We start from the raw sequence: 72,089 nt of genomic DNA, 5'->3' as shown, positions 1-72,089 counted from the left end.
AGCTAATTACCCATAAGGCTTGTGAAAGTATTGGCCATGCTGTGAGGAATGCTACAGACAGAGTTAAAATGTTTAACCCAGTTGATTTGACTTGCTGGGACCAGCCTAGGACTAGTAAATCACACCTACTGTAAGACTACCCCTAACTTGGCATTTTAGGAAAGCAAAATAAATACAAAGGTGTAAAAATTGGTTATTGGTGGGCTCATATGGCAACTTTAAATTGATAAGATTCAGCACGTAAATATGTTAAGTATCCTATTCATTCTCTGCTTATTTTAGATGTTACCATGGCATGAACCATTCTTGACTAGCTGCTCAGTCTTACCTTGAAATAACATGCTGCTGTAAACACAACTTTAGCCTAAATATCATTGATCCATGTCTATGGAGGAAATGTGGAAATTTCAAGTTAGAAATTGGCTCAATTATACTAGGCTAGTTTATATGAAACTGCTCTATAAACTTCTCATATAAAATTCCCAATTATAATCACTTTAAAATGACATGCAAAATGAATTATGCACAGTCGCTCAAAATAACTGTTTATCTATTTCCATTTGCACTTCATCAGTACATATTTCATTCCAAAATATTTTTGCTAGAAAAACACATTCATGTTCAGCATAAACTATAATGAGCTATCGTAAAGCATAGTTGAAATTGCAGTCAGTTTATTACTGTTCAGGTTTTAATGATCGAGGCGCGCTCCATTCCAACTTTTGATCAAATAGTTACAGTCCAACAGTTTAGTCTAACCTTTCACTCGCTGCAGTGCCAAGCTTTCACTTAAGAATCGTACACTGCCTTTATTGTGTCTAAGGTACAAACCGTGGCTGCTGGTGGACTAGCCAAACTTCTCAACTTATTCTCTTCTGTCACACATTCAATCGTGCCTCTTGGTCATAATGAATTATTGTTATGGACAATCTTGTTGGATATTGGCAGGTGGTCAAAAATCTGGTCCGTTTTAATGAAATGTGACTGCCCATTTTAAACAGGGGGAAAATGAAAATGTACTCTCCCTCTACTAAACCCAGAACACTAGGAATATCCATATAACTATCTCACGTTTGTGTAAATTCACCAGTTTGACAGCACACAGCACAAGTGTTTGGTTCAGGCAGAGAAACCCAATAGCGCACTGCAATAAGCAAACTTGACCCTTTTAAAAAGCCCCTCTCTTACAATTTGATCTTACTTCCATTTTGGTTATATTAAAAATACCAAGTCCCTCATGGTCTGAAGTATTCCTGGGTTTTCCCGTGTCAAGCGCGGGAATCGCAACCAGATGCGACCCGAGCCAAGCTCACGTCAGTCGAAGTTGAAGAAGAAGACGATTGGCATTCAGCACGCTCCAAATCGTATTGAGCAAACATGACCCCGCGGTGACCCTCCAGGCCCCTCAGCCCTCCCTGGAGGGGCTTCTGCAGGTCCATTAGGGCTGTTCAGATACCCCAGGGCTGACCTGCACCATTTCAAACTCAATCAGCATCCCAGAGGTACTCCATTATGGCCCTGTCCACGCTCAGAGCAATATGGCAAAACAGCACCTCCACAGCAATGGCCCCAGCCACCAGAGAGGAAACCCAGATGCCTACTGGAAAGGCTGCGCTGAAGGAAAACTATTCAAGCACAAAATTGGGGGTGTATATTTTTTCCCGGAACAATAACCAGTGCACGCAGTGGAGGCGTGGACCTGGTCCCAGAGGAGCATTTGGCCACCCATTTTCCCCCCCGTTTGTTTACACTGTCTACAATCTGCCCCACGTTTCCGTAATGGATTCCTGTCGTGTCTTTTGGCCATCATGCTCAGCTGGTTGGAGTGTGTCATAAAAACACCCGGGCCTCAGCCAATCAGAGTTGGGTTTTTTGCGAGTTGTGTGTTTAGTTGATGTTTGATCTGTCAGGTCTAAAACAGACCAGAGATACGGGACGTCAACATCAGCCAGGCCCTGATCACAAACAGCACGGTTAGAGTATTTGCCCATACCACCCATACCACTCATACCACCCAGAAATTGGAGATTGGGGCAGAGGAGTGAACAGGGAGTTGGGGAGGAGGAGGGATCAGGGAGTTGGGATGAGTCATACCCCATTGTTCAGTCATACCTCATCCATGCAGCCTTACCATTGGTCAGTCAAACCTCATCCCTGCTGCCTCACCATTGGTCAGTCAAAGCTCATCCCTGCACCATTACCATTGGTCAGTCATACCTCATCCCTACAGCCTCACCATTGGTCAGTCAAACCTCATCCCTGCAGCCTCACCTCTGCATCACCCCACCTAGAGTTTGGAGTTGCTCTGGTGACAGAGATACACAATCACCTTGTCTTCATTCAGCCAAACAGGAAATGGAAAAAGCTTTCACCATCTTGGACCAAGAGTGGATAGATGATACTGAAGACATCTGAAGCTATTGTACGTGACGTTCGCCCACCGGAACTCAACTCCATTAGCTGTGAAACGGAAACAGCCCAGAACCTATATCCATTGATACATGAAAAGGAAATGGTAGGACATTCAAAGCAATCAATCATCACTATAAAAGTGTGGAACAGCATCTCGTTTAGCATCTTGCTTTCCACCAAAACCAGAGGGGTGCAGAAACCCTCTTCACCCCCAGCGTCTTGTTTTACTTCTCCCCACCACACAGGGAAGTAGCAGTAACCTACTTTCACTCCAGACCTGGAGGTGACTCTGCAGGGCATTATCAGCCAGAACCTTTTCTTTCACCAACTGCCGACCCTCCCCAGCAGAATCTGTTCTGACTGCAGGCGCTTAGTTCACGTGCTGCAGAGTAATTACGGCACTCTTGGAACTCATCGGCGTTCGCCCTTGCTCTACAGCGACTAATTATCTATTCATGCATCACATTCCTCGGCAGAGAGTATCGATTCCAGCTGTGAAGGGCTTCCGAAGCCTAAGAGCTGTGCCAAGCAACAACGGAAAGCAACCTAGAAGCCCTCCCGTTAGAGTAAGGGAGGGTGTCTGTAATTGTCTTTACATGGCAGATTCATGGCAGAGGCGAACACACTGTCGTTTTTTGAGGGTGGTCAGTCATTTAGTGATCTGTTACTGATACAATGCAAGTGAGAGTTGAACCTCTGTCAGATTGTGTGCTACATTTCGAACAACTCCTGGAGTTTGGACAGTGTTCTAGGATACAGCATACATCAACAAGCGTTTACAGAGCAATAGTGGCCATGTTCCACAGTCACATTCTTTTACAGCAATCAGAAGAAGAAATTAAAGTGAATAATTACAGCAACAAAACTGACAACAAGCGCATTTGTGTACTTTGGCTGAGGATATACTCTCTTGTTCAGAAAGATAATTAGCGGTCATTATACGAGTAGTTTCAGACTCAGCATGTTAGAAATAAACATGACCTTAGATTGGAAAGTTCAACTTTGAAAGAAAATATATCAAAGACCGCTATCATAAATGAATCATGATGTCATAATATCCAATACCTTTGAATTTAACACCAAAAATGGCAACATAGAATGAACTTTGAATAAAGTCAGCCATAACACAATGCCATGAGCCAAGAGCGAATCTCTTAGAAGTTGGTGTGTTGTTTAAAAGAAAGTGTTTACAGCATTTTTGCAACAACAAAAAAATTCTCAAGCAATAATTTTGCTAGGACTGTCTGGGAGTGGGGAGGGGAAAACTGAAAACTAGCTGGTATTGGCAGAGAGGTTTGGAACTCTTAGTTATTGGTCTATTAACCAATTTACCGCATGGTGATGTCACCATTGAAAGCCGAAACTCTCGCCCATGCAAACCTGCTGATTAGAAGGTCCTCTGTAGATTGTATTTTCAACCAGCAACTATCAGGAAATAACACTGATCAAATGTTTTCACAATTTTACAGTGTTCGTTTCATCAGCTGTTGTATAATATCATATAAATTTTAAAAAAAACTGAAAAACTGAATTCTGGCTGCACTGGGCCAGTAAGAGTTTTCTAATGGGTTTCCTCTACAAAAACATTTAAATCTATACAGATGTAGGATCTTAATTTGAGTCAGTTTGCTACAGCAGGAAAATAATCCTGCAGCAACAGCAAATGATAATTATTATGTGGATTATAATTAATGGACATTTTTGTAGAGGTTGATACATTTTTTGTTAGGGCAAATCAAGTCTGAAATTTCTGCTTTGCAGGAAAATTCTCAGAAACTAAAGACTGATCAAGTTAAGATCCTACATCCAGGGTTGGGGAGTAACGGAGTACATGTAATCCATTACATGTAGCCTAACACATTACAAAAAACGGTAACTCTAATCCGTTACATTACCAGCTAAATTATTGTAATCAGATTATCAGTACATTTTGAAAAACCAGAGGATTACTTCTAGGATTACTTTTAAATTCAGAAAGGATGTTTTCTCAATTACATTCAAATCAGCATTGCATAACAGATTATATTTAGAAAGTAACCTACCCAACCCTGCCTATATCTGTAGATGTATTTCAACAAACTACGTATTATTTGACATTAAAACAAACAGCTGAAAATGACATGTAGCTCAAATCATGGAAACATTTAATCCCTCAAACAATTGTTTTCTGATTAGCTTCGACATTAGCCTTCAAATAAACAAAAGTTGTCCAGATGTGAGCTCTTGCTCGTGTTTATTCCTGTCTTGTCGATGTTGGTCAAAGGAAAGGTTTGATCAACTGGACATTATTTACACCACTGATTTCCCAACATTTCAAACTTGAGTTGTGTAACTGTTAGATCAAACCCATTCCATGTCATTAACAACTTGCAGCTGTCAATTACCGTCAAATCCGTGAGAAACACACAAAAGCTCCACGAAAGCGATTCACAGACATTTACCCACTAAGTTAATATGACAAGCAGTTTACCGAAGGCAATGGAGCTTAAACCTGAAAGAGTGATAAAAAGTTGAAACGTTCCAGGCAGCTAAGACTACTAGTGGACAGGGGTCATCATAGTTCCTGGAATTAAAGAACTCAAGAAGAGAAGGAGAACATTGACTTCAGGAATAGATACCATCTGAGAGCCATTACCCAGTGTTCTCTACCTCCTCAACAGGAAAGAAACACAAACATGAATACGCCTCAGAGACGCAAGTCATTTATTGTTCTTAAACCTTGTCTAATCAATGTTTTAGAAACAGGAATGGTCCAGAACGATCCTTTATAACTGAGAATGTGACTGCACCTAAGGGTTTAGAGCAAGGATCCATTTTTTGGCGGGCCAATTTTTTCTTGAGCGGATGGTCCGGGGGCACCCACAAGCTGCCAGTTGGGGAACCCTGGGCTAGAGGGAAGCTGAATGGGGTGAGAGGTGCAAGGAGCTTCACAGACCATTGCTCCACAAGACACTAGTGTGTGCTACTGGTTGGGGCAGGAGTTCAGTTTGGCTTAAGTCTGCATGCTATTCAGTCTGGCTTCAGTCTCTGTATGCCATACATTTTACATTTGAGTCATTAAGCAGACGCTCTTATCCCACCCAGTTGACTTATCCTAACATTATTTGTTTATTTTTATTACTCCCGTGGGAATCGGACCCACGCTACATCCCTGCCGGCCATTCCCTCCCCTACCCTGGACAACGCTGGGCCAATTGTGCGCCGCCCCATGGGTCTCCCGGTCGCGGCCAACTACGACAGAGCCTGGATTCGAACCAGGATTTCTAGTGGCACAGCTAGCACTGCGATGCAGTGCCTTAGACCACTGCGCCACTCGGGAGATATTCAGTCTGGCTTCAGTCTCTGCATGCCATTCAGTCTGGCTTCCGTGTCTGATTTCCTGTTTGAGCTGTAGCATTACCATTTATCTTCAAGATGGCACCCAGCCCACCTTGTGTCTGTGGGATAGTCTACATCTCCATTCACAGTGCCTGCTGTAATGCTGGGACTGGATTACATTTCAACGGCATCTCGACTTCACTGATTATTTTAGCTACATCTACATCTAGCGCCGAGTATCATCCGCTAACACTGATTTGCCGGTTCATCAGCCAAACCACTAATATAGCTACCGTAGACGGTCTATGCAGCCAATCAAAGTTGCTTCAAGTTCAAACCTCGAAGGGAATTGTGGAAAAGTGGAAGGGGGGAGTATAAAGAACAAACCATAGATGCTGTCAGGAGGTCATTGAAAGGATCTGACTACAAATTAGTCTGTGGGTTCATGGTAATGTGAGGCCTTCATCAGAAGAGTACAGGCTCCAGACACAGATCCCAGTGGTATTAGAGAGACTGAAGAGAGGCCAGGAAGGCAGCGTCATACACTCTGATCTTCATTGAACTATCTATACTGCTGACATAAAGGAAAGACGCATCACTGCACAACACCACAGGTCTAGAGTCAGATTCCTGTCCTGTCATAGAGCCGTCTTTTTATTGAAATATGGCCCAGAGGGCGAAGTTGCAAAGGTATCTTGTAATGTAAATGTTCCCTTGTCATTTCCTGAATCAACTTGAATTGAATTTCAATTGAAGTTAATGTGGTTTATAGAGCGTAGTACAATACTTGATGCAACTTTTAGTAAAAAACTACGTAGCACGTTCATTGATCAAGGCATGTTCCACCTGTGCCGACAGAAAGTCAGCAGGTGTTATCCCCTTATGTCCCTAACATCCCCCAAAACTAAGACTAGAAGACTACCCCCATTCATTCTCCAAGGACACACAGCCCTAGTGAAAGTTTGGCCCTCCTCCTCCCTCAAGGCAGTCCAGTTAAAACCAGGAGGGCACAAGTGGTAAAACAATCAGCTATAAGTGAGAAGGAGTGGTGGTAGGATAGGGGAGGGGGAGAGAGGGGGAGGAGAGCGGGGTCTGTTCTGCTTAAACAAACGGGGGTCATTAGCACTTCCAGAGGGAGCGCGGCAGGGGGCCAGAAGTTTAGGAGTTTGATCTCAGTGAGTGTATCTGAAGCCATGGAACCCGGGGCACACACAAACCATGGGGAGGGCACAAATGGTAGAGTGATCACACGGCTACCGAAGGCCTCGTATAAAAGGGGTCAGGTGGCTTTTTCCATCTCTGCCAAATGAGCCTGGGGAAAGTGACGTGATGTACAAAAAAAGGGCTCTCTGTGATTGACAGACTCTGAAGAGGGGGTGGGGGGAGGTTAGGGTTAATGTTATTCCATTAACTCCCTTACTGAGCAGGTCTAAATAAAAGGACAATAAAGGAGAAAACAGCCTGGTCTCTTTTTCTCTGAGGTAGGAGGATATAAAAAATATTGGAAGTTTTATCTGACGGAGATAAACTGTCAGTTTTAATGGGTGGTGGTGTAAGAGCCCCGTCCAATAATCAACACAAGGGAGCCAATTAAAAAGCAGACTCTGGCAGCCGACTGCATTACTCTGACCCTTTCTGTGAGGCTGGAAACACAACAGAAACCATTGTGGTTTTCGGTACAGAACCACCCCGCAACCCCCCACCCACCCACCCATTGCTTGGCGTGTGAAGTGGTGCAGCGTTCTCACTACGGTTCCTTATCGATTTACATTTCCTGTTAAATCACTAATCCTCACTTCAATTATTCCTAATGGACTGGCCTGAGGGAGAGTCTGGTTTCACTATCGTTACGGCCACAGAGGGATGGATGGATGAGTGCTGACATCATCCCCTCAGATGGAGGGAGAGCCCTCTATGACAAGGTCACTCTAAGGGAGGAAGTTTCACTGTATCCTCTTCTTGAGATAACACACTTCAAATGAGACTACATTCTTCTCTTCTGTTCTGTCCATCTCCACTGTATAGATCAAAGCTTCAGACAGTGTTTACACTCTTTACTTGAGTTTGTCTTCTTTCTCCAGGTTTAGCTTTGTTTTTCTCCCACTAATTGGAGGGAAGACTCTGGGAGGAGATAGCTGGAACTAGAGGAGGTCAGATACATCCTACTCTTTTATTTGATGCTTTGAAATGGATTCCGAAGCACAATCATGGTTTCCCTGGAGACAGAGAGGGGTACAGAAAGCTGCCAGGTGACCACGATGAAGCAAGGAGGACTCTGCCAATTGAGAAGCGTTGAAAACACAAAGCTGAGTCGCTCTGCATCGGAACTTGCATGCAGAAATAAAAAATAACACATGGGACCAGTGATTACTTGTTATACAATCAATCTCAAAATAAGACAAGACCAGGTTAACTAACAGAATGTGCATCCTGGAAAATATGTAACATGTAGGCCCTATTATATTTTATTGGGACATGTTACATGAGCATAGGCATTCATATAGTGCTCATAGAACATTTACAATTTCCTATTCTTTAAAAAAAACTGACAAATCAGCGTGGTATATGGACGGACATCAATATCAATCTTAAAATCGCATTGCATGTAACCGGCTTAGGTTGTAATGTTTCCACATCATAGTAGAAACATTGGCGGACTTGGTGACAGAGATAGTGAGTGGTGCCAGTCAGAGATGTTTGAGTGTGTCCACCCGACCCTGCCTCGTAACCGCCAGGGAGTTGGGTGAGGCCGGCTGGAAATAGCAGTCCTCAACGAGGCTTCGGAGTCTACTCATTTTACACTCATATGACCGACATTTCCACCTGACTCACATTCAGTGTTTTAATATACTCACCGAAAACAAATAAAAGTTAAATGAGGCTTTGAGGGTCATGGCTGTAATGCCTTGTGTTTTTTTTATCATAAGGTGGTATAGTCAGTCATCCTTGCCTCTGAGGTGGGTTGATTCACCACGTTGCTGCGGTTCTTCTCCGTTTTCTAACGGAGAAAGCAGACGCTTCGTCTTTCACCATCCCCTCCCCGGACTTCCAGCAGCATGCTACATCTGTCGAGCAGCCTGCCAAACATCCTCAAGACTGATTACATGTCACATCTGTACCATTCACAATAACTGTAATTCTTCCGTTTGAAGCAGCGTATCGAAAACACATGTCTGTCATTCACCCTTAGGAGACAGGGGAAACCAATGCCACAGTTGGAGAGAGTTACGGCCTGTTGCCGATGAACTAGGAGTTGTTGGCCCAAATGTGGCATTACTGAACATTAACGCTGATCTTAGGATGTGTACTTAACACCCTTTTCAGCAAGTCACAACCCTATGGGTTTCCCAGAGGGTGCCTACCGAAGAAGCTAAAAGGAGTATCCCAGATCACAGGTCAAGGGTTCAACGGGTCGCTGCCAGTCAACACATCAATTGGATTAATTCTCTGCCCAATGTCTTTCTTTAGGTGTTATGAGTTATGGCCGCAGTCCTCAACAGTGGAGGTTCAAGCACAGTTCACACGTGACCCATTGTCATTGGTAGAACATACTGTATAACGGTAGAGTAAACATGTCAAGTTCATCAAAGAAGCCTTTCACTCATCACTAGAAACAAAAATCAAAGAGCTGAAGAAATCAAATAAATATGGATGTTTAGTAAACACGCTAGAGCAATGCTTTACTCTGGTCAAGTCGGACTCATAGACTTCGATAGACATGGCATCATTGTATATGTCTCATTATGGCGTCTGTGAGAGCAGATTGAGGCCATCTCCATTTTGAAGTAGTCCATTTTCTTCTACTACTTATATGAGTCGACAAACAAACTGAAAGGGTGCATACTGCCACCTAGAGTGTGTTGTTTGAACAGGTATAAAGCCAAGGTTTGCGATTTACTGCCACACACAGTTATGGAATGTTTGCTCACAGGTATAATTAATTGGCTGATCATGTGATCCTTCCTTAGCCAATAGGAAGTCCCACCCAGTTGACTACTAAAACAGACTTTTGGGTACTAGGGTCCTCTATCTATCTCTATGGTCGGACTGCAGTGGTCCAGGCCTGAGGGACTATACACGGTGCTGCAAGCTGATGGTAATCTTCCAATGCCAATGAAAGCACAGCATTGTTGTTGGCCACATCTTGCTGAATGAAGACATTTGGGAAGGTATTATTGCTCATAAGGATTAATACAAGGCTAGTTGATCATAAAAATAAATAGTGTTTGGGTGTGGTGAGAACCTCCTTACAGCACACTATTCTGGGACCGGCATGAGCCTGTACACAGACAGAGTCATCTTTCCAGTAAGGAGAATGTCAGTGCGGCTGCCTGGATTCCTTCCCCTGGTTCTGGGGGTTTGACCCTTGCTCTTTGCCCTAAAAATGCTCCAGTCTCAGGCCCATCTCCAAGATGACGCCCGGGAGGTCGTGACCGGCAGATGAGACGGAAGGAAGGGGCTGGTTCTCATCAGTCACGTTCACCTGTGGTGTTGGCCTTTTAGACAGGGATTCGTTACGCCGTCTGTCCCTCACCCAGTTAGTAAGGCTGGAAGACTCATTAGCACTTTCAGTATTCAGACCCTTTTTCCATTAAAACGGCCCGTTTCAGAAAGTATCCTTAGTCCTGACCACCTAGGCAGTTGTGTAGATCTGAAGGATTGGACAGGTGTAAGGAATATGGCAACGGGGTTGAGGTAGTTTATGAACAAGGCCTTTCTCTTCCCATCTTACTACTTCTCTCCTTCACGGTCTGCCTAGTCTTTTCATCTCTCACTACCTCACCCCTATGCCTCTCTCTCTCTCTCTCTCTCTCTCTCTCTCTCTCTCTCTCTCTCTCTCTCTCTCTCTCTCTCTCTCTCTCTCTCTCTCTCTCTCTCTCTCTCTCTCTCTCTCTCTCTCTCTCTCTCTCTCTCTCTCTCTCTCTCTCTCTCTCTCTCTCTCTCTCTCTCTCTCTCTCTCTCTCTCTCTCTCTGTGTAGTGCCTGAAATCTCTCCATCACTGAGAGGCACTGGCGTCAGACAGCTTCTAGAGCAGGCGGTAATTAAACAACTCAAGCCTCTTGTAATTACCCCATGCCGGCCCTGATTACCCCATTCTCAGGGTAATTTCTACCTACGAGGGGGGTTACTGTATAAAGGCCCTTGCTGAGAGGGAAGGGGGAGGTGGGGGGCAGTGTGGGAGGTGTCTGAGGCAGTAATGGTGTCATTGGGTAAATGAGCAGGTACATTAGCACTGGGAGAGATAGTTGGTCTCTGACAGGAGGAGATTACAGCTCTGCGCAGGAAATTACCCATTAGTGTCAATCTGTTCCAATAGGGGAGCGAGAAAGAGAGGTAGGATGGTGGAGTTAATGTCCCCCTCATGTAGTCGCAGGTTGATGTTTATTGGGATGAGTCTTGTCCTGGAGGCAGAACTGAGCGATTTCCATAGATGAGCCAGCTGCAAAGTCAAAATTGGCTATATTGTAAAAAATCATTAAAATAGTTTTTTTGTCTTATTTTAAGGTTAGGGTTAGGCATTAGTGATAGCAGTGTGGTTAAGGTTAGGGATAAGGTTAGGGTTAGGTTTAAAATCTGATTTTAAGACTTTGTGGCTGTGCCGGTTAGTGACTACTCTGCAGAGCTGCATCCTGAACAAGATTCATGATGGAAAAACCTGCCATGTAGTCACCAAACCGAGTGGGCAATGAACTCATCACAGAGGGGAGTTGGCACAATGTCAGAGAAACATGCCACAATGCACCAGAGCGTGGGGATGGCTGTTTGCATTTATACTCCATGTGAATATTTTACCCCGCCATTACTGCTACCATTACAAACAGCCATAGCTACCCCAGGTCTACTTTATTTGAATTACAGCAAGCATTATGACCTCTACCACTACTACCAATGCATTAACAACCTTTACATCAGCTTTTGCTGTTAACATTACTGTACAGTATCCCTTGAAACTTGGCCAAGAGGCTACAGCCTATCGTGTCCTTCATGCTGTGTACCGGGAGTGTATCATCCACAGCCCAGCCCGTCCCATCTCTCTGTCTAAGCGTTTTCTGGGGGCCGTGCTGCTCTAAGCACATCTCTCACCCTCCCTCAGGACTGCTGACTACTCCAGGGGAGCGGGATGGATGGGGGTCAGGGAGGGATCGATGCTTCGCTCCGTCAGACAACGGCGTGTCGATTCAGCACCTGACTGGAGGACGAAGAAAAAAAAGACAGCACCTCCACAAACTAGGGTGAACTCCTCCACAAACTAGGGTGAACTCCTCCACAAACTAGGGTGAACTCCTCCACAAACTAGGGTGAACTCCTCCACAAACTAGGGTGAACTCCTCCACAAACTAGGGTGAACTCCTCCACAAACTAGGGTGAACTCTCCACAAACTAGGATGAACTCCTCCACAAACTAGGGTGAACTCCTCCACAAACTAGGGTGAACTCCTCCACAAACTAGGGAGAACTCCACAAACTAGGGTGAACTCCTCCACAAACTAGGGTGAACTCTCCACAAACTAGGGTGAACTCCTCCACAAACTAGGGTGAACTCCTCCACAAACTAGGGAGAACTCCACAAACTAGGGTGAACTCCTCCACAAACTAGGGAGAACTCCTTCACAAACTAGGGAGAACTCCTTCACAAACTAGGGAGAACTCCTCCACAAACTAGGGAGAATCCTTCATGAAGGTGAGTCACTTTATCACAGAGCCCCGAGGGGACCTCCAGGGACGGCCTCGTCCTTCGAGAGGAAAACAACCCAGGAAAGGTTAGTGATACTGGGGGAGAGCAAATGGAGGCTCTGCAGTGCGATGGATAAGAGTTCCACGAAGCGCAGCGAAATGACACCCAGCCGCAGTACCCCACGCCTGGTGCCCATTTGTCCCAATAATGGGGGTTTGTTTTGCCATTGGCTTCATTAGCATACCGCTTTGGCATAATTTATGCGCAGCGGCAACGGGCGGCGGATCAGAGCGAGACATCTGCCGCGCGTTGAGTGAGCGAGAAGAGGCTGTGTGAGCCATTGAAGAGGCCCTGATTGATGTCACACATCAGCGAATCCCGGAGGTCCCATTAGCCGGTACAATCTGCATTACTGTCACTCCCTGTCACACCTGATGGAGGACTCCTTTAAAGCCGTTACCGTCGGTAACCCCCGCTCGGGGAACAACGCGAGTGGTAGACAAATTAAATGGATTGCACGTTCCCCAAATGAACGGGTTGAAACCAAAGACGCGCTACGCTTTAATACGGCCCGCAGCCCCCGTGAAATCGCCTAGTTTCCACCAGAGCGCATTTGGCATTCATCAAAATCGATATCGTCTTTCAGGCCTGTCGCTTCTGCAGTCCGTTCCCGGACGTTTAATGAAAACCGAATCCTGTAAGATTCCTTAAGAATATTTACATGATAACAAAATATGATACTCTGTATGCCAAGTATCCTCAATGACCCAACAATATCTTTGGTTGTAATGATCCAGATGCCAGATTTCATTAGACCCATTCCTCTTGGGGTGTATTAGTAATATAGTCTCTTCAGTGCAGGTGCAGTTGGTAAAGATCTGAATCACCCCCACGACAAACAGTCTGTGTGGGAACACAACGTTCTTGTTGTTGAAGACGCAACGTCTGCCATCTGAACTCCAGAGGAGTTCTGGGAAATGAAGACATGTCTCCAGTGCCTTCAGTCTAGTTGGATTACATAGAAAGCCTCAGGGACAGAGCCATATGCCACAACTCACATCATAAATACAAATTAAACGTCTTAGCTATTCAAACAGCCCAGTGTTTGACAACATGAGACAATGTAGCGAAACAAAAAGATAATGTAGATTTACTCTAGTGGTAAGCCAGGTCCCCCGAACAATTAGCTACCTACATGACAAGGGAGAATTCTGAGTTGTGGTTGAGGGAAACATTTTTTACCCTTTCCATTTAATTATCCCTCATCCTCTATCACTCACTGGGTTATACCTTACAATGGAACTGCTTATGAAGAGCGGAGAGGGGATTTTAACAGACAAAACTGAGATAAAATATATCCCAAGTAAGAAAAACAACCACAGATTTCCAAAATTCCTCACTGTAATTGAATCGAGTCATGAAAAGATGGGTCTTGTGCTCAAACATGTTCACTGACAGAAGCCCCAGTGATAGAGAATCAACAGAGCGCCAAAGTCTTTGACAGCTTAATCTGCGTGCGTGTGTGTGTGTGTGTGTGTGTGTGTTTGCATTATTTCGGTGTGTGTGTAACTATGTGTGTGTCCCTCATTATGCAACACGTGACATACAGTAGATCACTGAATCTCAAGGACACCAGATATAATCAGTGTATTGGCTGGGACTAGACAGTTCACTTCAAAGAACCAGGCTGTTTATGTTTATGAAAAGAGCAGATGATAGTCAGATCTCACTGGGGCTACATGTGGGAGACACAAAATGTCTTCTGATGTCATTCCATGTACTTTTTAGCCATAAGCCATGTACTTTAGTTTTTTTTTTTGGATCCAATTACATGCAAACATCTTTAATCTGAGCTCTGTTTTCCAGTAAACATCCCCTAGATGTACTGTAACAACACTACTGTGCTACATGTACAGCGCAGACACTGATATACTGTGTACTCAAGTTTCAAGTTGTATTAGTCATATGTACAGGATACACATGGTATACACTGTCCAACAAAATGCTTACTTGCAGGATCCTTCTTGACAATGCAACAACAATAAGAAATAAGAAAAAATAAGAATACGAACATAAAGTAAATGGCTCAGTGGAACAGAATCAACATTTTAGCATAAGTATAATACTTTTTACTGAAACTGAAATGATGTTGCACTACAGGGATTATAAACCTATAAGGAAACTGACATTCCATTGTATAATAGTGCTGATATTGATCTACTGAATCTGAAATACTGCAGAATTATAGTGCATGCTTGGAATACTGTTGGAACTGAAACAGACGTATTGAAATTGAAATGCTGCTGAGATTAATTGCAGACATTATGAAACTGAAAGCCTCCTGCTACGTTATAGCATGAACATACTAACATCTAAATAGTTTGTACATGGTGAGTTGTGTTATAGCACTGACCTATTAAAAAGTGATATGTGGTTAGTACACAGACAATAAACCTGAACCACTACTGTGGTTGGCACACGTCACAAACTGAACTGCCATTGTACACACTCTTTAAAACAGTCTTTAAAATGGAACTGCAATTGTACACACACATTTTTTATAACTGAACCACTGCTGTAGTGCTTAAAGTATGCCTCTTCAACCTTAGGCGACTGAAGAAATTTGACATGGGCCCTCAGATCCTAAAGAAGTTCCACAACTGCACCATCGAGAGCATCTTGACCGGTTGCATCACCGCCTGGGATGGCAACTGCACCGCCCTCAACTGCAAGACTCTACAGAGGGTGGTGAGATCTGTTTTTCAGGGGAACCTATTCAAGTAAACATCCCATATACAGTGGGGAGAACAAGTATTTGATACACTGCCGATTTTGCAGGTTTTCCTACTTACAAAGCATGTGTGCCTTTTTATCATATGCACACTTCAACTGTGAGAGACGGAATCTAAAACAAAAATCCAGAAAATCACATTGTATGATTTTTAAGTAATTAATTTGCATTTTATTGCATGACATAAGTATTTGATCACCTACCAACCAGTAAGAATTCCGGCTCTCACAGACCTGTTAGTTTTTCTTTAAGAAGTCCTCCTGTTCTCCACTCATTACCTGTATTAACTGCACCTGTTTGAACTCGTTACCTGTATAAAAGACACCTGTCCACACACTCAATCAAACAGACTCCAACCTCTCCACAATGGCTAAGACCAGAGAGCTGTGTAAGGACATCAGGGATAAAATTGTAGACCTGCACAAGGCTGGGATGGGCTACAGGGCAATAGGCAAGCAGCTTGGTGAGAAGGCAACAACTGTTGGTGCAATTATTAGAAAATGGAAGAAGTTCAAGATGATGGTCAATCACCCTCGGTCTGGGGCTCCATGCAAGATCTCACCTCGTGGGCATCAATGATCATGAGGAAGGTGAGGGATCAGCCCAGAACTACATGGCAGGACCTGGTTAATGACCTGAAGAGAGCTGGGACCACAGTCTCAAAGAAAACCATTAGTAACATACTACGCCGTCATGGATTAAAATCCTGCAGCGCACGCAAGGTCCCCCTGCTCAAGCCAGCGCATGTCCAGGCCCATCTGAAGTTTGCCAATGACCATCTGGATGATCCAGAGGAGGAATGGGAGAAGGTCATGTGGTCTGATGAGGCAAAAATATAGCTTTTTGGTCTAAACTCCACTCGCCGTGTTTGGAGGAAGAAGAAGTATGAGTACAACCCCAAGAACACCATCCCAACCGTGAAGTATGGAGGTGGAAACATCATTCTTTGGGGATGCTTTTCTGCAAAGGGGACAGGACGACTGCACCGTATTGAGGGGAGGATGGATGGGGCCATGTATAGCGAGATCTTGGCCAACAACCTCCTTCCCTCAGTAAGAGCATTGAAGATGGGTCGTGGCTGGGTCTTCCAGCATGACAACGACCTGAAACACACAGCCAGGGCAACTAAGGAGTGGCTCCATAAGAAGCATCTCAAGGTCCTGGTGTCACGGTTTCTGCCGAGGCTGCTCCTTCTCCTTGTTCGGGCAGGCTTCGGCGGTCGTCGTCCCCGGAGTACTAGCTGCCACCGTTCGTTGTTTCTGTGTGTGTTTGGTTTGGTCTGATTTGTTACACCTGTTGCTCATTGTGTCTTGATTATGTGTCCTTTAAGTTCTCGTTGTTTCTGTCTTGTGATTGTGTGTAGTTGTTCTATGTCAGCTGGTGTTTCCCGTCAGTTTAAGCTCTACTGTTTATTAGAGAGTCCGCACGTTGTGCGTTTGCTGTACTTTTACGCGGAATACGTATTTTGTCCTTGTTCTTCCGGCTCGTTCTGTAGCCGTTATTTTTCTGTGGACTTTATTAAAGTATTTTGGACTTGCATCTGCATCCTGCAATTGATTCCACACCACACCTACGCCCGTCCCTGACACCTGGAGTGGCCTAGCCAGTCTCCAGACCTGAACCCAATATAAAATCTTTGGAGGAAGCTGAAAGTCCATATTGCCCAGCGACAGTCCCGAAACCTGAAGGATCTGGAGAAGGTCTATATGGAGGAGTGGGCCAAAATCCCTGCTGCAGTGTGTGCAAACCTGGTCAAGACCTACAGGAAACGTATGATCTCTGTAATTGCAAACAAAGGTTTCTGTACCAAATATTAAGTTCTGCTTTTCTGATGTATCAAATAGTTATGTCATGCAATAAAATGCAAATGAATTACTTAAAAATCATACAACGTGATTTTCTGGATTTTTGTTTTAGATTCCGTCTCTCACAGTTGAAGTGTACCTATGATAAAAATGACAGACCTCTACAAGCTTTGTAAGTAGGAAAACCTGCAAAATCGGCAGTGTATCAAATACTTGTTTTCCCCACTGTATGTAGTGTAATTTAGTACAACTGTACAGTGCAGACACTGATATACTGTGTATTGAAACTGAAATGATGTTGCACTACAGGAGATACCTATGAGGAAACTGACATTCCATTGTATAATAGTGCTGATGTTGATCTACTGATTCTGAAATACTGCAGAATTATAGTGCATGCTTGGAATACTGTTGGAACTGAAACAGACGTATTGAAATTGAAATGCTGCTGAGATTAATTGCAGACATTATGAAACTGAAAGCCTCCTGCTACGTTATAGCATGAACATACTAACATCTAAATAGTTTGTACATGGTGAGTTGTGTTATAGCACTGACCTATTAAAAAGTGATATGTGGTTAGTACACAGACAATAAACCTGAACCACTACTGTGGTTGGCACACGTCACAAACTGAACTGCCATTGTACTTAAAAAATTCAAACGCCATATTGGAAACACATATTTCATAACAACCACTGCTGTAGTGCATGCATGTTTTACTTGAAATGCTGTCATACACACAATGTACGCTGAAGCACTGTAGTAGTGTAGTGCAGAGCTCACAACTAGAAAATGCTGTTGTATAGTTACAGTACTGCTAGGGCTGGCACGGTAATTGTATAATAGTGTAACCTCCGATCATGGATAAAGACCACCTTAAAAATAAAATAACTATCATAACCGGGTTTTTTTTGTGTGTTTTTTTTTTTTGCGGTACGTACAGCTGACTGAAAACAGGACGATTATAACAGTGGCCGCAGTCATGTGGCTGACATATAACAGTCATCGAAAATTCCATGACCGTCACATCCCTAAGTATTGCACACACATAAACTAGTACAGAGTGCCTCGCTCTCTGTGACTGAAGTACTGTAGTAGTCTAGTACGGAGTGCCTTGCTCTCTGTGACTGAAGTACTGTAGTAGTCTAGTATGGAGTGCCTTGCTCTCTGTGACTGAAGTACTGTAGTAGTCTAGTACAGAGTGCCTTGCTATCTGTGACTGAAGTACTGTAGTAATCTAGTACAGAGTGCCTTGCTCTCTGTGACTGAAGTACTGTAGTAGTCTAGTACAGAGTGCCTTGCTCTCTGTGACTGAAGTACTGTAGTAGTCTAGTACAGAGTGCCTTGCTCTCTGTGACTGAAGTACTGTAGTAGTCTAGTACAGAGTGCCTTGCTCTCTGTGACTGAAGTACTGTAGTAGTCTAGTACAGAGTGCCTTGCTCTCTGTGACTGAAGTACTGTAGTAGTCTAGTACAGAGTGCCTTGCTATCTGTGACTGAAGTACTGTAGTAATCTAGTACAGAGTGCCTTGCTCTCTGTGACTGAAGTACTGTAGTAGTCTAGTACAGAGTGCCTTGCTCTCTGTGACTGAAGTACTGTAGTAGTCTAGTACAGAGTGCCTTGTTATCTGTGACTGAAGTACTGTAGTAATCTAGTACAGAGTGCCTTGCTCTCTGTGACTGAAGTACTGTAGTAGTCTAGTACAGAGTGCCTTGCTCTCTGTGACTGAAGTACTGTAGTAGTCTAGTACAGAGTGCCTTGCTCTCTGTGACTGAAGTACTGTAGTAGTCTAGTACGGAGTGCCTTGCTCTCTGTGACTGAAGTACTGTAGTAGTCTAGTACGGAGTGCCTTGCCCTCTGTGACTGAAGTACTGTAGTAGTCTAGGACAGAGTGCCTTGCCCTCTGTGACTGAAGTACTGTAGTAGTCTAGTATAGAGTGCCTTGCTCTCTGTGACTGAAGTACTGTAGTAGTGTAGTACGAAGTGCCTTGCTCTCTGTGACTGAAAGAGAGACAGAGCAGAGACAGAGCCAAACAGCAGCCCCCCAGCCCGGCGTGCCACTGCTGCTAGCCTAGTGTGTCAGTAATGAGGATGACTGGTGTCTCAGCTGCAGCGTCTCAGCCCTATTGATCATGGCCCTGTGGAAGACTGATGGGCTGCAGGCCAGGAGAGAGCTGTTCACATGCTTTAATCCAACTCTAATCCATTCCAATTTGGCCCTTATTGATAACCCCTCCCGACCCTGTAGCAAGTACAATAGTAGACAGTGTTAAAATGCACCCCGGAACATTGATCATCCGGAGAAAAGGGCAGTTACTATAGACTGACATTGATCATCCGGAGAAAAGGGCAGTTATAATTGGGAGACTTTGATGCGGGGAAAGTGCACACACGACTGTGTTCTAGTCTGTGTTGGTAGATGCAGCCAACTGATCAACTCTGTGTGAAGGCTATGTCAATAAGAGTATTAATGGTTACTCTGGATGGGCGGTTCAGAGACAAATGACTCGATTAAGTTTTGTTAACGCTTGATTGGCTCTGGAGTCACCCACATCGATCAGATTTACCAATCCGGCCCCGTGGAACCCGCTGAAGGGTCAAGTGAAGCTCTTTCTGATGCAGGGGCAAGTTCATCTTCACATAGATTTTCATTACTCGCACGCACACACCTCCATCATCTTCTTCAATAGTTCTGTTTGGTTGGAAGGTTGGGGAGGCAGATTTGATGGACCATTGTACCTCTCTCTCTCTCTCTCTCTCTCTCTCTCTCTCTCTCTCTCTCTCTCTCTCTCTCTCTCTCTCTCTCTCTCTCTCCTCTCTCTCTCTCTCTCTCTCTCTCTCTCTCTCTCTCTCTCTCTCTCTCTCTCTCTCTCTCTCTCTCTCTCTCTCTCTCTCCCTCCTGCCTCCTGCCTCCTGCCTTCCATCCCTCCCTCTTTCAGCCTCATAAATGTCATCTCACTCTGTCTGGGCATTTATCTCTATGAAGCTTGGGCGAGTGACTCCAACACAAACGCAATTTTGTTCGACTGCTCCCCGCTGAACTAGGGTTGGCAGGGCTGGAGGAAACAGAGGAGAAGGGGGAGGGGGGTGTTGTCTCAGCCTATTTCTCAAGCGGAGGAGACTGCAGCAGCGGGGTCTCCAGTGGGAAAATATGAAGGGGTATTATATAGAGGGCCCCTGCCATCACCCTCAATGAGAGAGGAAGCACAGTGACGGGACTCACAAAGGACACACTCACCCAGCACTCAGAGAATAGAGAAAGGGGGAGAGAGATAGATAGATAGAGAAAAGAGAGAAACAGAGGGAGATATATATATAGAGAGAGAGAGAGAGAAAAGAGAGAGAGAGAGAAAAGAGAGAGAAAATGAGAGAGAGAGAGAGAGAGAGAGAGAGAGAGAGAGAGAGAGAGAGAGAGAGAGAGAGAGAGAGAGAGAGAGAGAGAGAGAGAATGAGAGAGAAATAAACAAAGACAAATGAAGAGGGGCATCCTGGAAAAGAGAGCTATGGAGAGGAATAGAGATGGTGATATACATATGAAACAGAGACAGATTGACACAAAAACAGAGAGAGAAGGGAGAGAGACAGAGATAATGCATTAATAAACAACAAGAGAGAGAGAGAGACAGAACAAAAAAGAGAAGGAGAACACACCTATCAACCCAGCACAGAGCTGTATAATGTGTCCTCCAACACGATAAGACAGAGTCTAGGCACTCGCTGGCCACAAAAGTCCCCCGCCATCTGCCGCCTACAACACACCAAGCTGTCCGTTTCCCGCTCACGACATACCGGTGACATCATCCACCGGGTCCACTCACTGACAACTGGGGCCCGGTGACATCATCAGCGTTGGCCGGCGGCGCGACATGCCAAACAGTTAGCCCCTGCAGTGGAGGATTTGAGTAATCTAGGCTTGGATTCCACCTCTAATGGTTATTCTGTATGTGTGGGAGCCATGAGGGAGAGACCAGCCAGACCGGAGCTAGGGGACGCTGGAACTGACCCAGAGTCAGTAATCTTCCTGGGGCATTTGGGAAGCTGTGGAGCTGGGGGGGTGGGGACTGTTCCAGAATCAGAACTGTCGTCTTTCTCTCTCTATCCCTCTCGCAAACCGATTGGCTTGAGAACAGCTGTGGGTTTTGAATAGGACTAACATCGCACAGGGTGCTGGACTGGTCTGTCAAGTATGACTGACATCTGACATGGGGTGGTAGATACCCATGGAGGGAGAACGAATCTTGACCTGGATATGAACAACAGTGAGGCCTCGGTTTATTAGTTATTGGAACTGGGGTCTAGATTGATGTCACTGGTTGGTAAATAACTATGTTGTTTATGGTCTTTCACACTCCAGTCCGTAATGTGATTTATGCCAATTATGACGAACCCAGCGCTTGGGAGTATCTAACCATAAAAACGACACAGTACCACTGCCATCCACGACAGCTGTAGAGACAGAAATCTACCCTATCTGGTTTGACTGACTTCCTCTGAATGCGAGCCTCTCATTCAATCCCTCTGAATAATCTTTTCATAAATGTGTGCTTGATTGCACTTCAGCAGAATAGCAGTGCTGTGACTAGTTATCCTAATTTAAATAAGCTTTAGAAAAACGTATCCTTTTCAAAAAGGTAAAGAAAAAATATTCAATAGCGTGTCCATGGCAACGGATGAACTATCAAGTCCACTGAAAAAAGAGGGGATCAACCTTGTATTCATTTTTCTGTGATGAGAAATGGAGATGGCTAGGGTATCTGAAAAAGATGACATCACAGACGTAGTCAGGAAAAAGCGGGCCAGTTCCAACAATGCATGTCGTATCAGAGCTGTGGCCGGTAAAGCGGATTGTTCCAGCTATTATGGGGCAGTGGTTCTCCCTGGGCAGGTATCCAATTGGCCCTCCGATCCCAAAGCTTTGATGAAGTGGCCTGTCATGATGTCAGCCTCTCCTGGTCTCCTCTCACCTGGGACCGCTCTCCTTCTAACAACTGCTGCCCCGGTGGAAAGAAAGGAAGGAAACTCACCCCTCCATCCCTCCCTCCATCTCACTTTCTTCCCACCTTCCTCTTTCTTCAGAAGTACCTCACCGAAAAATAATAAGGGGAGGGCTATTTCCCAGGAGCCTTCACTCTGAAGACAGGTCTAGGGCTGAGGCCGTGTGCGAAACCTTCTCGTCTTCTCTTTGTCATCTCCCCGCTCTCTCCTTCTCGCTGTCAGGACGTTAAAAATGGCCCCTGGCTGCGACCGACGGAGAAACAATTACTCATCTACAGACTGTGTAGACATTACACTGCTGCATTCCCTCAACTGTAGGCATGTGTTCCTAATTAGAATCTGCCCTGGTAAAATTATCACAGCTTATATTGCATAATAAGCCTTCGTATAATTGATACTGTGTCGAGGCTATAGTGGGTTTATTTATCAGGGTAACAAATAGGAGCTTTGGTGGAGTGAATGTAGTATAATGGCTATTGCTGAATAAATGCTTTCGAAACATTTGTTGTCATAACAAATTCTTAATAAAGCCATTACAAGTATTAATGGCCAAGAATTAGAATCCAACAAAAAGCTGTTTAGAATTTCAAAGGAGTTTTTAATGCTCTTACAATGATGTACTGTACTCCCCCCTTTTTACCTGTGTTTTTAAAAATATTTTACTGCACCATTTGGTCAGGAGTAGCCGTGGACGACTCTTGCCCACCAAATGGAGGCATGTGCCATCTCCTCACAGACATTTTAGTTACAGGATATTGCCAGCTTTTGTTTGGAAGCGCACACTTAAATGGCTGTCTCCATGGTGATTGTTTTAGAGCACATGTGAACTTGTCCTCATGCATCTGTTTGCCTGTTCTTCCCATCACTTCAACCCACTACATTATTTAAATCTGATCTCTAATTATTATAATCTGTTTGCCTGTTCTTCCCCTCACTTCAACCCACTACATTATTTAAATCTGATCTCTAATTATTATCATCTGTTTGCCTGTTCTTCCCCTCACTTCAACACACAACATTATTTAAATCTGATCTCTAATTATTATAATCTGTTTGCCTGTTCTTCCCCTCACTTCAACCCACTACATTATTTAAATCTGACCTCTAATTATTATAATCTGTTTGCCTGTTCTTCCCATCACTTCAACCCACTACATTATTTAAATCTGACCTCTAATTATTATAATCTGTTTGCCTGTTCTTCCCATCACTTCAACCCACTACATTATTTAAATCTGATCTCTAATTATTATAATCTGTTTGCCTGTTCTTCCCATCACTTCAACCCACTACATTATTTAAATCTGATCTCTAATTATTATAATCTGTTTGCCTGTTCTTCCCCTCACTTCAACCCACTACATTATTTAAATCTGACCTCTAATTATTATCATCTGTTTGCCTGTTCTTCCCCTCACTTCAACCCACTATGTTATTTAAATCTGGTCACTAATTATTATAATCTCTCAGGATTCATATTATCTTGCATTGTAATCAGTCACTTAGCCCTAATCAAACTGGGAGATAGAAAACCAAAAACCATTGCCATTGCCAAAAAGGTTGCCAGCACAGCATCAAATGTGTTCATTTCTGTCATCAGATATGTCACCATCGGAAGGCACCAAAATATTGCTCATCCCGAATTGATGGGAGTGGATCTCTACATAAATGCCAAAACTCTCATTTAGACCACTGGGTCCCTCTGCTGGTCAATACGAAACCTGCAAGTGGCAATATGTTCATATTACTGTATATGCAGTGTATGTCCAACTTGTTTGGTATTTGTCATTGGCAATCCTCTCTCATGGTTAAGATATCTGTAATCTAAAACACTGGGATGTAGTACTATTTATACAAGTGCAATGTACTACTGGAGAAGCTCCGTCTCTCACACACAAATGTACACAGACAGACAGCCAGACACACACACGTACGTCTCTCTTGGAGAAGGGCTGAAGACGCCAGGAGTAATGTGAGGCATGTGTGTCAGAGACAGTCTAAACGCTGTGCTATGTAAGGCATGGAGAGAGAGAGAGAGAGAGAGAGAGAGAGAGAGAGAGAGAGAGAGAGAGAGAGAGAGAGAGAGAGAGAGAGAGAGAGAGAGAGAGAGAGAGAGAGAGAGAGAGAGAGAGAGAGAGAGAGAGAGAGAGAGAGAGAGAGAGAGAGAGAGAGAGAGAGAGACAGGGAGAGAGAGAGAGAGAGAGAGAGAGAGGGAGACAGAGAGAGAGAGAGAGAGAAAGAGAGACACAGGGAGAGAGAGAGAGAAAGAGAGACACAGGAGAGAGAGAGAGAGAGAGAGAGAGAGAGAGAGAGAGAGAGAGAGTGAGAGAGACACACAGAGAGAGAGTGAGAGAGAGTGAGAGAAAGAGAGACAGAGGGAGAGAGAGAGAGAGAGAGAGAGAGAGAGAGAGAGAGAGAGAGAGAGAGAGAGAGAGAGAGAGAGAGAAAGAGAGACACAGAGAGAGAGAGAGAGAGAGAGAGAGAGAGAGAGAGAGAGAGAGAGAGAGAGAGAGAGAGAGAGAGAGAGAGAGAGAGAGAGAGAAAGAGAGACACAGGGAGAGAGAGAGGGAGAGAGAGAGAGACAGAGAGAGAGTGAGAGAGTGAGAGAGACACACAGAGAGAGAGTGAGAGAGAGTGAGAGAGAGACACACAGAGAGAGAGAGTGTGTGTGTGTGTGTGTGCATCTGTGTGTGCATCTGTGTTTTTCTGTCTCCATGTCTGTGTGTGTGTTCCAAAGCTGAAGGTATGCACGCTTCAGAGTCAGCCAGAGTTTCCCACACACACACACACACACATACACTCCTGCGGAAAAGAGAACACCAACACTTCCCCAGCCACACAGGAGAGTGTCTCACCACTGTCTACTGGATTGTCTGCACCCAACTATACTTCTGCTGACTTATTGCAGCCCTAATCTAAACCCATTATCAGCAACAAACAAAGCTGTCCTGGAATCAGTAGTTAGATTATGCCGACACTTCAAACAATAGGAAAATATGACATAGGCTATAGGCCTAGTCCAGTGATGTGTTATGGGTAAGTAACTCTCTAGCATGGCATAATGGAAATTGTACATAACATGGAAAAACTTTTTTAAAACTTATATAAACATTTAATTGACTAATATATTTTACAGATTCAAAGCAACACCCACCGGACCAATGAAGAACATATGAAGACAATGAATCATGTGAAATCATGATTTATTGAGACACTAAACCTGGAGGAAGTTTAGACTCACGTATTCTTACAGCTTCACACCTTAACCCCCTAGAGTCGATGTCCACGCCCCCCGCAGAAATCGAATTAGCATAATTAATAATCCCCATAAATCTGTCAGTTTAAGCTAGCGATACTGTATCTGTTTTTTTGGGCATTGCCTGTTCTTCCCCTCAATTCAACACACTACATTATTTAAATCCACCACATCCGCCGATGACGCACTTCTGCATCTGTGGTGAAAGGTGACAGAGCTTGAGCGGTGTTTATCAGACCATGAGACATCCCGAAAATTGATCTTCTCACAAAATCATCTTTAGCATCCGAACGGTTTGGCCTACAAACTGTTACTCGTCTGAAGGTTTCCCGGGAGCAGTTGAAAACATTTATGGAAGTATGTATGGAGACTGTTTAGTGCCACAAATAAGGGGTTAAATACATGTCAAAAAAATAACAAATGTTTCTTGATCTTTCTTATATCTCTGAGATAGGACAGACACTTCAGAACAAACTTCCTTTAGATTTTTGGGGGGGGGGACTATCTGTAGTTCCACGTAGTGAATCTGTTCGTTATTCAATGGGCGAATAGTAGTAAGGCCAAATAAACATTTTAATAAAATAATTCGTTTATATTTTTTCTTGATACTTCAAGAGGTCTTACAATTCAAAATCAAATAGCAAAATGATCCTTGGTATGACCTTCTTAAAACAATTCCATATTGCTCAGTAACACCCCCCCGGTTTAGACAGGGCTTAGACTCTGAAATGTATGCTGACACCTTAAGCACCGCATGCATAAACAAAAGATCGGTATCCCGTGACATCCGATATGCTTGTTTACATTTGGGTTCATAAATGTCAAAATCATAGTCGTATTGTGGGCATGTGAAAGATAAATAACTAAAGTGCATCGGCATGGTTCGAAACTTCAGATTCAAATACACAACACATTCCTAACTAAGCCTAATGTAATCCACCAGCTTGTTTTACATGCTCTAGTATCACATCTATGGTGAAATTACTGCTGACTATATCAGAAATGGTTATATACAGTAATATCAAGATTTGTGAAGGTTAAAATGGGTTGGGCATGCTGTACATGTACAGTTGATAGGTAGGTTAAATACAGGTAAATATGGTGTCAGCCAGGAGACTATTGCTGAATTCCCTGTTGGCCCAGCCTAGCCCCTACTATATCAGTGGAGTATTCACCATAGTTTTTATAGGCCTACTTATCAAATCATTTCAGATCTACAGTAATATTTCAGATCTACGGTAATATTTCAGATCAAAAGTAATATTTCTGATCGACAGTAATATTCCAGATCTACAGTAATATCCAGATTGACAGTAATATTCCAGATGTACAGTAATATCCAGATTGACAGTAATATTCCAGATGTACAGTAATATTCCAGATCTACAGTAATATCCAGATTGACAGTAATATTCCAGATCTACAGTAATATCCAGATTGACAGTAATATTCCAGATCTACAGTAATATCCAGATTGACAGTAATATTCCAGATCTACAGTAATATCCAGATTGACAGTAATATTCCAGATCTACAGTAAGGGTAGAGGGTAGGGGCTGATGTACCATTCAGATCCTGTCAAGTGTTGATGATAAGGTGAACTGAGAAACTGTAACCAGGACATTGCTGGATTTGAGAAAGCTAGCCTATGCAGTGGAAGCCTTTCTTTGGCCTGGGTAATCACGTCAGATCAGTGGTTTGATCAAGGAGAAGGGGAAGGAAGAAAGCACTTCTAAACTACAGTTTATGAACAGAATGCCAATCCTGCACATTTCTAGCCATTGACCACAAACCACTTTCCCTCAAACAGGCCAATGAATATTTTTTCAGTCTCTCCTGTTTCGTCTCGTATTCCTCCTGAGAGTCTAAGGCAGCAGCTGCAAGGCCCCAAGGGCAGCGGTGCACCCTAAATGTGTGTGTTTACTTCCCCTTGGAAGTGAAATGAGGCTGTTTACCCTCCACTCTGATGATTCACTCTGTCCTCACTGCTCACCACTCTAAGGCCAAGCCAAATTCTCTGTCATCCTTCTTTCCCATCGATCCCACACAATAAAATGAACTCTTATTCTCACCCTCTCTCTCTATTCCTCCTGCTCTCCCTCTCTAGTTCCCCAAGGCGTCCCTCACACAAACACAAGGTGACAGCCTAATCTGTTTTAAATGGCGTTCCTCCTCTCTTTCTATTGGCTTAGAAAGCAGGGTTAAAACTAATGGCACCCCATTCTCATTACTCAAGAAGCCTGACTGGCGCTTTGGGGACGGCATTGAGGCAGGAGATATATGCTCATATATGATTCTGTGTAAACATTCACACAAAACGTATTTCCCTCTCTTGGGGACCATAAAATATCTAAATGCCCGGGAGCACACACACACACGTGCAAATGTGCGCCCACACACAACAAACTAAAGTATTAGGCCTACATAAAACAACCATATACTGTAAGTAACAAAAAGGATGTTGGATGCAAGATGCAGCTTGGAACTCCATGCATCCACAAAAAACGCTAACAAATCCAAATAAATTGTATGTATGTTGACCTCATCAGCCACTACCAAAGACAACCCAGGTTAAAGGTGATCACTTATGAGTTACTTTAACTTAGCACGGCAAGCATTTGGGCCACTTCATTGACTCATCACATGAGTGACCCTGGCTTCAAACAATACTACGCTAGCTGAAAGAGATTCTCAGGTCCTTTTGTATACTTTTTAGCCAGTAGTTCTGAAAGTAGCGCTAACGAGCCAAAAGTGGTCCCCGAAAATTGCATACGACGTGACACCATGTGTAGATATGTACACCATGTGATTGATTTCTCTCTCTCTCGCTCTGCTGTGTGTGTGCATGACGTGCCTCTTGCTACCTGTCACTCAAACAGCGAGGGGCTGAAGCTCATTGGTTGAACTCTAATTGCTAGGGGGCTGACTCAAGTGGGGGAAAATGTAGGGGAAATGGCGCAGCACAGCTTCCAGAAAAACAGTCGCTTTCAAACTAGGGACTTCGTGGCTAATTGAGGTAAGACAGGAATTCTGCATGTATGAACTACACATTGACACATCAAGCGCAAAGCGGGAGGTTTAAAAAAAAATACATAGTAGTCACCAAAGTTCCGGAGCATGTGTTGAAGAGATTCACAGTCAGAAGCTAGTCAGACAAAGCATTACAAATCATAAACACACATGCTTCAACACCTCCAGACCACTTGCAAAGTCAATACAATACACCAAGATGACCTGGGCACTGACCCAAACACATCAAGTTAGACTACAACACTGACAACTATTCTTCAGTTCCATCACTGCTGGGGCCTGTACACTTGTCTTCAACACAGTGGGAAATCTAGTTAAACAATGGCACATCACTTACCTCCAGGTGACAGCTATTCTTAGGGTTTGAACTTCGACCTTCTGTTGAGTGGTAGGACGCACTGCGCTTCCATATCACGGCCAGAGAGCAGCAGGAGGCCCAGCCGGCATCCATCTTAGGTGTCAATTTTTAACTCCCATGTCAGAGACTCCTGCTGGGTCTTTCTCATTGTTTACAGCCACTTCCTTTTTAAAATGCCATTAGAGACTGAAAAGGAAATGTAAATTCATCATGGTGTGGTCATGGTAACCTTCAGACCACCCGCCTGATGTTTGGTATCCATCATCATCATCATCATCATCATCATAGACCTGGATTTGAAATCCGTCTTGAAACACTTTACATTGTTTCCATCTCACTCTGTCTCCCATGGACTTGCCCACACAGATTGAACGCAACACACACATACCTTGAAAACCACAGCTCTACATGGGGACCCTTCCTAGGCCCACGCTTCCTATTTAAGGAAAGGTCAAAGTTCATTATTGCATGCAGGGTCTTGTAAATGGCAGAGGTTTCGCTCTGGCTTGTGTTCAGAGTATAAAGGTGACACCACAACGACTGATGGGGTGGATCTGAGTATTTACTTTTGGCCTCCTGCATAGAAAGGTCAAAGGTCATTATTGCATAGAGTTTTATAAAGCGATAGAGCAAAGCATATGGTACAAGTTTACAAGATATTACAATATGAATAAATGAATGAAAATAAAATAACTTTTGTAATTGTCATAAAAAAAAGGCAGCATATTTGCAGTTCTAATGAATGCAATAACCCTCGGTGTCTGACCAGTGAAAATACAAATACACTGGTTCTACCGAGGAAAAAATAAATTGTTAAAACTTAGCATGTTGTTAACTTTAACTATGCTCATACTGTATTATTTCCTTTGGTAAAACCAGTGTATTGATGGGCCCTTGCTAACGCTAAAGCACTGTTTGCTGGCTAACAGTTCGAGCATGGAAATGGCTGTGAACATTCTGTTGAGTTAAGCTGGGCAAGCTTATCAGGGGGTGCTGCAGCATCCTCAGCACCCCAACTTCCCACGGCTATGAAGCTGGGGCACAAATATTCAATTCTAAGAAACAGAATTGTGACTAAATGCATGAACAAAGTCGACAAGGAAAATATGACTACTTTGTAATGGCCATGGAGCGATATTTATACATTTTAGTGTCAGAATAAATAGAGCAGAAAATTGCCTACCTTCTCGCAGGTGAGGTAAGATGAAAAGAGTGCAAAACAAATGGTTAACAGTCCGCAGGTAATATGACACATTACATTACAATGGAACGATTTGATTAGTGTAATGTTAGCTAGCTACATAGTTGTATTTGTATCAAAGATAAAGGTGTAGTATAGAGAAACTATCGAGGTTAGCTAGCCAGCTACATTCGTTCGCAGCGACGCCGTTTTTCAAACAAAGTCAACACCGCAGCCATTGCTAGCTAGCCAACACGACCAGCTAGCAGTACTGTAGCAACTAAATACAATATCCTTTTAGCCAGCTACATTCGTTCGCAGCGACGCCGTTTTTCAAACAAAGTCAACACCGCAGCCATTGCTAGCTAGCCAACGCTACCAGCTAGCAGGACTGTAGCAACTAAATACAATATAATTTTAGCCAGCTACATTCGTTCGCAGCGACGCCGTTTTTCAAACAAAGTCAACACAGCAGCCATTGCTAGCTAGCCAACACTACCAGCTAGCAGTACTGTAGCAACTAAATACAATATCATTTTAGCCAGCTACATTCGTTCGCAGCAACGCCGTTTTTCAAACAAAGTCAACACCACAGCCATTGCTAGCTAGCCAACACTACCAGCTAGCAGTACTGTAGCAGCTAAATACAATATCATTTTAGTCAATGAGAATTTTGCAACATAAAGCTTCCCTTTCTGAACATTCGAGATGTGTAGTCCACTTGTGTAGCTAGCATGACTGACTTTGTGCTAGCTAGCCAACGTTTAATTATTGCTGCGTTATGAAAGGAACTAGACACGGACACAAATTATCTGTTTAGTGTGTTAACACACTATTGGTAGTTTGTTGTAACCAAGTATTGGTGCTAAACCGTGTGTTATTGGATGCTAGCATGCTAGTTAGCTATGGCGTCATAGGATACGGTGCCCTGGGCGGTTTTCATGGAAGAATACTGTACCAAGTTAGCTAGCTGAATAAAGTAAGTTAGAGTCTATTCCTAGAAACATTGAACCGCTGTAGTTTACAACAATTATAATTTCTAAAGTGGAAGTTGGGAGAGTTATATTCGGGTGTTTCAGTGAAACAATTATAGTTTCTGAGGTGGAAGTTGGGAGAGTTATATTTGGGAGTTGTGGTGAGGGAGGCCCCGCTCTCTCCTTTCCCAGATGTTTAGTTCATTTCATTCCGATCTCCTCTGCATTATTGTAGCCATTTGCTGCAGCCTGTCAACTATGCCTCTGCCTATCCCTGTTCTCTCCTCTCCGCACAGGCTACACAAACGCCTCACACCGCGTGGCTGCTGCCTCTCTAACCTGGTGGTCCCTGCACGCACCACCCACCTGGAGTTCCAGGTCTCAGGCAGCCTCTGGAACTGCCGTTCTGCTGCCAACAAGGCAGAGTTCATCCCAGCCTATGCTACCCTCCAGTCTCTCGACTTCTTGGCGCTGACGGAAACATGGATTACCACTGAAAACACTGCTACTCCTACTGCTCTCTCCTCGTCTGACCATGTGTTCTCGCATACCCCGAGAGCATCTGGTCAGCGGGGTGGTGGCACAGGAATCCTCATCTCTCCCAATTGGACATTCTCAATTTTTCCCCTAACCCATCTGTCTATCTCCTCATTTGAATTCCATGCTGTCACAGTCACTAGCCCATTTAAGCTTAATATCCTTGTCATCTATCGCCCTCCAGGTTCCCTTGGAGAGTTCATCAATGAGCTTGACGCCTTGATAAGTTCCTTTCCTGAGGATGGCTCACCCCTCACAGTTCTGGGGGATTTCAACCTCCCTACGTCTACATTTGACTCATTTCTCTCTGCCTCCTTCTTTCCACTCCTCTCCTCTTTTGACCTCACCCTCTCACCGTCCCCCCCTACTCACAAGGCAGGCAATACGCTTGACCTCATCTTTACTAGATGCTGTTCTTCTACTAATCTCACTGCAACTCCCCTCCATGTCTCCGACCACTACTTTGTATCCTTTTCTCTCTCGCTCTCCTCCAACACTACTCACTCTGCCCCTACACAGATGGTTATGCGCCGCCGCAACCTTCACTCTCTCTCTCCGCTTCTCTCTCCTCTTCCATCCTATCATCTCTTCCCTCTGCTCAATTCTTCTCCCTCCAATCTCCTGATTCTGCCTCCTCAACCCTCCTCTCCTCCCTTTCTGCATCCTTTGACTCTCTATGTCCCCTATCCTCCCGGCCGGCTCGGTCCTCCCCTCCAGCTCCGTGGCTTGATGACTCATTGCGAGCTCACAGAACAGAGCTCCGGGCAGCTGAGCGGAAATGGAAGAAAACTAGACTCCCTGCGGACCTGGCATCTTTTCCTCCCTCCTCTCTACATTTTCTTCATCTGTTTCTGCTGCTAAGGCCACTTTCTACCACTCTAAATTCCAAGCATCTGCCTCTAACCCTAGGAAGCTCTTTGCCACATTCTCCTCCCTGCTGAATCCCCCCTCCTCCCTCTCTGTGGATGACTTCGTCAACCACTTTGAAAAAGAAGGTTGACGACATCCGATCCTCGTTTGTTAAGTCAAATGACACTGCCGGTCCTGCTCACACTGCCCTACCCTATGCTTTGACTTCTTTCTCCCCTCTCTCTCCAGATAAAATCTTGCGACTTGTGACTGCAGGCCGCCCAACAACCTGCCCGCTTGACCCTATCCCCTCCTCTCTTCTCCAGACCATCTCCGGTGACCTTCTCCCCTACCTCACCTCGCTGATCAACTCATCCTTGACCGCTGGCTATGTCCCTTCCGTCTTCAAGAGAGCGAGAGTTGCACCCCTTCTCAAAAAACCAACACTCGATCCCTCTGATGTCAACAACTACAGACCAGTATCCCTTCTTTCTTTTCTTACCAAAACTATTGAGCGTGCCGTCTTTAGCCAACTCTCTTGCTATCTCTCTCAGAATGACCTTCTTGATCCAAACCAGTCAGGTTTCAAGACTGGTCATTCAACTGAGACTGCTCTTCTCTGTGTCACGGAGGCTCTCCGCACTGCTAAAGCTAACTCTCTCTCCTCTGCTCTTGTCCTTCTAGACCTGTCTGCTGCCTTTGATACTGTGAACCATCAGATCCTCCTCTCCACCCTCTCCGAGCTGGGCATCTCCGGCGCGGCTCACTCTTGGATTGCGTCCTACCTGACCGGTCGCTCCTACCAAGTGGCGTGGCGAGAAGCTGTCTCCGCACCACGTGCGCTCACCACTGGTGTCCCCCAGGGCTCAGTTCTAGGCCCTCTCCTATTCTCGCTATACACCAAGTCACTTGGCTCTGTCATATCCTCACATGGCCTCTCCTATCATTGCTACGCTGACGATACACAACTAATCTTCTCCTTTCCCCCTTCTGATAACCAGGTGGCGAATCGCATCTCTGCATGTCTGGCAGACATATCAGTATGGATGACGGATCACCACCTCAAGCTGAACCTTGGCAAGACGGAGCTGCTCTTCCTCCCGGGGAAGGACTGCCCGTTCCATGATCTCGCCATCACGGTTGACAACCCCGTTGTGTCCTCCTCCCAGAGTGCGAAGAGCCTTGGCGTGACCCTGGACAACACCCTGTCGTTCTCCGCTAACATCAAGTCGGTGACCCGATCCTGTAGGTTCATGCTCTACAACGTTCGGAGAGTACGACCCTGCCTTACACAGCAAGCGGCACAGGTCCTAATCTAGGCACTTGTCATCTCCCGTCTGGATTACTGCAACTCGCTGTTGGCTGGGCTCCCTGCCTGTGCCATTAAACCCCTACAACTCATCCAGAATGCCGCAGCCCGTCTGGTGTTCAACCTTCCCAAGTTCTCTCACGTCACCCCGCTCCTCCGCACACTCCACTGGCTTCCAGTTGAAGCTCGCATCTGTTACAAGACCATGGTGCTTGCCTATGGAGCTGTGAGGGGAACGGCACCTCCGTACCTTCAGGCGCTGATCAGTCCCTACACCCAACGAGGGCATTGCGTTCATCCACCTCTGGCCTGCTGGCTCCCCTTCCTCTGCGGAAGCATAGTTCCCGCTCAGCCCAGTCAAAACTGTTCGCTGCTCTGGCACCCCAATGGTGGAACAAGCTCCCTCACAACGCCAGGACAGCGGAGTCACTCACCACCTTCCGGAGACATTTGAAACCCCACTTCTTTAAGGAATACCTGGGATAGGATAAAGTAATCCTTCTACCCCCCCTCCACCCCCCCCCAAAAAAAATAAATAAAAATAAAATAAAAATTGTAAAGTGGTGATCCCACTGGCTATAAGGTGAATGCACCAATTTGTAAGTCGCTCTGGATAAGAGCGTCTGCTAAATGACGTAAATGTAAATGTAAATGTTTTGTCTAGAAGGGATACAGCTTTTGTCCAAATTGACTTTTTGTAGCAGGTTGGGAGAATTTCCATAGCAGGTTAGAATAATTAGGTTAAGGTTAGGAAAAGTGTAGGGTTAGCTAAAATGAAAAAAATATCAATGATAAAACATTTTGAACATTTTTTTTTATTTGCTTTGTTACAGGTACACTATTCATGTCAATTTACACACTTAGTTTATACCAACTCCCCATCCCATTCGCCCTAGCCCAATATGTCCCCCAACTCCCCATCCCATTCCCCCTAGCCCAACATGTCCCCCAACTCCCCATCCCATCCCCCTAGCCCAACATGTCCCCCAACTCCCCATCCCATTCCCCCTAGCCCAATATGTCCCCCAACTCCCCATCCCATTCCCCCTAGCCCAACATGTCCCCCAACTCCCCATCCCATTCCCCTTGCCCAACATGTCCCCCAACTCCCCATCCCATTCCCCCTAGCCCAACATGTCCCCCAACTCCCCATCCCATTCCCCCTAGCCCAACATGTCTCTGTCCAAGTCTGTGTGACACCATTGTTAATTAATTGGTGTGGTGTCATCACTGAGTTCATATCCTGGACCATAGGCAATATACTAAATAACAAAGTCCAATGCTCAGCAACAATAGCAATACTGTTCCTTGTACCCACTTGAGGGGGTGTCCTCGTCATTGTCTTATGCTGAGGGCAGCATCACAGCCATATGCTAGGCTGTGTGATTATACATGGATAGCATACCTGATTATTGAGCCAATCATGATGGGGTTCCTTCTGTCGACTCGTCAAAAATCAACTTTTTACGTCAATTTGACAAAAGCTGTATCCCATCTAGACATGACCTGAAAAATGTAACGTTAAACCAGGAAATGGATCGAACCATTATGATATTTTATCTTCGTATTCTCTTATAGCTGTGCTAAGATTAGGCCTACAGATCATACGGATTTGCATTGATTTTGGAAATTACACAATACCATTGTTATGGTAAAATAATAAGGAAATACACATTAATAGAAAATGTGTTAACCCCTAATGTGACCTCATTGACCCAGTCAACTCTATCACTCTGCTGCTGATTCAAAATAAAAGTAGCAGAACTCAAAATAAAAGCGCTCTTGTTCCTAGACAACCTAGACTGGGGAAACAACATCCCCCCTTTACACTAACATCATGGAATACATCTCTGTTTAAAATATTAGTTCATGCATTTGTCATGGATCTAATCATGTGTTTGTACGTCTTAATTCAATTTCATGGCCGAGATGTGTAAACCTCACATAGCCTTCATTCTCAGGCTACGTGATATATTAAATGAAATGGGAAGCTAACACAATGTGAAATCTATCTAAGATAAGAGGTTACCTGCTAACCACAGATCGGATCAGATTACCCCACCTTTGAGCCTAAACTCAACCATAATACCAATCAAATATATCTGACCTCAGATCAGTGGTTACAGGCAGTTTCAACCCACTCCAACCAGCACATCTGGCATCTCTCTGTGTTTGCTGGTTCTGTGAGGCTGACAACACATGGCCTTATGCTGACAGCAATATTATGGTGGATTTATGCTGGCACCATGGCCTCATGCACTCTGCCTGCCGGTGCTTTGGTTATCCGCCTTTGATCCCTGGAGGAATCTGTCCGACACATTTACTGCCGTAGCTAATATAATGCATTCATTCCCACAAGTAGGCCAGAGGGGTATACTACATAGCAGGTTCAATGAGTTAGCCAGCTAACTTGCCTAAATATTTTTATATCACTTTTTTTTTTTTTGAAAGATAAGCTTGAAATTAAAATGATCTAGTTTACCCAACAACCAAAAACACATATCAAGTTTAGCATTCTTAATGAACCAGAAAATGTGTGGTTATTTCTGGTTGTTGATCAAAGTTAGCTGGCTAACTCATTGATGCTTTGTAGTATACCCCACAGGCCAGGAGCAGGAGGAGCCCCATTTAGCAGCTCTGAAGTCTGACTGGGGACCACTGGGAGAAGGTCCAGAGCTAGTCCAGACCCCAGGTAACAGGCAGTCTAGAATAGGTCTAGTCCAGACCCCAGGTAACAGGCAGTCTAGAATAGGTATAGTCCAGACCCCAGGTAACAGGCAGTCTAGAATAGGTCTAGTCCAGACCCCAGGTAACAGGCAGTCTAGAATAGGTCTAGTCCAGACCCCAGGTAACAGGCAGTCTAGAATAGGTATAGTCCAGACCCCAGGTAACAGGCAGTCTAGAATAGGTCTAGTCCAGACCCCAGGTAACAGGCAGTCTAGAATAGGTCTAGTCCAGACCCCAGGTAACAGGCAGTCTAGAATAGGTCTAGTCCAGACCCCAGGTAACAGGCAGTCTAGAATAGGTCTAGTCCAGACCCCAGGTAACAGGCAGTCTAGAATAGGTCTAGTCCAGACCCCAGGTAACAGGCAGTCTAGAATAGGTCTAGTCCAGACCCCAGGTAATAGGCAGTCTAGAATAGGTCTAGTCCAGACCCCAGGTAATAGGCAGTCTAGAATAGGTCTAGTCCAGACCCCAGGTAATAGGCAGTCTAGAATAGGTCTAGTCCAGATCCCAGGTAACAGGCCGTCTAGAATAGATCTAGTCCAGATCCCAGGTAACAGGCCGTCTAGAATAGATCTAGTCCAGACCCCAGGTAACAGGCAGTCTAGAATAGGTCTAGTCCAGACCCCAGGTAACAGGCAGTCTAGAATAGGTCTAGTCCAGTCCCCAGGTAACAGGCAGTCTAGAATAGGTCTAGTCCAGATCCCAGGTAACAGGCCGTCTAGAATAGATCTAGTCCAGACCCCAGGTAACAGGCAGTCTAGAATAGGTCTAGTCCAGACCCCAGGTAACAGGCAGTCTAGAATAGGTCTAGTCCAGACCCCAGGTAACAGGCAGTCTAGAATAGGTCTAGTCCAGACCCCAGGTAACAGGCAGTCTAGAATAGGTAGTCCAGATTCAGTCCAGACCAAGTCCTTGCGTAGACCCAGTCTAGATCTAGTCTAGACAAAGTACACCAAGTCCAAACTTAAGTCCAAACTAAGACAGTCCAAATCTATCCAGACCAAGTCCAGACCATAGAATCTCATTCTATTTCTCTGGTCCAGACCTAGTCCAGGCCATGTTTAGACAGACAATCCAAATCAAGTCTAGACCTAGTCCAAATCTATTCCAAATCTTATCTGGACCCAGTCCACACAGACAGGTCAGATCTGTTCCAGGCCCAGTCTAAACCCAGTAGAGACCCAGACCACTTTCAGTCTCATGACTCCACAGGCAGGTGAGGAGGAGTTGCATTTACACACACATGCATCAGTTTACACGGGGCCTACGGCACTTCCTTTACATCAACCGTATTCATTCATAGTTCCAGCGTTTTCACACATATTGAGTGTAGGTGTAGTCTTACTACTCGGACAATGGTTGTGTTGTAAAGTGCCAAAATATATTATATGTGTTGAGGACAAAACCCTTTTCTGACATTAGATATCCATGCCACAATGATATCATCATATACTAACTGAGTTCCACATGGCATGGGAACCAATGGAATCAATATGGGTTATTCTGTCACAATTACTCATATTCAAGCAGCACATTATCAATGTAAAAAGATATCCAGACCAGAAGTGCTTTGTGTGTGTGTGTGTGTGTGTGTGTGTGTGTACGTGCATACGCCTGCATGTGAGTGTATGTGTGTGTACAATATGGTATTTAGAGCTGGAGAGAGTGTGTGGAGACCACAACGTGTTAGTAGCTGACTGCTGGATCTGTCCACCCCCTGGCTGTCAGAGGGGGAGTTATGGGAGAGGAAGAAGGTGTGTGTGGATGATGTGGATGATGTGCAGAGTCCACTATGGGAGGGGTGTATTTCCAGCTGCTTCCAATTCACCCCCCAATGTGTGTGTAAAGCACGCTGTGTGTGTGTGTGTGTGTGTGTGTGTGTATGTGTGTGTACCCACATGAAAAATACTATAGTATACTATGGCTAAATACTATAGTAGTGTTTTTGCATACTTTACTGTAGTATTCACTGTAGTGTTTTTGCAGACTGTAGTGTTTTGCGGACATTCCTGTAGTATTTACTGTAGTGTTTTTGTGGTCTGTAAATATAACGTAGTATTTACTATAGTATTCTACAGTATACTACACAATTCTATAGTAGACGCTGTATTATTTTATAGTAAATACTGTATTCTATAGTAAATACTGTATTATTCTATAGTAAATACTGTAGTATTCTATAGTAAATACTGTATTATTCTATAGTAAATACTATATTATTCTATTGTTAATACTCTATTATTCTATAGTAAATACTGTATTATTCTATAGTAAACTGTAGTATTATATAGTAAACTGTAGCATTCTATAGTAAATACTGTATTATTCTATAGTCAATACTGTATTATTCTATTGTAAATACTGTATTATTCTATAGTAAACGGTATTATTCTATAGTAAATACTGTAGTATTCTATAGTAAATACTGTATTATGCTATGGTAAATACTGTATTATTCTATAGTCAATACTGTATTATTCTATAGTAAACTTTATTATTCTATAGTAAATACTGTATTATTCTACAGTCAATACTGTATTATTCTATAGTAAACTGTAGTATTATATAGTAAACTGTAGCATTCTATAGTAAATACTGTATTATTCTATAGTCAATACTGTATTATTCTATTGTAAATACTGTATTATTCTATAGTAAATACTATATTATTCTATAGTAAATACTGCATTATTCTATAGTAAATACTGTATTATTCTAGGGTAAATACTGTAGTATTCTATAGTAAATACTGTATTATGCTATGGTTAATACTGTATTATTCTATAGTCAATACTGTATTATTCTATAGTAAACTTATTATTCTATAGTAAATACTGTATTATTCTACAGTCAATACTGTATTATTCTATAGTAAACTGTAGTATTATATAGTAAACTGTAGCATTCTATTGTAAATACTGTATTATTCTATAGTCAATACTGTATTATTCTATTGTAAATACTGTATTATTCTATAGTAAATGGTATTATTCTATAGTAAATACTATATTATTCTATAGTAAATACTGTAGTATTCTATAGTAAATACTGTAGTATGCTATGGTAAATACTGTATTATTCTATAGTAAACTTTATTATTCTATAGTAAATACTGTATTATTCTACAGTCAATACTGTATTATTCTATAGTAAACTGTAGTATTATATAGTAAATACTGTATTATTCTATAGTCAATACTGTATTATTCTATAGTAAATACTGTATTATTCTATAGTAAACTGTAGTATTTTTTCGTGTGTGTGTGTGTGTGTGTGTGTGTGTGTGTGTGTGTGTGTGTGTGTGCGTGCTTGCTGATGGAGATGGAAGTACTGACAGACTGCTAGACACCCCCGGCCCCATGTCTTGGACTCTGTCCCAACACTCTAAACTGGCTTCCCCTCATCATCTCCTTCCCTAACCGACTGATGTCTTGGACTCTGTCCCAACACTCTAAACTGGCTTCCCCTCATCATCTCCTTCCCTAACCGACTGATGTCTTGGACTCTGTCTCAACACTCTAAACTGGCTTCCCCTCCTCATCTCCTTCCCTAACCGACTGATGTCTTGGACTCTGTCCCAACACTCTAAACTGGCTTCCCCTCATCATCTCCTTCCCTAACCGACTGATGTCTTGGACTCTGTCCCAACACTCTAAACTGGCTTCCCCTCATCATCTCCTTCCCTAACCGACTGATGTCTTGGACTCTGTCTCAACACTCTAAACTGGCTTCCCCTCCTCATCTCCTTCCCTAACCGACTGATGTATTGGACTGTGTCCCAACACTCTAAACTGGCTTCCTCTCCTTGCCTCCTTCCCTTACTGACTGATGAAAGCATTGGATCACACTGCATCACACTGCACTCACGTAACATGTAATGTCAGATCAGTGCTTGTGAAAGAAAGCAAATGAGGCAAGGGAGCTATTAAAGAATATTGGGATGCATCCCCAGTCATATGGTAATACCATTAACCTACAGATGAATCCTGCAATGGCCACAGCACTCTTGTATGTGTACATAATGGTGTATTGAGTTGAGGGAATCTAGTTGGCCTAAGTGCAAATGCAGTCAGCAAGCATAGTGAAGCATCAATACTGTAAGATTGATGGAGAATAGTATCCCAGTATTACCAGGCTGATTACTGCTGAGCTATGGTTGTACGAGGTTAGGAGAATAGGTGAATAGAACAAAGATACCATGTTTTATATTACAATAATCATGGCGTTTCAGTGGGATTTGAAGTATGTACTTTTTGTCCTGTGAAAAATAACCTATCCACAGGTTAAAGGAAGTGGTAACAAACATTAACATTAACTAACTGATAAATCCATATAGGAACTGAGGAAGACAAAACATCCTTGGATGATAACCTTCAAATGCTTGGTACGGGCACAACTTTGTCTCCACCTAGTGACAACATATCACCATAACAGATACTATATCCATCACAACTAGAGGATTCAACCCAACCACAATCTTCCACAACATTAATATCTAGTTATATGAATAGTAATATAGTATCAGATTTATTGAGTAGATAAAAACCATTAATGTAATCATATTGTACAGAACAAGTCATACAGTGCATCCCAATACCATTGTCACACCAGCTTTTACATTTTAGTCATTTAGCAGACACTTCTTTCCAGAGCAACTTACAGGAGCAATAAGGGCCAAATACCTTGCTCAATGGCACATTGACAGATTTGTTTAACCTTACAACGCTCTTCACCGATAGGCTATGTACTTCTCTCAAACATGGCCTGTGCACGTACAGCTCTCTTCATATCTTATTTTTGTTTGTACTTTTACCCCTTCTTCTCCCCAATTGGTAGTTACAGTCTTGTCCCATCGCTGCAACTCCCGTACGGACTCGGGAGAGGCGAAAGTCGAGAGGCACGCGTCCTCTGAAACACGACCCTGCCAAGCCACACTGCTTATTGACACATTGCTCGCTTAACCCGGAAGCAAGCTGCACCAATGGGTCGGAGGAAACACTGTACAACTGGCGCCCGAAGTCAGCTTGCAGGCGCCCAAAGTCAGCTTGCAGGCGCCCGGCCCGCCACAAGGAGACACTAGAGCGCGATGGAACAACGACACAGGCTGGGATCGAACCCGGCTCTGTAGTGACGCCTCAACACTGCGATGCAGTGCCTTAGACCGCTGAGCCACTCGGGAGGCCCTCCTCATATCTAAGAGTATAAATATAAACATTTTATGATGTCATAAAGTAGCAATAGTCATATACTGTAACAAAACATTCAAGACATTGACGCGAAGAGAAAACTGCTGAGATTAATAATACCAAACCATTGAATGATGTAGGAAACACACTAATAAAGTTGATCCAGTTAAAGACTACCATCAACATAAATTCAATAGCTATGACATTTTTGTTAAACAGACAAAGGCATACTTTGATTACTACAGTATACAGTATAGGAACAGCCCAGATCATATCTTATATGTTTTATTATATATTTCTTATATTATACATACTATAATGTTATATAATATTTTGACCCATTTCGATTAGAAAAATGCATGAACAGCAAGAATAGCTTTCGGTGGGCCACTTGGAGGAATAGAAAAGAATACCATCTGCATACGCGTCTTCATCTCTTTGAATAACAGCAAAACAATCAAATATATCTCATGCCTTCACAGGAATGTAGTTAGTCTTTAAAGGCAGTAGTCGATCCAAGGCTGCCTGGCTGCTCCAGAATCAATGAGAAAGAATTAGGGTTGCAGAATTCCGGGAACTTTCAACAAATTCCCTGGTTTCCCTGAAATCCCGGTTGGAGGAATCCTTGAATCAGGAGGGAATAAGCAGGAAATCCAGAAACCTCCAACCAGGATTTCTGGAGAACCAGAAAATGTATTGAACATTCTCAGAATTTTGCAACCCTACGCAGAATACTACCGGAGCACTACACAGGAGTATATACCAATATCCACCACTAGAGGAGAGTCTGTCCTCACCTCCAGAGGAGAGGACAGACTCATGACAGTTCAAACCTCAGAAGTCGCCCATAACCCCTGAATCCTAATCTAACCAGTAGGGGGAACGTAGAAAGATCTGACCCCGTATCAGTGGTAAATGACAACATGTTTCTCCAGCATAATAAAAGTGTCCGTAAAACAAGTCAGTTGGTCCTGGGATTGAAAGATGAGTGGTAGTGTAGGTTTAGCATAGCATACAACACAGAACGAGATTTGTTAGTCAAACTACGGAGGCAACACATACAGAAATGTTAGGTGCAACGTTACTCTTAGCAGCGTTTAGTGCTATTTTCATTAATATCAAGATTTGCTATCATCTATATACACATAATGGAGTTTTCACTATATCTACTCGATTATTCTGTGGGTATCAATCAACTCATGATTGTTTTTCTTTGTGATGTAGATCAAACATCGATTACCATGGGATTCCCTTTGTGCTGAACCATTAAATCGGTGTAACAAAGCTATCAGAGAATACGTGATAAAACGATGACAGAGGCACATTGTGGTCCACATCCGTGACACACTGGATATAGCACTAATTCAATGATCAACCATTCGTAAGCAGCAACACCATGAGAGTGTGTACAGTACACTTGATTCTCAGTCACAACCACTTCAGTTTGCCTTCCAGTTGTGTGGAATGTTGATAACTGTGAAATCTACAGTAAGGATTTGACTGTATTGACAACATACAGTAAGAACTACCTTACATAAACAGCAGTAGGCTTACTACAGAAAAGAACTACACCAAAATACCAAAGCATCTCTTCTTCATTGGCCTTGTCTTTGAGAGAGTGGGGGGCTGTGAATGCATCCAAGCCAAGGCAGGGGTGCAGAAGGATCCAGGCAGGGTTGGATTGTAAGGTTCAGAGGTCAGGAGGGGTTAGAGGTCAAGGTTGAGTGTTCAGCAGGCATTGTTGCTCCCTGGGCCGTGAGGCAGGATGGTGTTGGGGGGCTGGACTGTAGGGTTCAATAAGGGTCCAACTTAATCCTTCTGTGTAGGCAGCATGTGAACATCATCCCACAGATCTGAAACACACACACACACACAATTGTGAAGGTCAATCAAGGATAAAGGTCAGTCGTCATGGTAGCATAGTGGGATAGCATGAGGAGAGTGGGTTAGGGGTGAGAGGGTGAGAAAGTGTGTGGTTACTATGGGAACAGGAGTGCAGAGCAGCCATTATTGCAGCAGTGGTGTAATTGGGCCTGTGGTGGCCAGTGGTGAATGTTCCCACTATGACTGTTGTTGGAGAGAGATAATCTGTGAACAAACATTCATTTAGCAACTTCCATTTTTCAAAGGACATTTCTGTCTGAAGCACTGCCAACATTCTCAAAACCCTAATTTAGTGTTATAATCCATTAATAATTAATCCACTAATAAAATCACAAGATTAAACTGAGGGAAAATATTGGATACAATGAAATGGAAGTTTTACAAAGAAATATGATGTGAAGAATATGTTTTATGATGTTTTTTGCATTTTGTGTGAGGCATATAAAATAATAAGTAATAACAAATTATTAATGTAACATATGTAAATACTTGGAAAGGAGTCTATGGACACAAGGAGTGTGACACTTTGGGGGTTTATGATGCAAAACATTTTGCCTAGTGCACTCCAAATTCTCAACACCGAGCACAAATATCTTGCAATAGGAAGTGTTGAGACCAGCTTTACTTGAGAAAGCCCTAAACATTGCTTTTGTTGGTTACTTAATAGGTTATACATCAGATAAATTGATTGTTTATTCGAACACACTTGATATTTCTTCTCCTTAAGTACGCTTCTATAAAGTACATTCAAAACTCCACTTGTGAGTCATCTCAGTTAGAGATTTAAAATCCTATGAATACTTTGTGTGTAGGAAAAAATAAGGAAATGAAGGGCTGCTGGGATACAACAGTAGAACTTTGTAGGTACTTTGGTAATTTTCAGCTAGCGGCAGGACGGTCTAAGGGAGCTTTAGTTGCCGCTTGTTTGGATGAAGGAGCCGACATAAATAAAATGAGATGAGATTAGAGAGGATACAACAGGCCTTTACACGCGCAACATAGGCACACACACACACACACACACACACACTTGTGTTGCCAATAGCCTTAAACCCGTCACTATTTCTAACAGGATCATCCCATATCATCACTATTAAGGGATAGGGGATATGAAAGGTCTCATTGATCTGTCAGACAAAAGCAGAGTTACAGTAATACACAGGGGAAATGGCTGAGAGGTTAGGACATTGGCTGGAGGGGTGTGTGTGACGGATGACAAACGGAAGGGCTGAGATTCAATCAACAGCCCCCTCCAAGTCTTCTCCTCTCCGAGGGTATTATCGACCGGGGTCACAACGCGGGGAGTAAACTTGTCAAAGAAGGCCTTGGCGGCTCGGCACTCAGGGCGGTTTTTTACGATAACTCTAACCCTCTAACAATTCACATGACACAGTGAGAAGGAAGAGGATGACTCACAACTCACAGAAAGATGGAGGGAGAGTAGGAGGAGGAGACAGAGGAGGGAGAAAGAGACGGATGAGGAAGGAGGGAGGGAGGAGGAGACAGGGGATGGAGGAGGAAACGGAGGAGGGAGGAGGAGACGGAAGAGGGAGGAGGAGGGAGGAGGAGGAAGAAGGGAGGAGGAGGGGGAGACTGAGGAGGAGGGAGAAGGAGATGGAGGGAGGAGGAGGGAGAAGGAGGAGGGAGGAGGAGACAGAGGGAGGAGGTGACGGAGGAGGGAGAAGGAGACGGAGGAGGGGGGAGGAGACGGAGGAGGAGGAAGAGACAGAGGAGGAGGAAAGAGGGAGGGAGGAGGAGACGGGGATGGAGGAGGAAACGGAGGAGGGAGAAGGAGGGAGGAGGAGGAGGAGGAGGAGGAGGAGGAGGAGACGGAAGAGGGAGAATGAGATGGAGGAGGGAGGAGGGAGGAGGGAGGAGGGAGGAGGGAGGAGGGTGGAGGGAGGAGGGAGAAGGAGGAGGGAGGAGGAGGGAGGACGGAGGAGGGAGAAGGAGGAGGGAGGAGGAGGAGGAGGGAGGAGGGAGAAGGAGGAGATGGATGACAGAATGTGCTAAAACTTCCTTTCTGCTCGTTAGTTTATGGTTTGGAATGACGAGGAAGATTAAGAAAGTAGTTTCAATGAGAAATTCATTGTACAGGTTTCTTTCAAATCTGGTGAAGCACACCTGTCGTTCGCTTTTATCTATGGGCATTAATCTCATAGTCTAGTCTGTGGGAGCACTTCAGTAAACTGTTTGTTCTGCTCATGACCTCCTTGGATTGTGAATAATGTTGTCAAGCACTTTCAGCCATGCAAAGGTCAAAGGTCAACATGCATGTGGAGGTCAGCCTGGTGTCCCTATCGGGGTGGGCGTCGCTCGGTGGTACCGAGAATAAAGCACAGGCCAGGAAAAATAGCATGTATGATCTCTGATCAACTGTCTATGTTTTCTTCACACACACACACACACACACACACACACACACAAACACACAAAAACACAATAGAAATACACACATACAGACACCAACACAGAACAAACATAGAAATGTTCACATAGACACAAACATAGAACACATTTTCCCACAATGCCCTCCAACCTTGTCCTGTCCCCACTGAGTGTGACCAGACAGAGGCTTAGCCAATCACACGGCAGAGAAGTCCTCCTCCTCTTCTTTATACAGCAGATAGATAAAGCAGGCCGTCAACATGGCCCCGGCCAGCTACAGAGGTCACACACACACAAACACACAGAGAGAGAAATACAAGCACGTACAGAACACACACACAGACATTCATAGACACACATGTAAACACACACGCATGCATACACACAGACATACATAGACACACACACATACACACACAGAGGGGTTAGTGACCTATATTAAACAAAGTATAGGGGGATACTGAAAGAGGACAGAGACTAAATTGATTAGCGTACACACAACCAAACTAAGAACAAAGGTACAGAGACTATTAATATTTCAATTATTAAAGACAGAGAGGAACAGTTGAAACAGAGATAGTACACACAGAGACATCACTGACAGACTGACATTACTGACATACAATCAGACAGAGACACCTTCAAGCCCTAGAGAGAAGAGCCCATTTAGATCAAAAGCTGGTCTAAATTAGTTTGGGACAAGATGGGTGATTTGTCGATGGACCGCTAACACATATTAATGATATAGCTAGATTTCTTACCCGTGTACGCTTCATGTGTGTGTGGAATAATGTCAGCATATCATTTTGGAATATATTGTCTAATATTCTTTCTAATAGGGGGAGGGGCTTTTGGGCTCATTAAAAATTTGTTATTCTTAGGCACCCCGAATTCTCATGTTGACAGTCTCTACGGTGACATGATCACATGACTCCTATGTGGAATTCTAGGAGAAAAGCTATGGGAACACAGAGAAGAGTGGGAACCCTAGTTGGTTGGAAAGAGTAGCCAAGATGGAACCAGTACTGTATGTTCAGGTTTGGGCTAAGCTAGGGTTGGGGGGATATACAGTATGTGTAATCTAATATTGTGATATTTGACATTGACTATATAGCGTGAAGTGCAAGACTGTACTCTATTTGAACTTCACAAATCAAAACTGTGCAGTTTTATCAGTTAGGCTGTATCAATATGTTAAATTAAATCGAAATGAATTATCTAAGCCTTGTTTTGTCACCATACAAAGATCATTTATTGAGAATACGACTATAATATTGTAAATAAGAAAATAAATGGCACAGTCTGAAATGATTTAGTCATTAATGGCGTGAAGTGGTACCACAGCTAGATCGAAGATTTCTTGCTCCTGACCGCAAAACATCTAGCCTGGTCCCAGATGTGTTTGTGCTGTATTGTGTGCTGTATATAACTGACTCATGTAGCATGACTAGAGTTGGCTAGACAGCACAAACTAATCTGAGATTTGGCTACTAAACATCACCGTACTTTAAAAACAAACCTCTCAACCCGAACATCACATCCCAAGCTTGACGAAAACACCAATCTATGAACTGCATTGGCTGAACCGTAAACCATTTTCAGGAGATCGATCCATGTTTGGGGGATGGAGATTTCAGTCCAGTCCCTGTGTAATTTGTTTGCAGAGAGCAGATCGATTGTGGAGAGCAGCCGCCCCATCCAACAGTTATTACAAAGCATGCTGGGAGAGAAAGGTATACCGTTTCCTGTCCATGGCCCCATCTCAATTTATCTTTCCTTGATTCTTTATATCCTATCTCATCACCTCCTTTTCAAAACACATTAGGCTGACGGGAGGGACCTTTCTATTCCGATACTGCTGAGAAGGGTTAGGGTTATATCGATCATAAACCTTTATACTGTAAACGACATGAGTTTCAAGTATGGAAATGTGAAGTGCACATTTGGACTCACAGGTGTGCGGTTTGCTTGTACGACATCAAAGCAGTATTCATTATAATCCTCAACGTCTCATCTTTCAGAACACATAGACTCCTCTCGATTTACAGCATTTCCCTCACTCAGACAATAACAAATGTGCAAACATAGCCCAATTAGCGGGAGGGATGGGGGCATCTTCTTGTCGCGAGCAGTGCTCAAGTTCATAACGGCTGTCAGTCAAAACCCATACAGCGCTGTGAACAGGAGAACCTGAGCCCTGACGTCATGTATAGCATGTTACTGTACAGCTACTTCGTTCCAATTCAGGCACTTATCAATGACAAAATCTGCCATTTTTAACCTGTATACGGTGGAAAGGGCTACGAGCTTGGTCCATCTGAGGCCTCAGCAAATCAAATCACAGAATGTGAATGGGATCAGATTACAGCTGAGAGGATAGAGCAGGGGTAATAGAGTGCATTGAAAGGTTGTCTGACCGGTAATAGGAGTTACTGGGTGCATGTTTGGGGTAATAGGAAGATTATAGCCACATTTATGTTTATTTAAATATATACACTACCAGTCAAAAGTTTGGACACACCTACTCATTCAAGGGTTTTTCTTTATTTGTACTATTTTCTACATTGTAGAATAATAGTGAAGACATCAAAACTACGAAACAACACATATGGAATCATGTAGTAACCAAAAAAGTGTTAAACAAATCCAAATATATTTTATATTTGAGATTCTTCAAATAGCCACCCTTTGCCTTGATGACAGCTTTGCAAACTCTTGGCATTCTCTCAACCAGTTTCATGAGGTAGTCACCTGGAATGCATTTCAATTAACAGGTGCCTTCTTAAAAGTTAATTTGTGGAATTTCTTTCCTTCTTAATGCATTTGAGCCAATCAGTTGTGTTGTGACAAGGTAAGGGGGGTATACAGAAGATAGCCCTATTTGGTAAAAGACCAAGTCCATATTATTGCAAGAACAGCAAAAATAAGCAAAGTGAAACGACAGTCCATCATTACTTTAAGACATGAAGGTCAGTCATTATGGAACATTTCAAGAACTTTGAAAGTTTCTTCAAGTGCAGAACCCAGAATTACCTCTGCTGCAGAGGATAAGTTCATTAGAGTTACCAGCCTCAGAAATTGCAGCCCAAATAAATGCTTCACAGAGTTCAAGTCACAGACACATCAACTGTTCAGAGAGGACTGCGTGAATCAGGCCTTCATGGTCGAATTGCTGCAAAGAAACCACTACTAAAGGACACAAATAATAAGAAGAGACCTGCTTGGGCCAAGAAACACAAGCAATGGACATTAGACCGGTGGAAATGTGTCCTTTGGTCTGGAGTCCAAATTGGAGATTTTTGGTTCCAACCGCTGTGTCTTTGTGAACGGATGATCTCACCATGTGTAGTTCCCACCGTAAATCATGGAGGAGGAGGTGTTATGGTGTGGGGGTGCTTTGCTGGTGACACTGTTTGTGATTTATTTAGAATTCAAGGCACACTTAACCAGCATGGCTACCACAGCATTCTGCAGCGATACGCCATCCCATCTGGTTTGGGCTTAGTGGGACTATCATTTGTTTTTCAACAGGACAATGATCCAACACACCCCCAGGCTGTGTAAGGGCTATTTTACCAAGAAGGAGAGTGATGGAGTGCTGCATCAGATGACCTGGCCTCCACAATCCCCCGACCTCAACCCAATTGAGATGGTTTGGGATGAGTCGGACGGCAGAGTGAAGGAAAAGCAGCCAACAAGTGCTCAGCATATGTGGGAAATCCTTCAAGACTGTTGGAAAAGCATTCCAGGTGAAGCTGGTTGAGAGAATGCCAAGAGTGTGCAAAGCTGTCATCAAGGCAAAGGGTGGCTATTTGAAGAATCTCTAATATAAAATATATTTTGATTTGTTTAACAATTTTTTGGTTACTACATGATTCCATATGTGTTCTTTCACAGTTTTGATGTCTTCACTTTTATTCTACAATGTAGAAAATAGTAAAATATAAAGAAAAACCCTTGAATGAGTAGGTGTGTCCAAACTTTTGACTGGTACTGTATATTTTTGTGGAAAGCCTTTTATTATGTGGATATATTTTGAGACTGATATAAAAAAGTGTATTTTTTAAGCAATAGTCTCACCTCTTAACCCGTTACTCTACTAAGACAAACAAGCAAAGGTTACCTTGCCATCTCTCTCCCTTTCTGTTCACAATCTCTATTGAGCTTGTCCCCACCTATCCATCAAGATACTAGCTAGCATTGAAAACATTTCAACAGTAAGGCTACCAATATCCACAGTAGCAGATTACATCCACTATTATCACAACATTATATTGATATCCATGAAATCTGTGATACCACAAATCCCCCAAAACAACATGATAGTTTGTGGTAGTCTGATAGTGATAGCTTGTGTCTGTAGTGAGGTGCTACCACAGAACTATAATAACGGCTCATCATTTCCTGTTAATAAAGCCACTGGTCAGTGTTGGGGGACCTACCTGTAGACAGGCCACTCCTATCCCCACAGCTCCAATGATCAGCAGGTGGTCAGCCAGGAACTGCTCCAGCTTGGTGATGCAGCCACCCTGTGGGGCAGAGGTTACAGGTCAGGGGTCAAATCACTTCACACACACACACGAGCCCACACATGTATGATGCATACTCACGCACGCACACACGCACAAACACACACATACATACACAGACACACCTGATTGGTGTAGTCAGTGTCTATCATATTTACATCAATCCAAGTCCTTGAGGGGGTGTGAACAAGGAGAATTGGAATTGGACTATGCTCTTCATTTACTATAGTATACTTATCAACCCTACCCTCTCTGGCTCTGTCTATGGCCCGTCTCCACATTGCTGCAGCAGAACAAAGAGCATCTTTGGTGAATGTGTGTGTGTGTGTGTGTGTGTGTGTGGTATAGAGTTACACTGCAGAGAACAAACTACAGTAAGATAAAGGGCGGAGGAGTGGAGAGAACAGTGGGACGCATTAGGTCTCTCTCAGGAGGCTCCTTCTCTGACCACACACACACACACGTACACATGCACAGTCACTCAGATGTGGGTAGAGGGGGCATTGAGGAGTCATGGATGGATGGAGTGCACGTAAACATCCATGTACAGTCACCTCCGTATATATCCGGTGTCATCCTGTTTTACCAAAGAGCTTTGACTGAGAGGGTTGTTTCAAGCCATGTTGTGAGTCACAGTTCTGAGGACATTTCAAAAACATCTCAGCTTCCCAGACAAGTGAAAACACATTGACGAGCACATTTTGAACCCAAGTGTTTTCTGAGTGTGTGGGGAGCTGTCAACCGTAGCTGACTTCCTAAATGCACAGTAAATATTTCAGTTCCACCCATATAAACTTTGTTTCATTTTCTCAAGGTTTCCCTCCTCTGAACTGGAGTGACACTGACAAGTGGAGTGATAAGAGCGGGAACCAAGGAGCGTGACGTGTGTGTGCGTGTGTGTGTGTGTGTGCGTGCATGTGTGTGCGTGTGTGTGAAAGAGAGAAATGAGCACAGACTTCTCCTGCTTGTCACAGATAAAAGCGAAAGAAGCATCTCAAATATTTTATTAATTTCTCAGAGCGCTTATGCTATCAGCTGTTACTGATAAGAAAGCCTGTCAAATAGAGAAAAGTGGTTGGCAAAAGTGACTTTCCAAACCAGAGTGTTGGACTGTTTTAGTTTCATAGACAGAATAAGTATGGATGTAGTGGAGCTCTGAGGGACATATCAACTTCCTGACCCCATTTCAGACATTAGGAATCATATGATGCATAGACCAATACAACCTTTCGGTCCTGAAATATTGATCAAGTGTTCTATGTCGAGATCCATTTATATTTTTGAAAGATTCTTTTAAGGAATATTTTAGGATCCAACTTGAATTGTATTGATCCATTAGATATGAACAAATGTTTAAATCTGAAATAATTATTAACTGTTCCAGTCCACTGACAGTGCTGGGCTCTGCTCTCATTGCTATCGAATAGAATGACAACATAACACATTTTTACTGTGAAAATGTCCAGTTGCGACACCCTGAAGTCCATTGTAACCCATTCAGCACATATTTACTGTTGAATAGAATGACGATTTTCCAATGGTCACACCCACCTCAGTCTTGTAGATGTTGGACGGGTGGTCTCTGCAGCCACAGAGGGTGGTGATGGTCTTACAGCAGCTGTCCGGGACCACCCTGCGCTCCGACTCAGCCGAGGTCACATACACACTGTGCAGCCAATCAAACGAGTTGTTGCTGCCACAGCACTTGAACTGGCCAATGGAAGAAGAAGAGTGGAATTGTGTTTACCATAAGCTACACTTAGTGGTTGTCTGAAAACCATCACATTTATTTAAAATCAATCAACAAAATATTGACTAGGCAGAAAAAACACATCACATTACAGACATTTTTTTGTAAACCAAGTCATCTTGCATCATACTGTAGCCCTATAGTGGACGTGACCTTGCATATGATTAACATTGAACCTCACATGCTTCGAGGTGAACAGGGATGATAGTGTGTGTGCGTGTGTGCATGCATGTACTACGGCGGCTTTATCGGTTGAGTGTAGCAACTAGCTACCATAACTCATGTAAACCAGCTTTACCACTGGTGCTCCTGTCCCTTCAAGAAAAACTAAGGCTCATGGGAGATGGCGTCCTTACATCCTGCTGTAGTCTGTCCACGGCCAGGGTGATGGCCTCTTTCCCTGGCTGGGCGTAGTTCTCTGTCATGGTCTGATTCAGGTGCTGCTTCAGCTCCTCACTGAGCTAGGGGAGGAAGAGAGAAGAGAGAGAGAGAGAGAGAGAGAGAGAGAGAGAGAGAGAGAGAGAGAAGAGGGGGGGGGGGGGAGAGAGAGAGAGAGAGAGAGAGAGAGAGAGAGAGAGAGAGAGAGAGAGAGAGAGAGAGAGAGAGAGAGAGAGAGAGAGAGAGAGAGTGAACACCTCAGTTAGAGTGATAGAGGAGAGTGAAGTGGGGTTGTCTTGCTTGTGTCAGAGCTTATCTTTACATTTATCTGAACCTCAACTCAACTCCATTCACTTGAAAGTGAATAAGATCTCCCCTCACCAGGATATTGAGTCTACCATTCATTTCTGATTATACTGAATGAGACAGATGTGTGTGAGATTAGGATGATCTCAGGGCTCAGGGTTGAGGTCTGTCTGGAGATCAGGGCCTTTACACAGGTATCACACACACAACAGGCAAGCATATGCACGCGTGCACACACACACACACAAGCGACTACTCAAATGCAATGGAGAGGAAAGGGAGGAAGGGTTATGTATAGAAAACAGACCTGGGTTCAATAAGTACTTATTTTATTTTAAACACATTAGCTGTGCTTGACTGAGCTTGACTAGCGCAATGGAACCAAGGAACTGCACTCCAGGCTCAATGAATAGATCAAAGTATTTTAAAAGAAAATAAATACGAGGGGGAGGGAGAGGAGGGAGGAAGAGGGAGGAAGGATACACAAGATGATGAAAGATGAAGGTGGAGAAGTAGTCACTCACCCTCTGGTAATACACATAGGCCAGGACTCCTGCCACCAGCTCTATGAGAAAGATCAGCAACAGACAGCAGAAATACTGGAGAGAGAGAGAAGGGGGGGAGAGAGAGAGGGGAGAGAGAGAGAGAGAGAGAGAGAGAGAGAGAGAGAGAGAGAGAGAGAGAGAGAGAGAGAGATAGAAAGAAAAAAAAGAGAGAGAGAGAGAGAGAGAGAGGGGGAGAGAGAGAGAGAGAGAGAGAGAGGAGAGAGAGAGAGAGAGAGAGAGAGAGAGAGAGAGAGAGAGGGGGGGAGAGAGAGAAATAAATCAGTCTTAACACAGTTCAGTTCAACAATTACAGGCAAAACTCTCTCTTGTTTATAAGACAAAATGCTGCATTAATTGCATGTCTCTGTTTAGAACAGTCACACTTAAGATCTTTCCGAACACTCACTCTTAGACTCCTACCAAAAGACACTCTGTTATTGTGACAATGCAGATATAAAGCGTTCCATCAAGTGTCTTCGTATTGTCACGCACCCGCATTCCCAAAGCTGACAGAGAGAAAGAAAAAAGAACAGAGGAATAGAGAGCAATGTGACAGTGTGCAGAATAAGGGCAAATGAATGAGGGGAAATGAATGAGGTGAAATGAATGAGGGCAAATTAATGAGGGGAAATGAATGAGGGGTGTGAGATGACTGTCATATTTGTCCTAGCAGAAAAAGAGAGGGGGATAGGGAGAGAACAGAATGTAGAGGGAGTGGGATACCTTTCATATTTGAGAAAGAGAGAGAGAGGTTTTGATTTCTGCCCCAGACATGCTGTTGACAGCTAAATGTACTGAGAACTAAGAGAGACATAAAACACCTCTCTAGATCCTGAGGGAACAACAATGAACAGAACACCACAAACCCTGCAACACCTCCAAACCAGTACTCAGTAAAAAAAAACTGAAACACCTCCAAACCAGTATTCAGTAAAAAACCCTGCAACACCTCCAAACCAGTACTCAGTAAAAGAAAACTGCAACATCTCCAAACCAGTACTCAGTAACAAACCCTGCAACACCTCCAACAGCAATATTGACAGAATCATAAAGCTTTGATCCAGAGATTAGCTACTGTATGATTATGTTGATATGGACGTAAAATCCAGGCTTCATTGGAGACAAAATACAGGTAAGACTTTCTTTGAGTCTCTTCTGGAAAATGAATCATAATAATAAATGGGATGTAAACTGCCTTTCAATAATGAGTTCTAATTGATGCACTGGAGGCATAAATAAATGTATATTCACTCCTATGGATCATCAGCCATTATGAATTAATCAAGTGTTATAATGCATCCAAAACCCACCCAACAAATTTCTAAAAGGAGCTATGAGCTGTTATGGATGCTTATAGCAATGCTTATAAAATCTATGCTACGGGGTGATATAACTAAGGTGCTATAAACGAATCTACTGTGGGTGTTTCATAGAAATCGTTACCACAGAATACAACATTAATAGAAAAACACTTTGGTAAAACAAAACCATCATTAGTATGCTACTGGAGAAGGAGAGAGGCTTAAAATAACAAACAAGTCTCAGTGGACTAAATAGCACCTTATTAGCTCATTAGTCTGGGAAGATATCTGTATTTATATCAATGAGAAATGGGGGTGGCTGGGGGGTAGGCGGTTCCAACCAACCATTATCTCCTGTATCATTGTGATATAACACTGTTTGGATTTAACAGCAGAGTATGTAAATGGTGAGTATGTTTCGCCTACACACACACACACACACACACACACACACACACACACAGCACACACACACACAGCAAGAATGGACTAACAAGACTGGTGGTTGAGCTTTTTGGAGAGCTATACACACACACGCACACACACACACACACACACAAACAAACACACACACAAAACACACTCACACACACAATTAATCAAACAAAAACTTAAAAAATGTTTTTATTTATTTAACCTTTATTTAACCAGGTAAGCCAGTTGAGAACAAGTTCTCATTTACAACTGCGACCTGGCCAAGATAAAGCAGAGTGTCACGATCGTCTAACAGAGATGAGGACCAAGGCGCAGCGTTGCAGGCAAACATACTCTTTATTAGAGACACGATCAAAAACAACAAAACGAAAACGTGACAGTTCACGGTCTAACACAACCGACTAGAAACAAAATCCCACAAACACGAATGAGAAACAGACTGTTTAAATATGGCTCCCAATCAGAGACAACCAACGACAGCTGACACTCGTTGCCTCTGATTGGGAGTCACTCTAGCCAACATAGAAATAGCACCCATAGAAACAAAACACATGATCTACACACCCTGGCTCAACATAACAGTGTCCCCAGAGCCAGGGCGTGACAGTACCCCCCCCTAAAGGCGCGGACTCCGACCGCGTCAACCAAATAACACAGGGGAGGGACCGGGTGGGCACTCCGCCTAGGCGGCGGATCCGGCTCCGGGCCTGATCCCCGCTCCAACCCCCCAAAGTACCCCTGGTCCGGTCTGGCCCCGCTGGCCGGAGCTGGACTGCACACTGATGGAGCGGATTGCTCTAGCTCCGGCGTAAAACATCTGACCAGTGCCGAACCAGGCACCAGTGGAACAGGCACGGGCCGTGCCGGACTGACGACGCCCACCACTGGCCTGGTGTGGAGAACAAGCACGGGCCGTGCTGGACTGACAACGCACACCACTGGCTTGGTGTGAGGAGCAGGAGTGAGCCGAACCGAGCTGATGAAACGCACCACTGACTTGGTGCGGGGAGCAGGAACGGGCCGAGCCGGGCTGACGAAGCGCACCACTGACTTGGTGCGGGGAGCAGGAACGGGCCGAGCCGGGCTGACGAGCGCACCACTGACTTGGTGCGGGGAGCAGGAACGGGCCGAGCCGGGCTGACGGGCGCACCACTGACTTGGTGCGGGGAGCAGGAACGGGCCGAGCCGGGCTGACGGGCGCACCACTGACTTGGTGCGGGGAGCAGGAACGGGCCGAGCCGGGCTGACGAAGCGCACCACTGACTTGGTGCGGGGAGCAGGAACGGGCCGAGCCGGGCTGACGAGCGCACCACTGACTTGGTGCGGGGAGCAGGAACGGGCCGAGCCGGGCTGACGAAGCGCACCACTGACTTGGTGCGGGGAGCAGGAACGGGCCGAGCCGGGCTGACGAAGCGCACCACTGACTTGGTGCGGGGAGCAGGAACGGGCCGAGCCGGGCTGACGAAGCGCACCACTGACTTGGTGCGGGGAGCAGGAACAGACCGGACCGTACTGGGGACACACACCACTGGCCCTACACCGGGATCTGGAACGGGCCGGACCGGACTGGTAACACACCCCAGTACCTCTCGCCGTGCCTCTACACCTTCCATCCCCTCTTCGACCAGTGGCCCCCGTAACCTGGCGGCCTCCTCTGCCCACCACAACTGGACCAAGCAGCGAGTCGAGGAGCCATCGCCAGGGAGATCCCTAGCAGATCTCTGTGGCAGCCTCGACTGGGTCAAGCCGAGTCTAACAGAGATGAGGACCAAGGCGCAGCGTTGCAGGCAAACATACTCTTTATTAGAGACACGATCAAAAACAACAAAACGAAAACGTGACAGTTCACGGTCTAACACAACCGACTAGAAACAAAATCCCACAAACACGAATGAAAAACAGACTGTTTAAATATGGCTCCCAATCAGAGACAACCAACGACAGCTGACACTCGTTGCCTCTGATTGGGAGTCACTCTAGCCAACATAGAAATAGCACCCATAGAAACAAAACACATGATCTACACACCCTGGCTCAACATAACAGTGTCCCCAGAGCCAGGGCGTGACACAGAGCAGTGTGGTAAAAACAACAACAACACAGAGTTACATATGGAATAAACAAAACGTACAGTCAATAACACAATAGCAAATCTATATACAGTGTGTGCAAATGTAGTAAGTTATGGAGGTAAGGCAATAAATAGGCCATAGTGCAAAATAATTACAATTATAATTTAGTATTAACACTGGAGTGATAGATGTGCAGAAGATGATGTGCAAATAGAGATACTGGGGTGCAAATGAGCAAAATAAATAACAATGTAAATAACAATATGGGGATGAGGTAGTTGGATGGGCTAATTACACCTGTGTACAGGTGCAGTGATCGGTAAGGTGCTCTGACAACTGATGCTTAAAGATAGTGAGGGAGATAAGTGTCTCCAGCTTCAGAGATTTTTGCAGTTCGTTCCAGTCATTTGCAGCAGAGAACTGGAAGGAATGGCGACCAAAGGAGGTGTTGGCTTTGGGGATGACCAGTGAGATATACCTGCTGGAACGCATACTACGGGTGGGTGTTGCTATGGTGACCAATGAGCTAAGATAAGGCAGGGATTTGCCTAGAAGTGATTTATAGATGACCTGGAGCCAGTGGGTTTGGCAACGAGAGCGTACAGGTCACAATGGTGGGTAGTATAGTAGTGATAGACTCCATCCAATTTGCTGAGTAGAGTGTTGGAGGCTATTTTGTAAATGACATCGCCAAAGTCAAGGATCGGTAGGATAGTCAGTTTTACGAGGTCATGTTTAGCAGCATGAGTGAAGGAAGCTTTGTTGTGAAATAGGAAGCCGATTCTAGAGTTAACTTTGGATTGGAGATGCTTAATGTGAGTCTGGAAGGAGAGTTTACGGTCTAACCAGACACCTAGGTATTTGTAGTTGTCCACATATTCTAAGTCAGACCCGCCGAGAGTAGTGATTCTAGTCGGGCAGGCGGGTGCAAGCAGCATTCGATTGAAGAGCATGCATTTAGTTTTACTGGCGTTTAAGAGCAGTTGGAGGCCACGGAAGGAGTGCTGTATGGCATTGAAGCTCGTTTGGAGGTTTGTTAACACAGTGTCCAATGAAGGGCCAGATGTATACAAAATGGTGTCGTCTGCGTAGAGGTGGATCTGAGAGTCACCAGCAGCAAGAGCGACATCATTGATATACACAGAGAATAGAGTCGGCCCGAGAATTGAACCCTGTGGCACCCCCATAGAGACTGCCAGAGGTCCAGACAACAGGCCCTCCGATTTGACACATTGAACTCTAAATGAAGCAACAAACACACACTCCCACACACACACAGGGGCAAATTAGGCACACCTGTCGGAGAGGCGGGACACAAAGCGTTTGGTGTGCAGCGTGGCGCTCAAGGCCATTACCGGGAGACAGATGCTCATTCCCAGCCTGCCGCTGATCTGATGTGTGGAGGTGAGGAAAAACAAAGCTATGCCAAAACCATTGTTTATCACACACACACAAACACACACACACACACACACACACACAGCTGCAGGGGAGCCATAATTTAGGACAGCATAGTCTATAACAGAGTTAAAGCAGCCATTCCATCTTTACCTTGCCCACTAACAGGCTATACACACACGTGCACCCGCATAGGCACATGCACAAGCACACACACACCACATCATCACAGTGTGTTTGTGTGGTAATGCCAGAATATTGGGTTATGGCAGATGGAGGATGGTGGGAGGTGTATTATTACACACCACACTAAAGATAATTCTTAACAGCCATTGTTGATTGGCATTAACATTGTATTATATTTTATTCTACCGCGACAGACACACAAACACACACACACACACACACATCTCTCTTTCCCACCTACAACCCCCCCACCCCATAGTGATCTGACGAAAACCAACTCTTCACTCATCCCCCGCACACAACCCTCCCCTTTAAACACACACACACACGCTCACCCTAACCCCACAACAAAAACACACCCTCCACCCACCCAAACCACCCCTCTCCCCCCTCCATCAGGTTCATGTATCACTACTAATGCCTGACTATAAATAGAGTTAGTGGCTCACCTCCGGCCTGGCTTGTCTCTTTAAAAGAATGAGGACAGTATGGGGCTTGTCAGCTCATTTGTCAGCTCCCAGCATACACACATACACAGACAGACGCACGCACACACAGACGCACACACACGCACAAAAGAGAAAGTCACAAGTGGGGACGTGAGAGCAGGGGTGCAGGGAAGGAGCGGCAGGGCCAGGGACGTTTCAAAGGAAACAGGTATCTGGGTTAAGGGAAAACATACAATGTACCCAAAAGTGCTGAGTGCAACCAAGGTGAGTTTGAATTGGAATAAACTGATGTTATAAATGAACATTCTCTTAGAGAGTACAGAGTGCAGATAGTTCCATTCTCATTCTTGTTTCATGGTGTGCTCTCGTTTTACCAGTCACCTGTAGCTACAGTATATAACCAGCCCATTTCTAATGCAAACACCAACACTGCCATTAAAGAGATATCTCACCCAAACTACAGTGTTAGTTAGTGTCTTACCCTGAAAGTTATCTATGAGCCGTACACTACATTCAATATAATGCGTCTAACTAATGTTGTAATGTGTGCAAACTATCCCTTTAATCAACATAAACATTCAGAAGACCCAGGGGCCTTCCAGAAAGCCTGGGGCCTAGAGTAGTCACCCTGCCCAGGGAGGGCTTCCTCACCGTGGACAGGCAGCTCCTCTGCTCCCTGATGACGGCGCAGCAGCCCAGGAAGCCCGTGACCATGACCAGGGCCCCGGCCAGGATGAGGATGTAGGCGGACACGGCGAAGGTGCTGGAGGCCAGCAGGCTCAGGTAGTCACTCTTGTCTATCAAGGTCCAAATGCCCACGCCCATCACCGCCGCTCCACCAACCTGAGGAGAGAGACAGGTTGATGTCATGTGTTCCCATATGTTTGCTTTGGCACTAAATGTTTCATGCCAATAAAGCCAATTGAATTGCATTGAATTGAATTTAATTTAATTTAATTGAACTGAATTGAGACGGAGAGAGAGTGGGAGAGGTGACAGGAGGGGTGTGAGGGGGGAGAGTGAGTCAGAGAGGGAAAGGAGAGATAAATAAAGACAAAGAGAGGGGAAAAGAGAGATAGAAAGACAAAGAGAGGGGGAACGAGAGATAGAAAGACAAAGAGAGGGGGAAAGAGAGATAGAAAGACAAAGAGAGGGGGAAAGAGAGATAGAAAGACAAAGAGAGGGGGAAAGATAGATAGAAAAACAAAGAGAAGGGGAAAGAGTGATAGAAAGACAAAGAGGAGCACGACAGAGAGAGAGAACGCTGTGTCAATAAAGTGAGTCAGAGAGGAAGGGGATATACACAAAAACAGTGAGAGAGAGAAAGGAAGAGAAAGAGAGAGCGAGAGAAAGGAAGGAAGAGAGCGGAGTGACAAAAAAGGAGAGCGAGCCAAACAGAGTCGGAGTGGAGTGATTTGTTTCCATAAACAGTGGTGGCCACATCAGAGGGGTGACGTGGCAATGCCCTTAATCTGTTTTCCCCATCTCTGTCATCTATGTCACACCCGGACATGCAGGAAATCCCTGGGAGAGTCTCTCCTATTCAGCCTCCGATCCCTTTCCTCCTCCTCTATACGCCAAGCCCCTACTCCCAAACAACAAACACTGCTGCTACAGATGTAGGATCTTAATTTGATCACCCTGTTGCACAACTTTCCTGCAATGCAGGAAATGTAAAACTTGTAGCATATTTGAGGTCTAAAAAGGCTTCTGACATTTATAATTTCCACTTTGAAATGTCAGACTTGATTTTCCCTTATGAAAAATGTCCATTAATTATAATTCTCATAATAATTCACATTTCCTATTGCTGCAGGATTATTTTCCTGCTGTAGCAAACTGCCCCAAATTCAGGTCCTACATTTGTAGTGCTAAAACACCATGCCAGGGGAAAATGTGATAGATTAAAGGAATGGGCAACTCTGGAGTATTAGTATGGAGTATCTTTGGGTGCAGAGTTACAATCTAGAGAAACGGGCAGGCTGGGGCTGTGGCCATTGGGTAAAGTGGGAGGTATTACTATTATGCACTGTGGGGTTTGAAGGGAAGCCTTTGGGTTAGTGTGAAATGTGAAGCGAGAGATATAAAAGAGACTACTTGAAGTGTCAAATCAGAGGCGGAAGAAAGGAAACTCTCAGTGAATAACAATGACCTGGTCCTTTGGGGATCACGTCTTTGTTTTAAATCTTTTTCACTTTTGTTAACTTTCCACAATAACAAATAAATACATGTGGTGGCCTGGTGCCTAGGCTCTAGCTCAGTGGGCTAACACAGTCATGTACTACACAGGAGACTCATGTTCGAACCCTGTCTGTCACACATGCTATATTTGTCCACTCTGTCTTGCAGCCAAGTTACAGCATTTTTTCTCATTGTACAGCATGGGCACTGGGAGGCGCAAGTCTAGTTGAGGGAGCATGACAGTGGAAAGTTGAAGAGAGAGAGAGCGATAGAGCCCTACCTCCCTCTCTGTCTCCCTCCATGTGTCTCTCTCTCCCCACCCATCCACAGCTCCCCAGCTCTTCAGAACTTGTTTGAATCTGATCCCTTACTCTGCAGACACTGTTTTCAGGCCTAAGGGCCCAGCAGCATATAGCTTTAATAGCTAACTGTATTATTAAACATTAAACATACACAGGCTGCCAGGGACCAGGTTTGATCCACAGCACCTCGGTCCAACACCGACAGGCCATAAATATTAGAGTACACTGGGCCAAGTCCATTTCTTAGCGCTCCTAAATGTAATCCCCCACTGTTTTTTCTCTCCCTCTATCCTCTCTCTGTAACTCTCTCTCTCTCTTTCTCTCTCTCTTTCTCTCTCTCAATTCAATTCAAGGGACTTTATTGGCATGGGAAACATATGTTTACATTGCCAAAGCAAGTGAAATGGATAAACAAAAGTGAAATGAACAATAAAAAGTGAACAGTAAATATTACACTCACACAAGTTCCAAAAGAATAAAGACATTTCAAATGTCATATCATGTCTATATACAGTATTGTAACGATGTGCAAATAGTTAAATAGTTTCTCTCTCTCTCCCTTTCTCTCCCCTTTCCCTCTCTTTCCTCATGGTAACTCTCTCTCTCTCTCTCTCTCTCTCTCTCTCTCTCTCTCTCTCTCTCTCTCTCTCTCTCTCTCTCTCTCTCTCGCTCTTCCTCTCTCTTTAGCCTAAGAAAGAGCAACATAAGAAGCCACACAAGAAGTCTAACTAGCTTCCTTTGATGTAAAACCTGTCAAATATCATTCTTCCTTATGCATGCCTTTGTGGACGTTAACCCAATTCACTCTCTCTCTGAGTCCCCTCTTTAATAAATAAACTATGAACCTGTCACTGGAAGAAAAGTATTGTTTCTGTGTACTAGAGGTTTAATACAGCCTTTTCCCAGATCTGTTTTGTGCTGTAAAGCCAACTCACTTGGTCTTTGGCAGTACAACACAAAAATATCTGAGACCGGGCTAGCTTACCGGGCTAGCTTACCGGGCTAGCTTACCGGGCTAGCTTACCAGGCTAGCTTGCTACTCACCCATTAGAGAAAGTTGAAGACAAACAGGAGGGCTTGCTAATTTGCTATAGCCTGATCCCAGATCTGTTTGTGCTGTATAGCCAACTCCTATGGCCATCTCCTATGGCCAACTCCCATGGTTGTTGGCTAATGCAGCACAAACAGATCCAGGGTACCTTGCTAGTGCTGCTCACCCAGAAGAGGACGTTGAAGACGAAGAGGAGGTACTTGAGGCAGACTGTCATCCAGTCATCCTGGTCGTCTTTGTACACAGCCGACATCTCCCCTACACAGCTCTGGACAGACAGGGTACAAAACTTAAACTGGCAGTTCTGAATCTGAAGTACTTGACAGTTCACATAGCATTTCCAATGGTTGAAAAATAGTCTAAAAACATAGAAAACGCAAACCGGTAATTCTAAAGCAAATGAAGACATTAAATATAGGGACATTCTGAGGACAATAACACATAATAATAATAATAATAATAATAATAATATGCCATTTAGCAGACGCTTTTATCCAAAGCGACTTACAGTCATGCGTGCATAAATTTTTTTGTGCATGGGTGGTCCCAGGGATCGAACCCACTACCTTGGTGTTACAAGCGCCGTGCTCTACCAGCTGAGCTACAGAGGACCACACATCACACAAGGCATGACATGAGCAGGCACCATAACCCAAATCCCAGCTCCACCAGCAGTCAGTCAAACTGTTGTTGGTTCCTTCCTCCCTTCTGCATGATAACTAGCATCTGTAGCCCTGTAGCCCACCAGACATGGGACATTGATTATCCTCACACTCTGTGAACACTTTGTGCAGAGGTGTTGGGTGTTATAACAAAAGCTTAGCCGGGCCGCCAAAACAAAGGTATTTGTGGAGACAAGCACACACACACACACGCACATGCACACGCATACGCACACGCACACACAGTCCAATAGAACAGAGGGAGAAAGATGCTGCCTAGCTTCTGAAGGCCTTTGATTGACACATCACCATGGTAGTATCACTGGACAGCTTAATCTAATATGACGTGACTACCACTTCTTCATTTCTCAGACCTGTCAATCATAGGACTGAACTACTAACAAGAGCCAACTATTCCTGTAAGACTGTCTTTATAGTATAGTTATGTAATTTTCATCAACTAACTGGATTAAGGTTTGTTTATGTCTAAACCACTGCATTGAATTTTTCTAGTCAACTCCACACACTGTATAAGAGTCAGTACTTCTAGATGCTGCTAACCACACATATTCAAAAACAGCAACGGTAAATAAATAATTCACATCAGTGGACTTTATAAATACATAAATCATTCATTAAGCACACACTTGCAGCACTTTAAATAAAAGGTGATGGTAGTGAGCACTTAAGCCTGCCACATTGATCTGCCAAGCAACGGACAGCAACAGACAGGAAAGAATGCCACTGCAAGCCTTTGGAGACTTCTCTCAGTTCTAGCTCAAGCTAATAACAGTGTGTGTGTGTGTGTGTGTGTGTGTGTGTGTGTGTGTGTGTGTGTGTGTGTGTGTGTGTGTGTGTGTGTGTGTGTGTGTGTGTGTCCATCCTCCCATAAGAAAATCTGGCAAGCTGCTAATTATAGAGATTAGCCACATTGGCTAATGCCTAGGAGAAGATTAACTCATGCCATAACAGCCCAACTATAAACATTGCAGTAACACATCTGCAAATATGGCATTGACTGTCTGCTGGAATAGAACTAAACCCTAAACTGCATCAAAACTGTTTAGTTTTCTTGGTATTTGTATTTTTAATTGTGCTGTTATCTGTTTATAGGCTAAAGTTCCCTTGGGGAAAATCATTAAGTTATTCTATTCTATTTTACACTGTTTGTTTTCTATATTTTACTCTATTCTGTTTAATTCTATTCTACTCTTGGGAAGATACAGTGATATATTCTATTACAGTTCTATTCTACTCTGTTTGTATTCTATACTCATGCTCTATTCTGCTCTTGTCATTTCTATTCTATTCTATTCTAGGGAGTTATCTGTGAAGTTGCTGGCTCAAACTTTATTCAGCACAGAGGGTGTACTGTGTGTGATGTTCCTTCAAACCAGTGGCTTTGGGCTATAGGGGGATCCAGTACACAGGGAATCGGTTGAACTGTCTGAACATGCATTATCAAAGAGCACAAGCTGTGAAACGTGACTTGTAGGCTCATTCACTGGTTGAAAACAATTGAGCTGAAAATGTTGTCCTCGGACTAAGAAATCAGTTACTGTGCAACTTTGACGGGATAGACACGAAACAAAAACAGAACATTCTAGAATATGCTTTTGACAGAATGTTTCACAAGTAGCATACCTATTCAACCAGACAGCCCAGCCGGCCAGCAATATTCTATCCATGATAACATGGTAGTATCTATCAACCAATGCAACAACACATTTAGGCTACCCACCCTGTGTGAACCTATATGTGATGGATGTGTTTACGGGCACTTGCGGCAATCTATTTACGACCAAAAGGCAGGCAGGATCCGCGAAAAAGATGGAGTGCTTGATAAGCTTCATATCAGAGAAGGGATCCCCACCGCCGATATGCAAATCTAAACTGACATAGATCATTACGTTTGTCTATCTATGTCAATTTCGCTCGTTAATTAGTGTAATAGGCTGGACATTGGTTTGCAGACTCAATTTTCACGTTCTGACTGTCTACAAAACCGAATAAGAAAACCGGTGCCTATGCACTCGACAATATTTTCAAAACATACAAAATATTATTTCATTAATCGTTTCCAAAACGTTTTCGCTACATTTGGAGGCCATGGAAACTGAGCAGGCTTCCTTAAAAAAAAGCACCCAACACCGGATGCACCTGCATTGAGCTGCGTGTAGCAGACAGAGTTTACGAAATTGCTTATATATTTTAGCATGCATCTCAATTTAGGAAAGTAGCCTTAATTACCCCGACAATACTCACTCACCAAATGTACGGCTTGCTTCTGAATATAAACGGATAAATAGCGGTCCCGTTATTGTAGCATAGGCTTTGTGATTCAATCAAGCTTGTTGCTTCCCTAGCGTCCAGTACGTGGAGAGGAATGAGGGGTCATTGTGGGGTGAAAAGGAAATGAATGAAACTACCCGCCCCCATTGGATTGGATGCTATTGAAGCGGCAGTGCATATAGTTACAATGTTACAACGCATACACTGTTACAATGCATTGGCGTATAGGCCTATACAATGTAACAGACGGTAATTACATTGTTATTGTGTGTTTATTCACACAAGTGCAAGTCATGTAAGTTTGTTTCAATATTATCTTGTTTTGACACTTGTTTGTTGACTATATCAATCCAATGAACAAGTGCACCCTGTAGATTAGGCTTTTGGGGTTTAAAAAAATACATATTCTGGTGAAATAATGTTATTTACCCAAGCAAAGTGTTGACTGATGCAAATAATTTCATTTGACACCTCATGCGTGAAGTGCATATTTTAGAGACTCATTTGTGGTTATTTGAGGTTTCGAAAACATTTCACATGATCCATTCCGATCAAGTGGTCAACAAGGAGGCGCGGGCGGTTCTATCAACAACAGCTCCCTCTTCATTATGCAAAGTAGTCTACCTGCTGATGAAGTGGCGGTCTCTCCGACCCCCACAGACAAAGGTTAATTTGGTATTTCAACAGAGAGCAGAACATCATTGATTTGACTGGAGTGGTCAATTATTTTAAGAATGGTGAAAGTGAAATGGAGGTTGGGACACACAATGAATATAGAGAACACTGAGAAAAACTAATCCGCTACTGGGAGGTAGCAGCAGTATGATTGGAAAGAATGGTGTTTTTCTGCAGGGGGAGTTCAGGTTGAAGCAAACATCCCCAAGCGCAAATTAAAAGTACTGGGACTCAGCATGGCTACAGGGTTCTACATGACAATTACAGGGCAAATGGAAATATGTTGGGGTTTGGGAGAAAGCGCCACATAAGATTATAATTCAGGTGTGTATTGTTATGTATGGCACGACGTGCTGTACGTCGTACTGTACGTTGTTATGGTTTACGACAGTGTGCTGCGTTACGGATGAATGGGTTGTCAGAATGCGTGGCACATGTCATTAAACGACAGAGTGATGTTCAATGTGAAACTGTGCAGATGTCCGTTCTTCTACAACTAGGCTAGATATAACATTGGCGACGAGGATGGTCACATGTGACGCCTCAGCTGGAGCACTAGGAGCTGTCCTCTCACAGCTGCAGAATGGCATTGAGAGGCCCGTGGCCTTCGCCTCAAGGGCCCTGAGCCCCACAGAACAACGGTACTCTGTGGGCGAACGAGAAGCACTGGCCTGTGTCTGGGCGTGCGAAAGGTGGCACCTCTACCTATATGGCCGTCTGTTCACACTCCGAACCGACCACCAGTCCCTCACAACGCTACTGTCAGCATCAGGAACTGGCCACAAGCCACTTCGGCTGCACAGATGGGCCGACCGCCTCAGACAGTATGACTATCAGCTGAAGTTCACTCCCGGGGAGGGATAACGTGGTGGCAGACCTCCTCTCACGCTCCTTTGACGCTCCTACTCCGACCGTCTTGCCAGACGACAACGAAACAGAGCTTGTACAAATGCTCTACGCTCCTCTTCAGTCAGTCGTCTCACTGGAGGAGCTGAAGCAAGCATCGGAACAGGATCCCACACTGTCTACCCTGCGCACCTACATACGCACTGGATGGCCAGCACATGTGCCGGAAGAGCTGGCGACTTTCGCCAGAGTGAAGCACGAACTTTCTTGCTGGGAAGAAGTCTGTGTCTCTCGAGGGTTTTGCACTGTGGTCCCGAGTGGCCTGCGTGCGCGTGTTCTATCCATGGCGCACGAGGGTCACTTGGGCATAGTCAAGGTCAAACAGCGATGTCGAGACCTTGTGTGATGGCCAGGCATCGACCACGACATTGAAGCCCTGGTCAGGGATTGTGCTGCATGCCTCCTCAGTGGGAACACAGGACAGTCCGCCCCACCCCCCCTGCAGCCTCTCGCATGGCCGTCCCACCCCTGGGAGCACATCCAACTGGACATCTGTGGTGAGATCCATGGACACGCAGTCCCTCACCATCAGCGCTTCCTGGTGGTGGTGTATGACCTCCACTCTAAGTGGCCAGAAGTGGTTCCTGTCGGAACTGTCACAGCACAGGCCATCGTGGACATCCTAGACAGCCTGTTCACAAGGTGGGGCCTACCCCTCACCCTTACCACGGACAATGGGCCCCAGCTAACCTCTGCCGAGTTCTCCTCATATCTCAGCAACATATGGTACCAGTCCCTGGTTTTGGAAAGGGGGGGGGAAATGTTATGTATGGTACGACGTGCTGTACGTCGTACTGTACGTTGTTATGGTTTACGACAGTGTGCTGCGTTACGGATGAATGGGTTGTCAGAATGCGTGGCACATGTCATTAAACGACAGAGTGATGTTCAATGTGAAACTGTGCAGATGTCCGTTCTTCTACAACTAGGCTAGATATAACATGTATGTGAGGGAAATAGCTTGTGTGAGAGGCCTCCAGTTGAATTTGTCGTCGAATAGCTTGGTTAATTGGCAAATAATTGCCCAAATGTCATAGTGACAGATTTGTAGGCCTTTAATCTTTCCCATATATTAATTGACTACAAAACAATAGAGGGGGGCTATCATAATTGTTTATGACTACAAGCCTACCCGGTCCAAAAGGCTTCTTAACAGCTTCTACCCCCATCCATAAGACTCCTGAACAGCTATTCATGGCTACCCGGACTATTTGCATTGTCCCCAGCAAATCATGGCTACCCGGACTATTTGCATTGTCCCCAGCTAATCATGGCTACCCGGACTATTGCATTGTTTTTAGTTTTTACTTATCTATTTTTTACTTAACACTTTTTTTCTTCTTAAAACTGCATTGTTGGTTATGGGCTTGTAAGTAAGCGTTTCACTGTAAGGTCTACACCTGTTGTATTCGGAGCATGTGGCAAATAAAATTTGATTTGATTTGATCATAGCTAGATCTGTTTGTGATGCCTTGGAAACGAGGTCATTGTCACGCTGGAGTTGGAATGACAGCCAAACAGATCTGGATTCTGGAACCAGTCTATATTGATCCTCTCTTTTCAGACTCAACCTTTCTTTTTTTCAATGTTATGTCCTCCCCAGTTTTTCACATAAATTGTCTTCAGATTGCTTCCTTTCTAACAAACAGGATGGCTATTGTGTATTCCCCTCTAACCTCATCTCAGTAACCCAATAATCCCCACAATCCATTAGGAATAGATGGACTGCCACCAGGAAAGGATGTGTGGATGTTTACCTGCTACAGCAACATCAGTCTCCCCAAACTCCATTACAGAAGGGGAATTTTATGATCCATCATGGCTTCTGTGTTTCACTGAGCTAATGGGCAAAATCCACAAAGAACATAGCAACTGTTTATGAGAGGGAGATCATCACAGCTCTGAGTTTGAAGCCAATTGGCGATTTTTAATCACACTCTGGAGATTGAAAATAAACTCGGAGGCAACTCAAATGAGAGAGAAATAAACAGCGCAAATACACTTCCTTCTCTCAGAACTCGACTAATTTATATTCCTCGCCAGTGCCTGTCTGTCCTTTCCCATTCCTTCCACCGTCGTTAGTTTATCGCCCATCCTTTGTAGCCCGCTAAGCTCTTTAATGCCTTTTCTCGTAGGAGGGGCCAAGCTCGGGCCACGGTCGAGCAGACACAGTCAAAGACAGGACTGGCAGAGGAGACAACAAACACTATCTATCTGTGTGTAAAGGGTGTGTGTGTGTAGGGGGGGGGGGGGTTGTCTTTATGTGTGTGTGTGTGTGTGTGTGTCTCAGTCAGCTTCACTGTAATGACAGTGGCGTCTGTGTGATCATTGCTAACTGTCCAATCCCTCTCACTGTGCCTGACGCTTCGAACGCACTGACTGAGTTTTTGCATTTTGAAGAAGTAGTACATTCATTTCCAATGGAACACTGCGTTTGCCTTGAAGCATTGCGTTGCAGAGGCAGTTGCAGTGCGTTCTGTGTGGTGCATACGTTGGATTTATCGAATGTATGCGTCAAACTGTATGCGTAAACGGGTTGACAGATATGATAGCAGAAGGTGAATGTTTAACTTTTGTTGCACACATATTTAGATGATGCTGCATATATTTTCCCAATAACGCAGTCAGTGTATTCAAAGCCTAAAGGACACAACATGCACTTTAGACACGTTCACACTGTTTTTCGCCATCTCTGTATTCATTGTGTGACCAGTGGTGACCTGTCATTCAGGGCATTCTGCAGTGATACGCCATCCCATTTGTTTTTCAACAGGACAATGACCCAAAACACACCTCCAGGCTGTGTAAGGGCTATTTGACCAAGAAGGAGAGTGATGGAGTGCTGCATATGTGGGAAATCCTTCAAGACTGTTAGAAATTGCAAATTCAACAATGAGTGGTTTGGAAGGAATCAGTGGCTAACTGCAAGCTTTGCAAAGCAATAAATAGCCTGCTATTCAGTGGAGTGGGTGTGTGGTCCAATTCTGGGTTTAAGGGTCTCCTTTCCAAGCTTAAAATGATAAACATTCACATACAACACCATGGGCCAGAAAAGGTTGAATACATTGGCTATGCTGTCAATACAGCATGACTTTTGCTGCATTCAAAACAACTGGAAACTCGGAACTGGGAAATGCCAGACTTCAGTGAGTTCAAGACAACTGGGAATTCTGAAAAAAAAATGAGCTCCGACTGGGAAAATATGTTTTGAACGGTCATCCAAGTCGGGAACTCGGGGATCTTACTCGGGGCTCTTTCTAGAGCTCCAACCTGAAGATCACTGACGTCATGATTCGACCTTGTTTTTTTTCAGAGTTCCCAGTTGTCTTGAAAGCACCATAAATCCAGAGAATGCCAGACTCTGATGACAAAGTTTGATGACAAAATATTACCCACAAGAAGGTCCGCGGCGGCACCTTCCTGTTCAAGTGAGCACAGAACAACAAGGTGAGTCCAAAAATGTATTGTATGCTGCTACATAATGATGTAATATGTCAGGGAGATATGTTTACTGTAGCTAAGAAAGTAATACTAAGTGTGTGTTGTGTAGTAAGCTGTTAGTAGCCCATGTGCCTCACCCTAATAATTTGGTCCCTTTCCCCCTCTTAACTTAGCCTACTGTTCTGACTTGGTGGTGCACATGTAGATTATAGCCTGTTTTAGAGAAATGTAATCATTGAATATTGTAAGAGCGTTCATTGTCTGCTTTTATGCCCCCTTTATTTATCCTACGGTTCTGACTTGGAGTACAGGGAGAATACTGTAAGAACGGTCCATGTTCTGAATTCTGTCGATGTACATTTAAAAAGTGCTGAACAAATAGTTACATTGACTAGGTCTGTCAAGTTGCCCCTGTCAAGTTGCGTCAATTCAAATCTGGCATAGGAACAAAAAGAGGTCAATACCCGTCTTCTAAGATAGACTAGTATTTTAATTAATGCAAACACTTGAATGGTAAATATGATGTTCGTATACAGTGGGGAGAACAAGTATTTGATACACTGCCGATTTTGCAGGTTTTCCTACTTACAAAGCATGTAGAGGTCTGTAATTTTTATAATAGGTACACTTCAACTGTGAGAGACGGAATCTAAAACAAAAATCCAGAAAATCACATTGTATGATTTTTAAGTAAAAAAATCCCAAAATCCCTGCTGCAGTGTGTGCAAACCTGTTCAAGACCTACAAGAAACGTATGATCTCTGTAATTGCAAACAAAGGTTTCTGTACCAAATATTAAGTTCTTCTTTTCTGATGTATCAAATACTTATGTCATGCAATAAAATGCAAATTAATTACTTAAAAATCATACAATGTGATCTTCTGGATTTTTGTTTTAGATTCCGTCTCTCAAAGTTGAAGTGTACCTATGATAAAAATTACAGACCTCTACATGCTTTGTAAGTAGGAAAACCTGCAAAATTGGCAGTGTATCAAATACTTGTTCTCCGCACTTTATACGGGCCCACTGAAACACCACGCAGGGCAGACAGAGAACTAACTTTTTCAACCCAAGGTTCTTCTTTAATACTCTGACAGAGATAGTTCCTGCTCCAGGCTGGGCCTGTCAGAGTAGAGGCTGGGTGTGGTTTAAACTTACCCAACCTATCGATGGCGCACAGGCTGGTCCCAGACCCTTGGCGCTTCACTGTGGCCGGGCATTAGTTGTTATCTTTACAACTTGTCTCGAGTCAGCAACCTCAGACATAGTTTGTTCTTCTTCATTGTAGCAGAACACATGTCCTTGAGCGGTTTAACAAAGAGGCAGTGTGTGTGTGAGTCACAAGTCTGTCTCAGCCTACCCCCTAACGGTTCCTCACATTAATCACAGCTTGTTATGTTAAACAATCTATATCAGTACAGCACAAACCTATTATGTTTAATCATTAATGTATTGTTTCTAAGCTAGGCATCACATCTAGTTGTAAGAGAATAGATCCCCACAATCCCCCTTTTCACACCTGCTGGGTGTGAACCCAAAATAAGAAATTTC

General features: G+C 44.1%; 1 protein-coding gene across 3 annotated transcripts; it reads right to left on the bottom strand.

The window, feature by feature from the left end:
- Positions 1 to 41,675: 41,675 nt before the first annotated feature.
- Positions 41,676 to 65,598, bottom strand: LOC121543410 (tetraspanin-11). 3 transcript variants are annotated; one of them, XM_041853255.2, is made up of 9 exons: positions 65,489 to 65,598; positions 62,728 to 62,829; positions 59,679 to 59,870; positions 53,166 to 53,240; positions 52,314 to 52,418; positions 51,759 to 51,917; positions 50,121 to 50,207; positions 45,830 to 45,952; positions 41,676 to 43,259 (listed from the first exon to the last, which is right to left on the bottom strand). In XM_041853255.2, exons 2-8 carry the CDS (start codon positions 62,812 to 62,814, stop codon positions 45,875 to 45,877), a joined length of 783 nt encoding a protein of 260 aa, XP_041709189.1. In that variant the 5' UTR covers positions 62,815 to 62,829; positions 65,489 to 65,598; the 3' UTR covers positions 41,676 to 43,259; positions 45,830 to 45,874. The 3 variants fall into 3 exon arrangements, with proteins under 3 accessions (XP_041709189.1, XP_041709187.1, XP_041709190.1); XM_041853253.2 differs by having other exon boundaries at positions 65,493 to 65,598; XM_041853256.2 differs by lacking the exon at positions 45,830 to 45,952 and having other exon boundaries at positions 65,493 to 65,598.
- Between the last annotated feature and the right edge of the window lie 6,491 nt (positions 65,599 to 72,089).

This window comes from Coregonus clupeaformis, chromosome 28 (assembly GCF_020615455.1).
Source record: "Coregonus clupeaformis isolate EN_2021a chromosome 28, ASM2061545v1, whole genome shotgun sequence".
Classification (NCBI taxonomy): domain Eukaryota; kingdom Metazoa; phylum Chordata; class Actinopteri; order Salmoniformes; family Salmonidae; genus Coregonus; species Coregonus clupeaformis.
This window is presented reverse-complemented; position numbering and strand designations above follow the sequence as displayed.

Bases quoted from the DNA above. Each gene is read 5' to 3' on its own strand.
- LOC121543410 (XM_041853255.2), bottom strand. From the start codon at position 62,814: ATGTCGGCTGTGTACAAAGACGACCAGGATGACTGGATGACAGTCTGC. The intron at 59,871-62,727 runs GTGAGCAGCACT...CTCTCTCCTCAG, and splicing joins TCTTCAACGTCCTCTTCTGG to GTTGGTGGAGCGGCGGTGAT. The intron at 52,419-53,165 runs GTGAGTGACTAC...TTCCTCCCCTAG, and splicing joins CCTATGTGTATTACCAGAGG to CTCAGTGAGGAGCTGAAGCA.